The 72,089-nt window shown below is 43.6% G+C and overlaps 1 protein-coding gene across 2 annotated transcripts; it reads right to left on the minus strand.

The window, feature by feature from the left end:
• Nucleotides 1–7,198: 7,198 nt before the first annotated feature.
• On the minus strand, nucleotides 7,199–59,441 carry AZIN1 (antizyme inhibitor 1). Of its 2 annotated transcripts, none has more exons than XM_077493137.1 (12): nucleotides 59,172–59,441; nucleotides 34,849–34,979; nucleotides 25,960–26,152; nucleotides 23,669–23,842; nucleotides 22,385–22,557; nucleotides 20,036–20,170; nucleotides 18,735–18,816; nucleotides 17,431–17,502; nucleotides 17,173–17,332; nucleotides 9,278–9,390; nucleotides 8,624–8,838; nucleotides 7,199–7,845 (listed from the first exon to the last, which is right to left on the minus strand). In XM_077493137.1, the coding sequence occupies exons 3-12, from the start codon at nucleotides 26,059–26,061 to the stop codon at nucleotides 7,776–7,778; spliced, it is 1,296 nt and encodes a 431-aa protein (XP_077349263.1). In that variant the 5' UTR covers nucleotides 26,062–26,152; nucleotides 34,849–34,979; nucleotides 59,172–59,441; the 3' UTR covers nucleotides 7,199–7,775. The 2 variants fall into 2 exon arrangements, with proteins under 2 accessions (XP_077349263.1, XP_077349264.1); XM_077493138.1 differs by lacking the exon at nucleotides 59,172–59,441 and adding an exon at nucleotides 48,706–48,842.
• Nucleotides 59,442–72,089: the final 12,648 nt, after the last annotated feature.

The raw sequence follows: 72,089 nt of genomic DNA on the forward strand, positions 1-72,089 counted from the left end.
AGGAAGTTTACTAGCGCCGTCTAGCTCACCAGACAATGCCCAAGTACACTTCTAGCGCTGCTTAGATCTCAATTTTTGCTGAAGATAAAACCTCAAGCAAAAAACATGTCTGAAACTGACACCACATCTCTCTGGAAAGAGGGGGGTGGGGGGAAGAGAAAGGGGATTTATCAGCAACATGTTTATGTTGTTTTATTGGGACATAGTATTGTAAGGCTGTTTTGTATATGTTAAAACTATTGCTGCCCCCATTTAGTTTCCTCGAAGAAAAACCACTGGTACAGGATCTCACACGCTATTACAGCAAGACAGAAAGCAGCTGAGTAACGATGTTATAGAGGTAAGTGTACATACTCCCTCTAGAGGAGAAACCTTTAAAAGGCACACAGAGTTTAATTTTATTTAATATATATATATATATATATATATATATATATATATATATATATATATATATATATATATATATATAATAATGGGAGAAAAAGCATAGGTGGACTTTAATAGTTCCTAGGATTCTCCCCTTACCTTATCCTCAATGCAGGATACCGCTGGAAAAGGCAGAGCCAAGCTTCACCCATCACGGCGGGCAGCGTAGTTAAACCTTCAAAGACTAGGTCCCTTTTAAATAGGGGTTCCACTCCTTTGGGCCTTGTATAGCACCCCTCAGGACAACTTTAGGTAATATAGCAAGAACAAAGAGTGTCCTGGTTCATAGGGTCCAGCTCTCAGAAGTGTTACAGGCAAAACCTCTTTCTTTAATGCGAGGCCTGGGTACCATCCTGGAGCCGCAGGGGCGGGATGGATCCGGTTGTGGAGGGTTTTTAAATCCAGCATGGATCCCTCCTGGCACTCCTCAGAGCACATCTTCACTCATGACCAACACCTTAGACACTGGCAAAAAAAAACGGAGGTACTCCTGGGAGGAGGAGGGGTTATATAGGGGAGTCAACTTCCTGTATTGGTTATACCAGTGTCAACACCTGAAGGTAGGCCCACTAAGTAAATACTTGAGACTTGTGTCCTATGATATACGATAAAGAAATCTTTTTTATTACAGCTTACCTATAAAATCCTTTTCTTGGAGTACATCGTGGGAAAGAGCCTTAAGTAATTGCTTAATGGGTTATGGGCCACCTTCAGCTGTTGACACTGGTATACCCAATCAAGGAAGTTCACTCCCTATATAACCCTTCCCCTTCCAGGAGCACATCAGTTTTTGTAGCAAAGCAATATACTTAAATCCAAGTTGCGACCTTACAGATCTGAGCCATGGAGGCTTGGTGATGCACTGCCGAGGAAGCACTAACCGCTCTGGTAGAGTGCACCTTAACTTGAAAAGGGGGAATCTTACCCCTTAAAGCAGAAGTTTGAATTATAACTTGCAGAATCCACTTAGCAACAGTGGATTTCAACGCTGCCTGCCCTCTTAGGACCCTCTGGCAGAATAAATAAGACATCAGTCTTATGAATCTGAGCAGTGTCCTTTAAATAGATTTTCATTGCTCTCACCAAGTCTAGAAAATGTAGTGACTTTCCTTCCCTGGAACATTGTTTTTGAAAAAAAACAATGGCAGGAAAATATCTTGGTTCAGGTGTTTTTGATGCCAAAGGCATATGGGTATGTGCAGGTACACATCCTGGATGTCCAAAGATGCCAGGGAGTCCCCTTGATGGAGTGCAGCAACTGAGCGAACTGATTCCATTCTGAACCTCTGCACTTTTACAAAGTGATTGAGGGCTTTTAAGGCCAAGATTGGACGTACCCCTTCCTTCTTGGGAACCAAACAGATTTGAGTAGAACCGCTGGAATCGTTCCGGAACTATTACAATCACCCCCTAATTCAGCAAGTCCCTTACTGCCCCTAGCAGGGCCTCCCGGCGAACCAGGGACGCAGGTATGCTGGAGGGGAAGAATCTGTTTGGCGGCCAAGAGAAACTATCTTGTAGTCTGGAAATCGGATCATGCAGTAGCACTTTTGTTCGCAGGCTTATTAGGCTTGCGGTTCCAGGGACGCTTTTGACCGTCCGTGGACATCCTGTCGGGCTGGGAACGTTTTGTCGAAGCACCGGGCAGACATAAAAAGCAGCTTGTGAGCAGAAAAAGAGGGCCCTTGCCTGTGGCGTGGCTCCTTAGCCTTCCTGGCCTGTGGGAGTCGTGTACTCTTACCACCAGTGGCATTTTTAATAACGTCCTCCAACAAGGCTCCTAAGAGCCGGTCGCCAAGGAAGTGAAGATCCATCAGGGCTTTTTTGGATGCCTGGTCAGAAGACCAGCATTTAAGCCAAATCAGGCGCCTCTGCACCACAGCTGACACTGAAGCCCTGGATAACAGAAGGAGAGTATCCAGAACCGCGTCACAAACGTACTTAAGGCCTTGCACTAGTTGGTCTGCTAGTTCCACGCAGACAGGGGAGGCGTTTTGCTCTCCCAATTCGTGGTGCAAAAGTTTTGCTCACTCAGGCAACGCGACACCAGTGCGGATGCCAGTACTGGTCGCACGGCTAACCCCACAACCGTAAACGAGGAAGGAACGAGCCACTGCCTTCCTGTCTGTGGGATCCTTGAATGCAGGAGTCCCCTCTACCAGGATCGTGGTTACTTTATTTAACCTGTATACTGTTGGGTCCACGACCGGAGGAGCCGACCATTTCTTGAGAAGGCTTTCCTCAAAGGGGTAACGCACCTCCATGTTTTTGGGGAGCGAAAAGGTCCTTTGCGGCCGACCCCATTCCCTGTAGATGAACTTGTCAAAATAAGCCAAATACTGGAACACCTTAGGTGAATGTGCTGGCTGGCAGGACCCAAAAGGGACCGATACATCAGCAGAGGGATCCGCTGGCTCCTGTATCTTCAGGGTATCATGCACAGCTGTGATAAGTGCTCAAACAAGGGCTTTGTTGTGCCCAGACCCGGACGGGGAATCATCCTCACTGTCCAAATGGGGTCACCAGTCGCAGCAGGGCCCGAGTCTGCATCAGAGCTCTCCCCAGAGGACAGGGGGTAGGGGACTTTTACATGGACCTTTCCTTCCACACACCGCCCCTATTTTAGCAACAAAAGAGTTAAGGACCACCGTCAGGGTGCCCATGGGCACAGCACTATCCGCAGGTGACCCGGTTGCAATAGCCTGGATTTCAGGGGAAGAAACACCAGTTTCTGAAGCCATGCTGACCCTACCCTGTCTGCCACCTGCAAGGGGACTTAAGAAAGTGAAGGTCCCACCCTCCTGCTGCCGCGTGGGGCGCTCTATGAACGTTACTAGCCGTGCCTGTAGTCCCTAGGAGGTTACCCAGTTGCAGAGTGGAGAAGCTGTCGGCAGCTGCTGTATAGAATAGCAGTGAAATGATCTGTAGAGCTTGCACCAGCGTTCAGGGAAGAGCCATCCAGCGTCCTGTATACACAGTGGACACAGGAAACAGCATGTGAGAGCACATGTAAAGCTGTCCCAAGAGAACTGCAGTGAAAAGAGTGCTCGGGCTTCAAAAAAATGGCCGCCAAGGCAACTAATCGGAAAAATCGATGAAAATGGCTGCTGAGGCTCACAAGGGGGAACCTGCTTTGCCCACAGTCAAAATGGCTGCCAGACAGCGCCATGAGGTGACAGGGGAAAAAAGAAAAAAAAAAAAAAAAAAAATCACAGAACAGTGCTGCCTGCATTCAGCAAGAACACCTCCACAGACACCTTTAGGGACCCTCCACCCCCCCAGACTAGGACCAGGACCAACGCTAGCCTCCCACAGGTGAGAGACCCAGCGAACCCCACACACACACCGCCCGCAGCACATGAAGCCACCCCCTCAGAGGGAGGTGGAGGAGGGGAGATAGGGATGTGGGAGAGAAGAGAAGGTGGCCCCCGAATCGACCCAGGGAATGCCCAGCTGCTCACCCCACCGAAGCAGGGAGAGCCACTTGCCAGTCCTGAAGAGCTGGGAGACCTTCCATCACAGACCTACTCCTGTGCAGTTACAGGGTAGCTGCTGGCCCGGTATACTGTGATCCAGACATCAGTAGTCCAGTCATATGTATACCCCAGAGCATTGAAGCTCACCGATCACCTCTGGAGCTCAGGTATGTCGTGGCCTGCCGAGCCTTAGCTGCGGTCTGCACACGCTCGATGGCCGGACTGGAGAGACTACAAGGATAACAAACCAGCCTGTCACCCAGCCGGTAGTTGATAGAAGGTCCCAGGATCTTTCCTCTTGCGCAAAAACATCAAACCTGCATCAAAAAAATTGACCAAAGGGCCCACAGGGTTCCTAGGTCATTCTCCTTCACTAGGCAAAATAAAACTGAGTTCTGCCTGGGAGCAGGGAGGGTTGTTAGCACAGGGTCTTGCCCCCGGGGGCGGGACTAAAGTTTCTGTGTATTGTATTACACTTTTTGCCTAGTTCTCCTAATGGCAGGTTAACAAACCCATTTAGTTACAGATGAGCTGTGTTGGTCGGTGAATATGAGAAAAAAAGCCAAGCTCCTCTGACCCTGTCCTGGTGCCCCCCCCCTTTTCCCATTGAGAAGTTCTCTCATTGGTTACAAGCATTGCAACAATCTGTGAATGGGGGAGAGTGATCAGTCACAGGACTCTCTCCACTAGTCAGATCATGTTACAATCAGCGAGACCTTCTCAAACAGAGCAAGGAGGGTGCATGTCCCTGTTTGACCATCTGTAGTGCCGTTTTCTGTAGACGCAAAGCAATTCACCATTGGTGTGCCAGAAGTACAGAGGATGGCGGCAAACATCTCTGCAGTAAAGATCTAACTAGCAGAGGACTCAGATTCTCCCCTGTATTGTAGTTGTACTGTCTGCCCCAATGTGGTAAAGCGCTGCGTAAACTGTCGGCGCTATATAAATCCTGTATAATAAAGATTCCCCCAGGATCTAAGTTGTGTACAACATGAAATATCCTTCATTACAGGCAAGTGAAAGCCGGTGGGGATTTTTCTTCAGCTAAAGGGAGTCAAGCTCAAGGCTTCTTTCACCAGACTTTAGTATTTCTACCTTATCAGCATTTGTAAACCACAGAAGTTTTACTTGTATATAAATGTGTACTGTTTGACGCTATAGGAAATGAAACATGCTCATCACTATGCACAAATCTTTGCACCCAACCTTCGGTTTTCCAAATTGTCCCCATTTGAGTACTTAATCCTTTCTGGCCCATCGCAAAAAGGCTTAACCTCAGATACATATAAACTATTAAACACATACAATAAGGACTCTCAAGGCAAACAGTTATATGTTTAAATGGGAACAAGCTCTTGGGGAAGAGCTCTCCACTGAACAGTGGCAGACCATATGCCATATGGTCTCAGGCAGACAAAAGCTCTATATGTACTCTAAGGAAAACACATAGTGCTTTTTGGTACCAACCCCTACCCGCCATATTACCATCTGCCTCAGATCGTTACAGGTGTTGGAGACCATGACACTTTGCTTCATATATAATGGTAATGCCCATCTTTACAACCATATTGGAGCTCGGTCCAAGATCTCCAACTATTCGAGGTAGATATTCCCCTCCGCCCAAAAATCTCAGGGCTAGCCCCCCAAACTACCTAGATTAGCCAAGAAACTGGCCAGTCATATCTTAAAGTCAGCCAGGTGTTTGATAGCTCTCCAATGGAAAAGAAACTCAGCTGACAATAACTGAACTCTATGCTGGGAACAAGGATGTAGAAATCTTGGAATGCCTAACAGCACGCCTGGCTGATAATGTAGATAGTCACTGTGCATGTTTGGGAACAATGGCATCTTCGAGAAGATCCTCCATGAGCCTCTACAGATGCTCACCCAATTGTGGTCTTTACTCTTTCTATACCAAGGAGTGACAAACTGTTTTTTTTTCTTTTCATTAGCTTCCTCTTTTCCTTTTTTTTGGGTGTCAAAAACCAGTAGACAAATTCCTTGGGCTTGAAGTCACTGGGAACGCCTCTCCAGAAAAGAAGTACAATGCTATTGCACAACTAGTTTGCTTGATCTTCCTGTAGTTTATGCACTATATGGTAGCTGACCACGGCTGCAGATTTGTAGGCTTCAACCAGTACCCAAGTGTATTCATGCATGTACTCTGATGGATTGGTATTGGATTCTTGCAAGATTTCCAATGTTATTCTTTTTTGTATTGAAAAACAAAAATTTAAAAAAAAAAAAAAACAAATGCAGCATGCTACGGCACCCCTACATGCTTGTGTAGAGGGGTGATGTTTTTGGGCGTCAGAAGTAGACATGGACTGTCAATCATGCCTGTGGGCAGGTCACAATATAGTTACATAGTAAGGTTGAATAAAGACATCAGTCCATCCAGTTCAACCTGAGTGTCTACAACTGTCCCTATCCCTTTACATTGCACACTCACATTGGTCCCTACCCTCAAGGAGCCACAATCCAAGATCCCCAGTTGTATACTAGGGCCAATTTTAGACAGAAGCCAATTAACCTACCTGCATGGCTTTGGAGTGTGGGAGGAAACCGGAGTACCCAGAGGAAACCCACGCAGGGACAGGGAGAACATGCAAACTCCAGGCAGGTAGTGTCATGGTTGGGATTTGAACCAGTGACCTTTTTTACTGCTAGGCGAGAGTGCTAACCACTACACCACTGTGCCGCCCTAATATGATGCGGTGCCAATAGGACCAACCCTCCTTGAACTATGCGGAAACAAGATCAGTAGCCATGTTCCATAGGGGCAGCATCAGTGGCTGGTTGAGCAAAACAGAAATGGCTCAGCTTAGGCTTAACAGGTTTGAAACTCAACATTGCTAGAAAAGCTGCACATTTTAAAACAAATTTACTGGGCATGACTAGCAGCAGGGCTGTTGTAAAAGGAACAGAAGCTACCTCTAAAAACTAGATCGTTTGGCTGTGGTGTAGATTGTAATGCAATCCTTTGAAAAGCATGGTCATGCAATTCATCTTATGTGTATGGATGCCTATTGTAAATAGAGATCACCAAATTACTTGGACACCAAGTACATGACTCATTTGTGTACTCCTGCAAGGGGGATTAGGAAAATCTATTGGTAGAGTCCTTTTGTGAGGAATTTCTTCCTCTCCATTAGTAAAACCAGACATAGTTCAGTGATACTAAGGCGTATTGTCCTACAAATAATTTGTTCAACCCCTCCATTAAAAAGCACACGCACTTCACCCAGCTTAATTAACAGCCCCTATATGAAATGGATGTAGAAATAAAGCCATAGGTTCTACACAAAAGTTTATTGCAATCATGTTACGATCAGTCTGGAGGACAAATAAGGAAAAATAAAAATATGATGCAATTTACATTTATTAAACTACTGGTCGAAGCACAAATTTACACAATCTACACACACTAGACATATCTAAGTTACACACTGCTCTTTCAAAGACATGTTATACTGGAGGAGACAATAAATTTACAAGACTAACAGGAATCCTTAGTATAAAAACTGTGTACTTATGTAAACTCTTACAAGGAACCCAGGTAATGGCTTCCATCTCAACTAAGTCATCCATTTTGTTGCATATTGGACTTGAAACTGCAGGGGATGGAGAAAGCTGGCACACAGAAAATGCAGACATATCTAATTCTCGCCCCAGTGATTTTACTTCTAGCTGCTTTTGCCTGGTCCCATTTTATTTCTACAAGCTGAACTTCAAGTTTTGAAATGAGGTGAACACCGGTTCTTCCAGTCTGGAATGTTGACCAGGCAAGCTGAAGACTTGTACCTGTAGAGATTTTATTTGAGCGCAGTCTTATGACTAAGCTGCTGTGGAGAAACTGTCATCACCAAACTAAAAACAAGGCACACAGAGGCTTCTCATCAACGTGTCCGAAGTGAGCCCAGCATCTTGAATCTCGTACCTGGGGAGACCAAAAGTGGAAAAAAAAAACACTTTGATTGTTACTAATGTGTGAATATGGATGTGCAGCTATAACTAGACCAAGAAAAGCAGAGTTTCAAAGGCAGGGTGACACCCGTATTGGGTGTGAACCAAGGCAAATTTTCCCATGGGGTTCAATGTAAATCAGGTTAATCTGTTCTGAACTTTATTTTGTTTATACAGTGTATATAAAATTATGAAATGTACTAAAGGATTTTAAACATATTAGTCTTTTACATTAAGTTGACCTCTTTCAGGTGTACATAATTAAAAAAATATAGCTTTTTACTCCTTGTTTGAAACAATCCCAAACCCTAATTTAAACGACTAATCTAGGGGCCAGAAAACAGCACTGCGCATCCAGGAAAAGATCATCTGAGCACATGATGTTGTAGAATTCATATGAACTGCTTCTCCATGTGTCTCAATCAAGTGAGCCCTCATGGTAGGCAGGGGCAGAAACCCCTATTTAAGTGGCTGGTTCCCTAAGCCTCATCTTGCACTGAATGTGTTCATGAACCAAAGCAAGTTTTTGTGAAATTTTCTGTTCACGAACAGAGGTATCACTATATATTTTATTCTGAGCCCTGCTCAAAATTATACTAAAATTGATTCTGGTACAAAGCATTACAAAAGTTATTTACAAATGAAAACATTTTTTAAATTTTGCATTAAAAGTTTTGTTAAATCAATTGTTAATAAAATAGAAAAAAATAGCAGGGAAAATAGTTGTACAGAAGGAATAAAGAGTTTATTACCAGTCACTGAATGACATGAAGTTATACAGGGACGGCCGTTCAAAATCTGCAAATGCAGACTGTTCGCTCACAGTACCGGAGCCCATGTTATCAAACACAAGCCAGTCTCCGACATTCAGTTCTGGCAGAAGACAGTGGTCCACAATTATATCCAACTCATCATAAGATGGACCCAGAAGGGTGCTAGCAAAAAGCGGCTCATCTTCGTTGTATTTCTGGAAAAATAAAAAAGGAATTAAAGTCACTTTTACATAACAGGATAATACTAAAAAGCAGTTTTTTTTAAAATCAGCACCAGGGATGGTACTTGGATGAGTTGTGTGCTGGCGGGCTGCTTTCTTCCTGAAAAGCTTCTATGGGGGTGTTGAGGGGCTCCACCATCAAAATTTCAGACTACGCGTCTCCTCCCTCTCCCAGTAAAAAAGCAATTGTTCTTGTCAACAGATCATATGTGCATTTACACCTCTATTTTGCAGGTTGCTTAGCATTCAGATTTACAGTTGCACCCAATAACCCCCATTTAAAAATCCCATACTGGAGCAAAAATCGTTTTTATAGGCTTGAAACCTTGTAAAGGCTTGCTACAAGATATTTTCAGATTCTTATTTACAAGCCAAAAGCCTTAGTAAGGCAGGGCCCGGAACTGCTGCTTACCTTGTGCACCACCGGGGCAGTATTCAAGCTCTCTGATAATTTACGTGAAAAAGAACCATAAACTCCATCATTCAAGCAATAAATAAAAGCTGGCTTGGTACTGGTGTACTTTCCTGAAAGAAAAAAAAAATGAAATGTTCTTAATACTCTTCAGAGAATTAAGCGTTTTAGGCTTGTTCACACGTGATGTGAGAAACCGTGCAAATCCAGGGCGTGTTGCCGCATCGCATGTTACCTGTCAGCCCTGTGTGAACCACTGCGGGTGTCAATAGAAGTTTACTGACACCCACAGGTCAGTTCGCATATATATGCAATCAGATTCCAGTGTGGACCAAAAAAAGGTCCTGCACCATTTTGGGGCGAATTAAATTTCAGCCATACATTTTGTATGGTTGAAATTTGGATTGCAGGCATCACATGTAATCTGCACAGCAATGCGGTGTGAATCACATGCAATGCCTGCTATCACACTAGTGTGAACCCAGTCTTAAACGTATTGAAGCAGGCTTCAACAACTTGCATCTCATCACCCCTTACCAACCCCTAGACGGCAGGAAAAACAGTAGTAATAAACGATCACACTCATTACTGCAGTAGGAAAGCTCGCTGATAAAACAAGGGTGTTATTTTCCTTCCCAGACCCCCGCATCTTGAAGCCAGAGCAAAGGCCAAACCCAGCGAGAAGATACTTGAATGCAGATGGTGTGCTCTGCAAAGCAGAACATGGATTCAACAACCATCAGCTGCTATAGTGTTTCTAGCACTTAATCCTGGGAACACCACTGGCGATATCCTCAACTTTGTTTGGGCATGGCAGCCCCATGGCCTAATGGATTTCCATTTCACTGCAAGTTGATACAGGAAATGGGAAACCATTACCACCTGTGGACTACAGCACACATACGCCAAGTCAAAGAGGATGTCTACAGTAGCCACTCCAGGAGTTATTCAGGTGGCATGCAGCAGCCATCTAGGGAGTAGTACAAGACGTGACTGCACAGAGCATACTTATTTTCATGAGCGGGTAAACCTGGAGTTATCCTTTAGGGAACAGTTTCTAACTTTCACACGAAAGGCTGTGTGAAGTCAGAAAAGGTTTAGTATTTTCATAAGCGCTACTGGGAAATCCATGCAAAGATGCTTTTACCTGCGTGTTCACAAAGCCACTTGTTACTAGGGGCAATCTGCTGAAAAGCTTGTCAAAAGACATGGATTTTGCAACATAGCTAGCAATCTTGACTATTTACAATTAAAGCTGAACTTCAGCTTTGTTAGACTTTACATATTTTATTTGGGTTAAGCTGGCCCAAAACACACTACGTCCCTCACCAACATGTGAGGCTGCTGAATGTGCAGCATAAGCTGTATGTAGCCGAGGCCACACACAGCATACCACACTATTCAGAGTTTGAGCCAAGGCCATCCCATCTCATACCCAAGAACACAATACAGTCTAAGAGGTGCTCAGCCATTCATAGAAAGCTTCCTGATTGGCTGAGTCAGACTGGCTAATGTCATCCTCTGACTCAGGGAAACTTTGTATTCATTGCTAGGATTTAAACTGTTGTAGATGGCTACCTTTTTTTATTCTGAAGTGAAATGAGTCATTTGTTGTCCTCCTTTAGCAAAAATCTCTACCCTCAGATGCTCCCTCCACCTGCTTAATGGGGATTAATAGAACTGTGGGTGCTGCGACAGGCACCCATCAGGAGTGCTTGGCTTTGTTTACCAATCTCCTCCATACCACAGCTTCTATGAATGAAACCCAGTCTATAAATGGAGGGGACAAACCACTCAATCATCCATTCATCCTACAAATAGATCAGTTTTTATTCACAGTAGCTGTAGTACCAGCTTCTATGAATGGAGGAGCTGGGCGGAAAGGGCGGGTATAGTTGGGCACTTGAGTGCCTGTGACAGCTCTTCATTTTAACACAGGAGGAGGAAGATTTCTGGTAAAGGATGAGAGAGCAACACAAGGGACACATCTCCTTGAAGGTAAACTTGGGTTTTAAATTAAATCAAACTAAATGTAACCAGTCTTGTATTATTGGGCTCTGTACATTTTCTATGGGAGTTCAGGTAGGTCAGGGCTCGACAAAACCCAGGTCAACCAGAATTTGTGTTTAGCGCTTGGGGTGCTGCCTGAACTCTCTCCACATGTAGCAAATGCCCCCCTATGGAAAATATAGGGTACAGACATGGTATCCATTTACTTGAGTCAACCTTAGCATTTATATTTTACCAAAAGATCGGGTAATTTTTTTGTGCCCACTAAAATTAACCTTTGTTTTTCCTAATGAAATTGTGTTTCCCATCATGTAACAAACTATGGAACTACCACTTATTTTCTAGGGCGTTTGCTTTCAGAAAATATGGTTGGGGGGTTTATGTAATCTACAGGCCTAATTTTTTTTTTTTTTTTTTTTTTAAACGTGCAAAAAATGTAAACCGTTTCTGGCTGTGAAAGGGTTAAAGTTCACCTTCTGGAATATATGTTACATGTTCTACCCCTATAGTATTCGTTAACCACTTCAGCCCCCTGGAAGGATTTACCCCTTTAATAACCAGGCCATCTTTTGCAATACAGCACTGTATTACTTTAACCGATAATTACATGGATGTGTGATGCTGTACCCAAATAAAATTGATGTCCTTTATCCCATAGAGCTTTTTGGTGGTATTTGATCACCTCTGAGGGGGTTTTTGCGCTATAAACAAAAGCAGCGCCAATTTTGAAAAAACTAAAAACACCGCAATATTTTTTACTTTTTGCTATAACACATCTTTTACAAAATAAAAAAAATTTTCATTAGTTTAGGCCAATATATATTCCGCATATTTTTGGTTAAAAAAAAAAAAGCGTATATTGATTAGTGTAAAAGTTATAGCATCTACAAAATGGGAAAGATTTAGGGAATTCGTTTTATTACTAGTAATGGCGGGGATCAGCGATTTTTTTTAGCAGGACTGACATTGTGGCAGACAAATCTGACCCAAAGTGACACTATTTGATGAGCAGTGACACCAATACCGTGATCAGTGCTATACAAATGCACTGATCACTGTATAAATGGAACTGGCAGGGAAGGGGTTAACACTAGGGGGAGCAAAGGGTTAACTTCCCTAGGGAGGTGCTCTGTCAGGGGGAGGAGACGGACTGGGAGTAGAGATAGCTGTTCCTGATCACTAGGAACAGCTGATCTCTCGACCCTGTTAGAATTGAGATCCGCTTTGTTTACATAGAGGCAGAACACCATTCTGCCTCAGTGATTGCAGGTGGTCGGGCACTTGCATCGGCTCCAAACCACGGCGTGTGCCCTGTATCTATTACATGAAATGACTACAATATATGTGTGGTGGGCAGTCTTAAAGTGGTTATACTTGCTCCTAGATCCAAATCAAATTTGTCAAGCCTTGAGGTGGGTCATATGAACACACAGAACCTATCTTCCTCGGACTACAAACTAAAGTGCTCCAACCCCAATAGTTATTAGAAATTATATGCAAAACCTGTGAAAAAAAAAAAAAAACATCCACAGTTTCACCAATGTGAAAAATGTGTGAAAAAACGGCTTGCTGCTTACTCTATAACAAACAGTATATGCCACAATAGGCTCCAATGTACCATCAATTTTACAAGTGCTTAGATATCTCCTGAAAGAAATTACAAGTGCTTAAATATCTCCTGTAGGAAAAAGTGCTGCGTGCATACAATACATATAAATCTAAACAGTCTCTTCAGTGCTTAACCACTTCCCACCCGGCCAATGCATATATACGGCCGGGTGGGAGCCGTCTACTCCTGATAGGAAGTTCAGGAACGTCCTTCAGGAGTAGCGGGATCGCGCGCGCGCAGCGGCGTTATCCCGATGTGCTCGTGTCACCCGGACACGGCACATCTCAGATCAGCAGGAGGGCTCTGTGATTGGCCCTCCTGATCACATGACGGCCGTGTCCAATCACGGCCGTCATGTGATGTAAACAGCCGGTTGCTAGGCAATCGGCTCTCCTCTCCTCACATAGAAGTCATCGCTGAGGAGAGGAGAGCAGAACGCTGCAGCCGGCTGATGATCAGTGAGTATGGGCTTCTTTTTACAGCTTTTTACTCACTGATCATCAGTGTAAACACACAACACACCACACAGTACACAGTCCCCACATATGTCCCCAAAACACACATGTCCCCAAAACACACATGTCCCCAAAACACACATGTCCCCAAAACACACATGTCCCCAAAACACACATGTCCCCAAAACACACATGTCCCCAAAACACACATGTCCCCAAATAATAAAAACACATGTCCCTAATAATAAAAACATGTCCCCCACATATGTCCCACTAAAATCACATGTCCCAATGATTATCTGCACACATATGTACGTGATCACCTGCACACATATGTACATGATCATTTGCGTACATATGTCCCTGATCACACAAACCAATTATTATACACTTAACTGAATTTTTTTTACCAAAAACATGTAGCAGAATACATTTTGGCTTAAATTTATGACAAAATTAGATTTTATTGGATTTCTTTTCAAATAGAAAAAAGAAAATATTGTTTTTTTTCCCAAATTTCCGCTATTTTTGCGCTTATATCGCAAAAAAATTAAAAAACCGGAGTAGTGAATAAATAACACCAAAATAAAGCTCTATTTGTGCGAACAAAATGATAACAATTTCATTTGGGTACAGTGTAGCATGACCGCGCAATTGTCACTGAAAGCGCTAGAGCGCTGAAAGCTGAAAATTGGGCTGGAAGGAAGGGGGTGAAAGTGCCCTGTATTGTAGTGGTTAAAGAGGAAGTATGAATGGCTGTCTGAATCCCGTGAGTTGGAAGAGAGATTCGTGCATCCATGGGACACCCCTGAAGGCTGTGAACGGAGGGTGAGGTAGAATTTGTTTCCCACATCCACGTACATTGCTGGACAAGCTTAGTGCCGGCTGTGGCACTGGTCCATGTGAGTGCACATCTGATTTTAAACGTTATTTTAATTTGCATTTACTTGCTACACTATGATGGTCCTTTGCATGTCCCTTTGAGCCATATCAGTACAAGAAGTTTTTACTTTCCTTGGGGAGAAATCATTGATGTGACCAGTGAAGGAATGGTTATCCTTAAATGAACCAAAGGCGATAACACAGACTAGGTCTGGTGAGTGGCCAATCTTTCCGGTGGTGGTGAAGCACTTGGTCTTTGTCCCTGGTTGACACTTTGGGTGGAAATAGAAGCATTATCAAGAAAACCTTAAAGTGGTTGTATACCCTTACAAACCACTTTGACCTACAGGTAAGCCTAGATTAAGGCTTACCTGTAGGTCCAAGAAATATCTCCTAAACCTATATGGTTTAGGAGATATTTGCCCGAAAACAGGCACCGCTGTCTACGGCGCATGCATTATATGCACGCAGCACTTTTTCCTACAAAAGATATTTAAGCACTTGTAATTTTTCTTACAGGAGATATCTAAGCACTTGTAAAACTGATGGTACATTGAAGCCTATTGTGGCATATACGTTTGTTATAGAGTAAGCAGCAAGCAGTTTCACACATTTTTCACATTGGTGAAATTATTGTGGATGTTTTTTTTCACAGGTTTTGTATATAATATCTAATATAACTATTAGGGCTGGAGCACTTTAGTTGTTTGTAGTCCGTGGAAGATAGGTTGTGTTTGGCGACAGGCGCAGGAGTTAGGGGTCTGGCTAACAGACAAACTGCAGTGGTGCCACCACATACATATTTATATACATTTTTATTATTTTCTTTTTTGGTTTTATCACCTGCAAAAGGTGGTTTAGCTGGCAGTGATATCAGTGTATTTTATGGAATTTGCCCTTGGAAATGAGACACCATCATAGTAAATAAAGTTAGCGCAACCCCCATTACACGCATATATTAGATTGACTCACAGTGATATTTCTATATTAGGTTGCAGCAGATATATTTTCTTGTCCCTAGTGCGCCGGTATTTTTTCTATTTTTTTGCTGCATAGAAGCAGCAAATTATGTGTGAGAAATTAGAAATAGTAAAGCAAGAATATTTTGTGCTGTGTACAGATTTGCCAGTACTAGGTTTGTCAATGAAGTGCAGTAGGAAAATAAACTGCAAGTTCCTGATGTGATCAAGGTATTAAGCTCTGAAAAATTTGTAGTGCTATACACAATGTAAAAATTACTATAAAAAAAAACTCAACTTTTTTTGGATAGCCATTCTTTATGGAATCATATTATAGATTAATGGAGGAACAGCAACTTTCTGGCAACCCCTACTGATTTATTCAGAGACAAACATCTATTCAATATACAGTACATTATATACTTCATATTTCTCCTGTACCTGTGTGATGGGGCATCCAAGAGTAGAAAGGATTACTATGCGAGGGAAAAAGCAGCAAATTGAAGGAAGAATCCAAGCATTAACTTGGACTACCAACACAATGTTAAAGCAGAATTAAAAGGATCCCACTCACCTTTCCTTTAACGGTCCAGTCCCGTGGCAGAATCTTCTGTGTGCCGGTTCCAGCATCTGACCAGCACAGGAGGGTGTCACTTCGGCACACTTGAATCGGGCTGGCAGAAGTATTCGCAGCTCAGTTTATATTGGGACTTTGCAGATCTTCTAGCCCATGGATCAGCAACCTGTAGATTGCAGCCAGGTGATTGGTAGATTGCAGTCTGGGCTTGCTGATCCGACATCCTAGAGCAGGGATCTGCAAATAGCATACCTCCAGCTGTTGCAAAGCTACAAGTCCCATCATGCCTCGGTGTCATGCTTGTAGCTGTCCGTCTTGCTATGCCTCATGGGACTTTTAGTTCTGCAACAGCTGGAGGTCCGCTAATTGCATATCCTCGTCCTAGAGCATCAGAGTGCAATGCAGAGGGACTACTTGTAAAGTTGGAGCTGTAGTAGGGAGCAAGAGCTGCATAAGCCAATGCCTCCCTCTGTAGTGCTGGCTCCTGTCCCATCCCGACTGATATAAACTGCACTCAACCTCTTATCCTGGCTAGCGGTCTCCAGAGTTGTGCCAGTAGCAGGAAATACGATCTTCAGGTCAGTGTGAAGCAATACACTGGGCATAATAGTATATATGGCTGCTTTCACACTAATGTGCTGCAGTGTACCCACGTTTTTTCTTTTAGCCATAGATTTCTATTATAGCCTGTGGGTTTGGGGCACTTTCTGAAAGCAGGAGTTTTGGTACACTATTAGAAAGTGCATTACACCTGCAGGATATAATAGATGTCTACAGCAAAGCGAAACAAACCCAGGAAAGTAGCAGATGCACTGCGGCCACAGGGTTTTACCACCCCCTCGGTTTACCTGTGAACGAGCCTTAAGAGTGCAGCTACAGAATGCAACTAAGGGCTCATTCATAAGTGCAGCAGGCACTGCTGCTTTTCTGAAAAGGGAATATGATGCCTTCTCACCATCGGATTTAAACCCATGATTGCCATGCAATGCAGGAGATTATGACCTGGTAGAATGACAATTATGTTTAAATCTGATGTGAGGAGGCGACACTGCCTGCTGATCTTTGATTTCTTCCATGAAGTTAAGGTAGCCTACCCCTGTTCTAGCCCATGCAGTGACATTTTGGGCCCTTCCTTTGAAGCACTGCTCCTGGTCTCAGTGGTGCTAACATTTGTGTGCCACTCGGTACAGGAGTACTGTGAGCCCAGGCTGTGCACACCCAGGGGGCTTGTCTGACAAGCTGGGTTTAAAGGATCACGACTGTACTACTGGGGGACTAAGGGAACCCAAAGGTTAAACTATTGGAAGTTCCACCCAACTTCTTTTGTGCTATACATAAGCACTTTCAATGCAGTGACACTGTCTTGGTTAATGCAGTAGATTGTCACAGGTGAGATCACTTACCGCCAGAAAGATGCTGCTCATGCTCTACTTTCTTTGCAATGATGTTTACAGCCAGGGTAAATGCAGATGATACATAATAGTTTCCAGGCTCTGCAATAACTCCGATCTCAGATTCCTCAGGAAAGTATGCACTCAGCAGAGGACTGACAGCATGATAAAGCTGCAAGACAAGATGTTTCCAGACACTTAGATCATACTAGAATACACCCAAACTTCAAAACACATGGAAGTTCAACTTCTACATCTTACACAACTCACCTCTTCCAACTGAAAATCATTCCCTGAAAAGCCTCCAATGTTCAGTAAATTCATTTTAAAGCCAAATTCAGCCTATAAAACAAACATTAGTCTTTAATTTTCACTGCCAAATTGTAAATGTTACACTTCTAGGCTCTAACTTCCACATGATCAAATTCTACATAAAAAGCCAATTAGGTTCTGAACATAAGCCCAATCACAATTGGCTTTCCCTAAGACTGTGTAGAAAACAGGATCCCATGCTGGCATAAGATGTATTCTACTACACAGACGTGGTTGGCGTTAAAAAAAAAAACCTGTCAATTCCCAGTAACCTATACAAACGGTACTGTGGTTCCTGAATGCAGATCTCTTCATGCCCCAATACTGCCCAGGAGTGGGCAGAATTCCAGGTTAACTATAAAAAGGGCGATGCACACATCTGCCCCAAAATGCTTCAAATGCTGTTAAACTGAATGCAGCCAAGCCCACGGCTAACAACCACATCAGCACAAGGCTGATTCTTGCTTAAAGTGGTTGTAAACCTCAGACATGAGAAAAGCTTATCCCTCTATAGTGTTTGCTTGTCTCAATCCAGAGCACTAAGTGTCATTCCTGTTCACTGCCTTGTTCCGAGTCACTTCTGAGAAGTTTTCCTGACACCAAGAGAAAAATGGCTTAGGGGAGGGAGCTCCAGCTGGTTGATAGCCTAAACTGTTTTTGTGTGAAGGGTGTGTGTCCCTTCCCTCCAACCAGCTCTTCTCATTGATGCAAATTCAGCTCTTCAACCCCCTGCTTTTCAGAGCTGAGGGTTCCTGTGTAATTTCTGCACTTTGAATGGATGTAGGGCAAAGACGGCTGCAGATAAACAGGCACAATTGCTGTAGGAGGATTTGTTTCATCAGAGGCCAGTCACATCACCAGGCTTATGGAAGGGTTTACCACCGATTAGTTTTGATAGTGCTGGCCTCCAATGTACAGCTCCCCAGAAAAGACCTGAAGAGGGATCTTGCATTGGATATGCAAATCCAGACTGCCAGACTCTGGGGTAGCCATATATGGTACAAAAATGGGGTAATTTCCTGCCAACCCTGCCAAAATTTGAGCAGTCAGCAGCACCTGCCTCTAAAACAGGCAAAGGACTGTAACCTTTCAGATGCAGCCACCATTTGGGTATTCAGGTAGTTGTGGCAGTCTAAAAAGAGTATGGAGGAGATTTCTCCATGCATGCTTCGTGTGGATGGAGAATATTGATGGGGCTGAATGAGAGAAATCTAACCATTTATGGCTTTTAACTTTCCCTGAATCCCAAGAAAATCACTTACTGCCATATCAAAGACACAGCGAGCATCAGATAAAGCATGAGTGTATGCTTGGGGGTCTCTGGTGGAGCTTGAAATATGGAACCTGTGGGTGATAATATTGCTATTTAGAGAAAGTATTAACTTACATTATGCAATAAAATTGCAGCAAGCCAATATCAGTATGACATTAACCACAATGCATGGGACTTCATGGGCACCTTTCAATGTTACCACTATGTACAAGTTACCTTTGATTATTGATTCTCAAAATTCAAATTTCCAACTCCTTTTATAAATTTCTTAGCTGTGTTTTTCGTCTCAGCTTAAAGTGGCTGTAAATTCTATGCATGAAGGTAAAAGTCCTTCAGTGTTCAGCAGCCCCTCTAATACTTACATGAGCCCCAACGCGATCCAGTGAAGTGCACGAAAGTCAAGGCTCATTGTGGACTCTCCCTTCCCATTGGCTGAGGCAGCAGCGGAAACCATTGGCTCACGGCAGAGCGGAAGCTCTGTGTGAATAGTCACGCAAAGCAGTGGCTCGGGAGTGAGCCTGTTTGGGTGCCCCCACAGCAAGCAGCTTGCTGTGGGAGGCATTCGGGAGGAAGGAGGGGGGTCAGGAGAACTGGCAGGGGGAGGATCAGGGCTGCTCTATGCAACACATAGTAGGTAGGTACAACTTTTTTTTTAAATGCCTTTAATATCACTTTAAGCACCTTTACACAGCAAGTTGTAAAAGTAATGTCTAGTAACTGGACAATGTCAGTCACACATTGCTCAGCTAAGCAAGCTTGGAAAGCACAGCAATTTACATACCACCTAGGAGGTAAAGATTTACAGAATCATAAATACTCCCTCCACAAGAAAATCGCAGATTTAAAGCAAAATATGTTTGGGGGAAAATATATCCGCTTTCTCATGCAGTGCCTAGGCAAATGCCGAATATCCAAAATCCTGCAAGAAGTTGATTCCTGCATCATGCTGGAGTGTAAGATGGGCTAACCATAATTCCCCATGATCTTGCTGGAAGAAGTTTGACATTGAACCCAGCATTCCAGAAATTGGGAGTAAGCAGAGTAGATTTGCCTTTTGTTATGGGGAGGGGCCCTGAAGCACTATGGGAACATTGCATGTCCGTGCAAGGTCTGCTTTGAGCAGTGGATACTGAAAGGGCAACACAAGGTGCTCAACATGAAGCAGAATAGTTCATTTAAAATACAAATAAACCAGCAACAATTTAAGATTTAAAGATAGTTTTAAAGCATACTTCAGGGTGCAGGCACAATGGGAAAGATTTAAATAGTCACACGAGATGCTCTACTTACGTCACACCAATGACTTGCACACCGCACTCCTTAGCACATTCCAGGAGGTGTCTGCAGTTCTTCAGTGTGCTGCCAAACACCATGTTCATTTCTCCCTCATCCATGCTGCCTTCTGTTGCAATATGAAGCAATAGCCTAAGAGAAGGGGAAGATGATTGGGGCACAGGTTGGTTTACATCAGCACATGTTGTTTTGTAGAAGTATGTTGCCACAGCTTGAGTGCCATCCTTGGAAGAGTCAAGAACTTAGTGAGAAACATTCCTGTATAGAAAGAAAACTAGCAATTAGGTCCCAAAACTGGGAGCTGTGAGTGGGACATAGCGGAATTACAGCGAGCCATAATTAGTTCTAGAATTTACCAGAGGTGGTTGCTGTAAATAAAATTTCATCAATGAAGTTAGACCCACTTTCTTCTACAAATCCTGAAAAAATAAATCTCTAGCATGCTGGGGCTAGTGGGATAGAAGGCAAAAAAGCTAAAGTTGAGGGAAAAAACATTGTTAAAACCACTAGACTCTAAACCCTGCCAAAGATAGAAGCGCTGGTTCGCCCTCCCCATCAGTGCTTCATTTGGCACTATGAAAGGTACCCGCTCCCACTTGCAGGTAATCCAACCCCCACAACATATGGAACAGAATTACTTTTCCAAGCACTTGTAATGTTCAGTTACAAATGCCGGAAGATCCATTCACACCAACTGCTGCTTTACAACACAGCGGTTGGTGGGTACTGCAGTGCAGGCAGTGCCGATGCACCAATTGCAGGGCACACTATTTTTAAATTAACTTGTCACATTGCAACACTTCTTACAGTTTTATCTACCGACGTATGGCGATTGCGCTGTATTGGGGAAAGAATTAAAAAAGTACCTCTCGCAGTACTTTTCTCAGCGCACACCTCCACAATTCAGTGGTGTGAACTGCCCATTATTTTGCCTTGTGATGGGGTAGGAAAGTGCTGGAATAGCTGTCCAATGCGCCTGGTGTGAATGGAACCTGACCGCACAACCAGGTCCAAAAACCTCAATTTAAACTTGGACAGGGACCGATCCCAGCCGGTTGTCCGGATAATAGGAAAAGCTTCAACATTCTGTAAGCAGGTGATGTCAACTTGACTATATAGTCAATAAGTTTAAGGTGAGGTAAATATGAAACAATACCATTCATACATTTAATACAACTATAAAAAAGAGAAACTTTAGACATTCATGTTTTAAAAGGCAAAGTTTGCTGATGAAAAACTCAGCCACTCATTCCCCTCTTACTGGGGCACTTGATTGATGTAAGGTTTCATTTCAAGCAAACTGCCCCAGAGCAAGAGGCTCTGAGCGGTCTCCAGCTAACCCTTGGTGCTTTGGAAATCAATTGCCGTGTAAGAAAAACTGACCCCCACCATTTAGTTTTCTCTTAAAGGAGAAACAAGCAGCCAAGTTTCTAAGGTGGGCTAGCAACAAACTTCCTCAGACATCTACGTGGGAGAGAAAAAAAAAAAAAAAAAAAGCGAAGTACAGCTCTTATAGGACCTTACCAAAAGCTTACTGAGGGCTCTTGGAAAAGCACCTGGACACTGGAAACAAAACCATATAGGTTTCTATTCACTTGCCCAATGGTCAGCTCTAAAGACAATATACAAGCTTTTGGCCTGTTGGCTTTAACCACTTCAGCCCTGGAAGATTTGGCTGCTCAATGACCAGGCCATTTTTTGCGATACATCACTATAACTGACAATTGCGCAGTTGTGAGACGCTGTACCCAAACAAAATTGACGTCTTTTTTCCCACGAATAGAACTTTGTTCCGACGGTATCTGATCACCTCTGCGGTTTTTATTTTTTGTGCTATAAACAAAAGAGCGCCAATTTTGAAAAAAAAAAAAAACACAATATCATACTTTGTTATATCACCTCCTAGTGGTCAAAATGAGTACCGACATAGTTACGTTTCGCCCAGGGGAGCCAACTTGCTGCAGTTAAACTGTGGCGGCTGGTCAGAAAGGGGTTAACCTAGTGGCACACATTTCACTCAAAGCTGTAGGTGGCTTTTTTCCTCCAATGGGTACATGGAGGACATTCTCGCCAAACTACATAGAGCCATTATGTTGAATGAATAGGGGAAACAGGTGCAACCAGAAATAGAAAATACTCTAGCACATCATGCATTGTTTAATTTCCAGATGACTTCACACTATCCCTACAGCATGAATGCCAGAAAAGGAAACAGATGTGTAATGTGACACAGCAAACCTACTGAACCAAGCCATGTTTGTGTACTGAATTACACCTAGATGACTTGTATCCCAACACAGACTTCACAAAATGATCAGATGGACATTTCATGAGCAGTACACTTACTTGGCATTAGGATGATTCCGTGCAATTTTCTTCATTTCCGATTCATTATCACAAGTCATAATGTTTACTCCCAGTTTGGCTGCATGCTTGATCTGTGAAACCTGCTTGCATGGACTAGTATAAATTACATTCTCCATAGAGATGCCCAAGTCATACACAGTCGTCATTTCATTCTGCAAAGAAAATCAGTTTTTAACCTTCTGCAAAGCAACAAATTGCCAAAGAGATACTAAAGTATTTTTGCTAAAAATGTGTTATACTTACCTACTTTGCAGTGGTTCTGCACAAAGCAGCCCAGATCCTCCCCTCAGGTCCATTGCATGTGTTCCTGGCCCCTCCCTCCTGTTGAGTGCCCCCCCCCCCCCATAGCAAGCAGCTTGCTATGGGGGCACCCAAGTCGAGCCACAGCTCCATGTCCATTCAGACACAGAGCCACAGCCCAGCCCCACCCCCTCATGACTCACTGACAATGACAGCAGCTGCAATTAATGGTGCTTCGCTGCTGTCTCAGCCAATGAGGGAGAGTCCCAGAAAGCAGAGTCTCGGGCAACATCGCTAGATTGAGATGGTACTTCTGTACACAGAATTTTTTTATCTTAACGCATAAAATACTATAAGATAAAAAACGTCTGCCTTTACAATCATTTTAAATATTAGATGAATAGTTTAACTGATCACTTAAATCTATGAAATTTTCAGAAATGGAAGCACCATATGGGGGAATATACCAAGGCTGGAGCAGATGTGTATGGCAACCAATCCGCTTTTATTTTCAAAGCCTAAAAAAACTTTCAGAAATAATCCATACACATCTCCATACTATATGGCCCTGCACCAATTAGCTTTTGTTTTTTCCATAGGTATTTACTGTATAGCAAACACCCTGCTTTTCCCCCCAGGTTGTAGTCCCTTTAAGTGGGCACAGACTGTTTAAATTTTGTCTGGTTCTGCAGGAAATGGCCGAGTTTCAAACCAAGTATGGGCAGCCTGAATGTACCAATCAAACAGGATACAATCAGCCTGTCAGATTTTTACATGTGATTAATACTAGCAGCCGTTATAGCCGCTAGCAATAAGCACTGATCTGCTGGTGGGGAAAGCTTCCCCCCCGCTAGGAAAATAGCTCTGCAGGAAGGATTGACCCATTGACAGTGATTGTTGGGGGAAATCAAGTAATTGTATTTCCTGCAATCCGTGGATGCAGGAAAAATAAATCGTTCTATGATCGGCTTTACAATATTTAAACACAGTCCTCTTGGTTAGACAAAGCCAGAATGTACTCACTTTGTTGGCACATACAAATCCCACGCCCAGAGCGGAGAGTATCTCTAGCACAGCTGGAGAGGCGTTGAACTTTAGTGTATAAAATGGTTTGATGTGTCCCATGGTATTTTGCCACTCGATGTGCTTTCTGACAATTTTCCCAAGGTCAGCAACAAAAAATGCATTCTTTCCCGTCTGTTAGAGAGAAAAATATTGCATTAGAAAAATGAGTGATGGTTCTTGGTACAAAAAGGCAACGCCAGGGTAGCTACACAATCAGTACTCCATTACTACCTAGATGTACAGTGTGATCCAAGGTCAGACAATTTACAATCAAGGAAGCTCCTTGGTAACCACAGTCACTGAAAAGTAACTGACCAGTAAGTATTCTACAACTCAGCCCAGACCTTAAAGTGGTTGTATAGCAAATTTTTGGACTTTAACCTACAGGAAAGCCTATAAGGCTTACCTGTAGGTAAAAAAAATAAACATATCTCCTAAACCTGTACGGATGTGTGTAAAGATGTGTTTGGTGCAAAAACACTTATCACCAAAGAACACCATACCCACTGTGAAGCATGGTGGTGGCAGCATTATGCTTTGGAGCAAGGTAGAGGTAATGAACAGTCAATATTGGCACAAAACCTTCAGGCTTCTGCTAGAAAGCAGAACATGAAGAGGAACTTCATCTTTCAGCATGATGACCCAAAGGATACATCCAAATCAAAGGAATAGCTTCACCAGAAGATTAAAGTTTTGGAATGGCCCAGCCAGATCCCAGACCTGAATCTGATTTAAAATCGGTGGGGTGACCTGAAGGCCGCAATCTGACAGATCTGGAGTGTTTGTGCAAAGAGTGGGCAAATATTGCCAAGATGTGCAATTCTGATACTTATACCCAAAAGGACCGAGTGCTGTAATACAAACAGATGGTGCTTCAACAAAGTATTAGTTGAAAGGGGTTGCAAACCCTCTTTTTTAAACATATATACTTAACTCCACTGTGCAGTTCGTTTTGCACGGAGTGGTCCTGATCATCTTCTGGGTTCCCCCAACGGCGCTCGCAGCTCTTCCCTGCATCGATAAACCCCCTAGGGGGAAGCACTCTCCCTGGGGGTTACCACACAGGCGCGCTCCAGTCCCCAGCATTTGCATCGATAGACACAGAACGCTAGACTCAGCCCCGCCCCCCCACCACATCATTGGATTTTATTGACAGCAGCAGGAGGCAATGGCTGAGCTGCTATCTCCAATCAAGAGCTGAGAACCCCAGGCAGAGAGGTAGATGGCGTCTCCGCCGCAGGAGAATAAAACGTGGGGCTGCTCAGTGTCAAATTTTTTTCACCTTAAATGCATAAAGGTGAAAAAACACACGGGTTTACAAACCCTTTAAGGAAACCATATTTTCCTTTATTTTTACTTTCCTTCCAAAGATTTCAGTTTGTTGAATTGAGTTGTACAGTTTATAGGTCACAAAGGTTTATCTTTGTCTCATTTTAACATGGGTGTGTAGACTTTTTAGTGTGTGTGTGTGTGTGTGTGTGTGTGTGTGTGTGTGTGTGTGTGTGTGTGTGTGTGTGTGTGTGTGTGTGTGTGTGTGTGTGTGTGTGTGTGTGTTCAACTTTTTAATATAATGCATTTAAATGAATATGAATTTATGGTCCACCATTAACTGCACCTTTAGTGCAAGAAAAGCTAAAGACAAATGCACCCATTTAAATTCTATGTCTTTACACTGGTCCGTTGTGTTTCCATTGTGGTGTTAAAAAATCTTGCTTGTTACAATTTGTCAGTTGAAAAACTGCACCAAAAACGTACCTCCCTGTTGAAATGCATTGAAAGCGCACTGTTTTTAAAAGTTTTTTGATGCGGTTTTTGAGTCATATGAGCTATGAAAAAAAAACATGCATGGCAAAAAACACGTCAAATTCACTGTAAAATCACGTGTGCTTTAGTGCCACCATTGGCAAAATGTCGATAACACCATTTTCAGCTGCCGGAATTTTGGTGCATCTCTAACTACAAGTAAACAAAATAGAAAAAATATCTTGCAGAGCATGCAGGGAATTGTGGAAGTTGTTGAAAGATGACCAGCACAGTAAACAGGCAGCAATCTCATCAGGAAAGGAGATTTCAAATAAACATTAGATTGGCAAAAATGATTGCTTGTACTATTCAAAGCTCAGGCTTTAAAAGTGTATGTCGTGACCATAGAACTCCTTTATGGTGGGACAATATTTTAATGTGACCAGGAAGTTAAAATAAATGGCTCATCGCTGGAGATCTTGGGGACCAGCAAAGGAGAGACTCACCAGGGTATGCTCATAAATGTAATTACTAATGACATCTTTTGGAGTTGCTGTATCATCCAGTAGGCCAATGGAGTAATTTGCATCTTCGCTAAATCCTTTCATCTCAGCCGTATTCCGCAAAGCCGACAATCATAAACCAAGAAACGTCAAATAAAGGGTCTACAAGTCTTTTCAAGTCCTAATATGCAACAAACTAAAGAGAAAAAAAACAGTAAGTTATCATAAATTATATACTTTCCCTCAGTTTTACAGAATTTTTATAGCACCAACAGTTTTTGCAGCACTTTACACGAGGGCAGACATTACAGTTACAATTCAATACAGGAGGAATCAGAGGGCGCTGCTTGTTCAAGAGGCAGATATAAAAATATTCAGAAGCAACTCAATTTTAAAACATTTATACTGCAGAGCTGCATGAATGTAGTTCTCATCTACCTGAAGAATTAAAGAGGAAGTAAACCCTGATGAGTTGACTTTCTTTCATTCCCTGCAAAGGTAAAGCATAATGGACTACTATGCACTACGCTGTCATTCAACTAAGCCGTCACTCCCGTGCATGCGTGCCGCCGCTCGCGGCATATTGCCGTTGACTGCGGCGCGCTTAATGAGCCGCCGTAGACAGCAGTGCCTGTCTTTCAGCAAATATCTCCTAAACCGTGTAGGTTTATGAGATATTTCTTGGACCTACAGGTAAGCCTTAATCTAGGCTTACCTGTAGGTCAAAGTTGGTTGTAAGGGTTAACAACAACTTTAAGAGCGGGTACAGGCAAAATGGAGAAATACAATTTTCAATATTGAGCACTCATGGCAAAGGTCAACTGATACTGCAACTGTATCTCATGCCTTAAAGGGACAGGAGCTTTTTTTTAATAAGGGTTACAACCACTTTAAACATGAATATGGCTTTGCAACGGCTGCAGAACCGATACCGCTAGTAAGTTCCATCACAAGTGGAGTCTAATACGGTAACTACTTTTTTTACACTTGGGATAGTGGTGAGGGGTTAGATGCATCATTGCCAGGTTCTTACTGCTGGGAATGAGAAGTATAAATCCAAAATGTAAAGCTGTCAGCAGTACAGGATTAGAGGAAAAATAGGATTTGTGCACTCACCATAAAAGCCTTCTCTGAAGTTCAGTGATGGACACAGCAAGTTCATCTTGACCTTAGGGTTATATCACCCCTATAGGAGAGGACTAGACAGAACATGTTAAAAACAGCAAAACTGCACAGTACCACCCAGAGGGTGGTCCTACTGGCTATAACCCCTCACACTGCATCCAGCAGCTCAGGTCATCAAAAGCAGTACAAATATGAGGGGTGGGTGCTGTGTCCATCAATGAACTTCAGAGAAAAGGATTTTATGGAAAGTACCAAAATCCTGTTTACTCTTTCGTTCATTGAAGGACACAGCAACTTCATCTTGACTTTAAGGATGTCACCAAGCAATGTCAAAAGCGATTGGAACATCAAGAAAATAACCTATAACCAGAGCTCCTCAACGGAGGAGTTGGAACCTTAAACAGCTGCCGGCAAAACCTTGCGGCCAAAGCAAGCATTCGAAGATGCGCTCACATCAACCTTGTTAAATTTAGTGAAAGTGTGAACGGACGACCAGGTCGCCACCTTATACACTTGAGAAACTAATGCTTGATGTTGTGACAGGAAAGAAAGGCAGCCGCCCCCTTATGGCATAAGCCTGAACAACAATCTGTTTGATCCACAGAGAAATAGAGGCCGACGAGACTGACAGGCCCTTCTTCGGACCAGCTACTGATACAAACAAGTCCGAACTCTGAAAAGGAGCCGTAACAGTAAGATACACCTGCAGAGCCCGGACGACATCCAAGGAATGCCCCAACTTTTGGGGTGTGACGGCCAAGGACATAACGATGGAACCACAATGTCCTCATTTAGATGAAAAGTCGAAACAACCTTTGGAAGAAACAAAGGCTGTGGGCGCAGCACCGCCTTATCCTTGTGGAGGACCAAGTAGGGAGACTTGCATAACAAGGCTCAGAAAGCCCTCCTGGCAGATGTAATAGCCACTAGAAAGATTACTTTACGAAAGTGTCAATAAGGGAATAAGGGAATCTCCCTAATGTTTTCAAATGGCGGTTTCTGAAGCTTTGAGAGCACCAGATTCAAATCCCATGGACGCAGCGGTGGTGGTCCAACCGGAGGGGCTTCATGTGGAACCCCCTGAATAAACTTGCTTATGGCAAGTTTCTGATCCACTCCTCTGTAAAAACAGCAGGATCCTGGAAACTGAGTATGTGCACGGACGCCACCCCATCTCCTCAAGGAGATGTAGGCCTTCCACGTACGATGATAAATCTTCAGAGAAGAGGACTTCCGTGACCTCAGCATAGTGGAGATTACCGAACCCAACAGACCTCGGTCCCTTAGCACCTGGCTTTCAACAGTAATGCCGTTAAAGCCAGTGATGGTAAAGCAGGCTGAAGTATTGGACCTTGCGACAGAAGGTCCTCTCGCATCGGCAGCTGCCAAGGAACATCCGCCACCACTCGTACCAGGTCGGCGCATCACGGACGCCGAGGCCAATCAGAATCACCAGAATCCCCTTGGCCTCCACTCTGTGAAGCAGACATGGTAGAAGTTTGAGTGGGGGGAGAAGGCATAAATCAGCCGATAATGCCTCCATGGAGCCACCAACACGTCTGCCACGGCCGCTCAGGGATCCTTTGACCTGGCCACAAACCTCTGTACCTTCCGATTGAGTTGTGAAGCCAGGAGATCCACATCAGGTGTGCCCCACATTAAGCAAATGAGTCTAAATACATACGGATGTAGCGACCATTCCCCTTGGTCCAGCATCTGATGACTTGGGTAGCTTGCCAGTTTACGGCCATGTAAATTCCAGGCGTAGAAAGCCAGCATGCGCCGCTCTGCCCACCTCAGGATGTGAGCGACCACCAGTGCTGCAGCCAAGCTCCTTGTTCCTCCATGATGGTTGACATACACTACTGCCGTGGCGTTGTCTGACTGGATCCTGACTGGACACCCCTGCAGCCTTTGTGACCATGTGGCAAGGCACCACCTGATCGCTTGAAGTTCCAGCACATTGATTGGCAGACGGAAGTATTCCTGGGTCCAGCGACCCTGGGCCGACTGTATGCCCCAAACTCCCACCTAACCGGTCAGGCTGGCATCCGTTGTGATCACCATCCAATGAAGAGGAAGGAATGACTTCCCGTACCGAAGGGCCGGCGACCTCAGCCACCAGAGCAGGGAATCTGACTAGCTGGCTCACCCAAATTTGACAATCCAGGGACAACTGACATTTGTCCCATTTGGACACTATCTCCTTTCGCAAGACTCGAGTGTGGAATTGAACATACGGTACCGCTTCGAAAGTGGCTACCATGAGACTCAGGACTCGCATGCAAAAACGCAGCGACAACCACCTGTGGGACGCCAACAACTTCACTGCAGCTTGTCCAAAGGGAGAAAGACTCTTGCCTCTGAGTCCAGAAGCAAGCCCAGGTACTCCAGGCATTGTCGGCACCAACATCGACTTCTGTAGGTTCAGTACTCAAGCAAACTCCCGAAGAGTTTGCATGGCGATTGCCACTTCCTCCCTTAATTCTGAGGCGAAAGTTGCCCTCAGGAGGTCGTCCAGGTAACCCATGATTGCGATCCTCGCTGCCTTAGCGAAGCCAAAATTGGAGCTAGCACCTTGCTGCTGACGCCATGCTTAAAAGGTGAGAGCTAAAAACTGGTAGTGCTTGTCCCCAACCGCAAATTGCAGACACCTCTCATGCTTAATGCATATGGGGACATGCAAGTAAGAGTCCTTGATGTCCAGGGACACCAGAAAATCCCCCTGATGGAGTGTAGCGACCAATGAGCAAACTGATTCCATCCTGAACCTTTGTACTTTCACAAAGCTGTTGAGGGCCTTGAGATCCAGGACCGGATGGACCCCTTCCTTCTTTGGGACTACTGATTAGCGTAGAATCCCTGAAACCTTTCCGGTGTTGGTACAAGTACTATCACCCTGCACAGCAGCAGGTCCTGTACTGCCACAAACAGGGCTTGCCGGAGAAGATGAAGGTTGGAGGGGGAAAAAAAAAACCCCCAAAAAAACACATCTTGTATCCCGAGGAAACCAGTTTGCAGACTCACTGGTCGGAAAGTAGGGAGGTCCACCGAGCTTCAAACTCCCAAAGGTGACCCCCCAAAATATGTGGTAACATTTTCTCACAGGCTTGCGAAACCAGCGATGTCCATTTCTTCACTCCTCAAAGGGGTAACACACACCGCCATGCATTTTGGGACTAAAAAGGCCGGCTGCAGTTTTCCTCACTCCTTGTAACTAAACTTATCAAAATAAGTTGGGTAAGGAAACACCTTAGCCGTACAGGTCGGCTTGTGGGACCCAAAAGGGACCAAAACCTCTGTAGATAAACCCGTCGAATTCTCCAGCTTTAGGGTATCCCGCACCGCTGTGATAAGTGCTCCTACAAGCACCTTTTCCTGTGCTGACCTTGAGTCATTCTCACTGTCCAAACGGTCCTGGTCCACATCCTCTGACATGTCAGAACAGGGGCCGCCTGCTACAGCAGGACGAGTCTGAATCAGAGCTTTCCCCAGAAGACTATGGGAAGGGGGCGTTTTTTACCCCCTTGCAACAAAGGCCTCCAGGACCGTCAACAAAGCGTCCATAGGCACCGCAGGTGCAGGGGAACCAGTTGCCATAACAGGGATGTCTGGAAGAAGCGCCAGCTTCTGACGCCATGCCGTCCCACTCTCCTGTGACCACCTAGGGTGGTAAGGCAAGTAACAAAATGCCCACCCTCACTGCTGCCACAGACTGAGGGGCCCCCCGCAGGAATCACCACCCTGACCCGGGTACCATGCTGTCCTGCTGCTGTCTTCTCTCCCATGTCATCCTCAAGGTGTCCTGTGAAAAAAGCGCAGTGTTCTAGAAGGAAACAAGCACCTAGCGCTAGAGGAACAACAAGATGAGGCTACTAGAAAATGGCCTCTTCAGCAAAAACGCCTGAGGGTACCGGGAAAATGGCTGGACTTCTAGAAAATGGGTGAAAGGAAAAAACTGGCGATGGCTACAGAAAAATGGGCACGAAGCGCCCAGCAGCCTCCCCACATGGCATACACAGCAAAAAACACCCTACCGTGGCACAGAAACAGGGAAGAGGACATGCGGACCCCCAACACCTAGTGCAGCCCCCTGCCAGGACCCAGAGCCCCGGCCAGGTAGGTGCACCGCACCCCCACATGCCTAGCCACACAGTGGCCCATAGCATGGGGAGGAGGGAAGGGACAGGGAGAGAAGGGAGAGTGAGAGACCCCCTAGTCTACCTCGCAGGGAATGCCCAGCTGGTCCATCCTATAGAGACAGGTGGAACCATACTTACCCCTCCTGTAGGGACTGCTGGATGCATTCCATGGACAGACCCAAGCAGTACGGGGTGGCTGTCTGCCTCTGCACACTGACAGATAGCAGTAGCCCGGTCATGTGTGCCCCGGAGCATATAGCTCACCAGCCGCCCCTGGATCAGACGGGGCATGTCGTGGCCAACCCAGCACGTAGCTAAGGTCTGCTCACACTCGATAGCCAGGCTGAGGAGACTACCAGGATCTATATTATCCAGTCTGTCACCTAGACCAGCTGTCGATTGTAGATCACAGGAATAAAAAATGCAGAAAAACAAAAAAGTCCCAGGACCAACGGTCCCACTGGGAGCCAGGTCCCTCTACACTAGGCAGAAAAAAGTGGAGCTGCTGGATGCAATGTGAGGGGGTTATAGCCAGTGGGACCACCCTCTGGGCAGTACTGTGCAGTTTTGCTGTTTAACATGTTCTGCCTAGTCCTCTCCTAAAGGGGCGATATAACCCTAAGGTCAAGATGAAGTTGCTGTGTGCGTCAATGAACGAAAGAAATAAAAATCTTCCAATTCGGAAATTTGCTCCCTAAGAGGGGACTTCCCTTACATTTGAAAGATATCCACTCACTTTCTGTTAATATACTTCCTAATTTTAGAGGTCTGATCACTGCTACAAAATATAGCAATTGTGGTCGAGCATGGCACCTATAGACATTTATGCCAATCACCGCAAAAATTCTATAGTCAGCCCTTCAAACTCAAAGAGCAGCTTAAGGTAAATCTTGTCAAGGCATTAACACAGCCAGTTCCCATGTATACATTCTCCAGCTGAATATTGCTCACCATAGCTACAGTGTTAGCCCTATGATTTGTACAGGGCCATCTATACAAGTCCATGACAGTTCGCTGCAGTCACAGTAGCAGTAAGAAGTTAATGACTGGAGCAAGCTGTGGCTGTCTGATGTGTTGATTCTGACTGTTGTAGAATTGCCTACAAGGATCAAGCAGCACAGGTGAGGTCTGAATTGCCTCATACTCGTTTTGGGTCATTTAAAACCAAAGGCAGACACTTTTCAGGCGGTCACACCAGAGAAGCTTCAGTATTTACCGTAGTTCAGGTTTCCTTTAAGTGAACATGACCCTTCCTTTTAAGGCAAGTCCCTGGTCAAAGCTGCTTTATATAACTGCCCATCCAAGCTCATCTGTACAATATTTTACCAGCTTTCTAATGGTCAATGAAATTGGCAGGCAGTCCACTAGTGCCGCCTTGACACAATAAGCTATTTCTTGCATATCCCTTAATTGCTAGCTTTCGGGACATCGACACAAAGAAAAGTTTCAGTTGCCTGATGCTATCAAGTCCAAAAATGTCTGCACGTCTCCCCAACACAATGGGTGATCGGCACACCCAGGGTGTTCTATTTTAAACATGTCACAGCTTTCATTATTCCCAGTGGTCCTGGAAAAGCATGCAGGACACATCAGCAATTAGGACAAGCACATGATTAACAATCAGACTATATTGTGACTAGGCTGTTTAAAAACTTGAACAATGTCTAAAGAAAGCCCCATACGTGCTCAAACTGGAAAATGACCTAGTGAACCAAAATAGCATGTTTACATTTCTGCTATAAATAGACTTCATTCAAAAACTCCATATAATGGAGCTATATCTGGCGTTCACTTAAGACAAATGTATAAACACCAGATTCTAGAAAGCGTATAAACTGTTTTGAATGACAAGCTATTCAGAGAGCTGCGGCACGATGGCCATTGTCAGAAGCTTTGCATGTGGCAGCAATTTATATTAATGCCATTTTTAAAAACATTTAAAAAGGTGGTCAGTAAACACTTCCTGTATTCATCAGCCTGACAGATTTACTTCAAGATGCATGAGCATTTAGGCCCCTTTTACATGGACAATCCGATGGTTCACATTTTTCTATGGACCAGCAGGTGCTCACCGAACCCCCCCCCGCAAAAAAAAAAAAAAAAACAGAATGGGATCCCTTTGACTAGGGCAGTTTGGATTGGAGGGCAGTTGGGTGTAAACAGGCATGCCATTTACAACCGACCGCCCATAAAGCAGAGTGCGATGTGTGTGTCCCCACTCTACAGAAACCGAGGACCTGTCATCTGCCCGCTCTGCTCAGCTGAGAATCAGTGGACAGATTCCTTCCAAACAAAGCAGGTTCTGTCCCATGTGAGGGGTCCTAGAAGCTTTACTACAAAACCAAAATCTATGAATGATCATAGAAGTAGCAATCACTAAGGGCCAATTCACAGTATCACACATTGCAGTATGCTCTATATAACTGCAACCAAGAAGTTTGTGTTTTACAGGGAACAAGCGGGAATAAGTGTCAGACAAGAACCCTGTCCACACTGCTGTCCAAGGCCTATGTAGTCTTTCTACATATCTGGCCCTGATGGCAGCTTATTCCATAGAGCCACTTGCTACATATGTTAGCAAACAATTGCTACAAATAGTCTTGGACAATTTAGAAGGAATGTGCTACAAAAAAATAAAAAATAAAATAGTCATTACTGGAGCTTAGACCCAAGAACTTCGCTTCTAAGACCCCTTTCACACTCAACACTGGGGCGCTTTGCAGGCGATACAGCTTTAAAAATGGCGCCCTGAAAGAGCTGCTGCTGTCTATCCAATGTGAAACCCCCAAGGGCTTTCACACTGGAGTGGTGCGCTAGAAAAAGTACTGCTAGCAGCATCTTTGTTTATATATACCGCCCCTAAACCCCTCCTGCCCATTGAAATCAATGGGGCAGTGTGGCTATACCATCGTAATAGCACTGCTGCAGCAGCGGTTTGCAGTGGTTTTAACCATCTTTCAGCCGCTAGCTGCCAAATAGTGCCACGAAATTGACTGTAAAGCGCTGCTAAAAATACAAGATTTTGCCACTATTCTTCATGCAGCAATCGCACAAATGGAATCGCGGGACACCTGTCGTCCAAAGGTAGTATAAGAGCTTTTGGGAGACTGGCATCTCACGATTCTGTTTGTGTGATTTTACCAAAATTGGCAGCCGTTGAACAGCTGCGCGCACGAGGTACCATTGGAAATGACAGGGATCACACGGGCGTCCTGCGATTTGCTGCTATTTCCAATCTCGGCGTTTACACTCACCATTTGAAACGCCAAGATCTGAACGGTGTTGTCCATATTTTAAAAATTGATATGTAAATGCAATTTGCACCTGAACTTACAAAAAGTAGTGCAGGAACTACTTTCAAAATCTGTGTGATGCTGCCTGATTCAACTGCTTCCAACACAGACAATAGGGTGCAACTTGCCATGCAAATTTGAAACTGTCAAAACTGCACCAGTGTGACCATGGGGCTAACTCAGGAAGAGATTAAAATCATACACCAAATCTACTCCAAATTTTAAAATTCTCTACAAGGGGACATTCTTAGTAAGTCAAGTAATGTAAGAAAGCATAAGAAAATCATTTCATTTTTAGGTGGAATACTTCTACAATGAAAACTGAAACTTACATGGACAAGTTAGGAGATGGAACCTCCTATCATCAGCTAGGATGCCAAGGTGGCTCTGCGTTGAAGTCGAACTGTTCTCTATAGAGCGCCTTTCCTAGCCCCGCTGGATAGTTGTATGCAGAAAATCCGCCCTAGAAAAAGAAAAAACACTTTAATAGCTGGAAAATGGTTAAACTACCACAGAAACAAGCAAACCACCCAACATTTAAGCACTAAACTATTAAATTACTGCTATAACAGTTCATTACACAAACTGTATTTCCATTTTTAGGTACTCCTATACAATGAAGTAAAACATTCACTAGCGAAAACTACATAAGCTTCCATTCAGGAAAATCTCCTGCCATCCACTCTATACAGTCAAACATGCAAAGCTGTGTATTTTATGGGTGGGTCCCTTACAAAAAAGTTTAAATAGTAGACTAATCAAGACAACATATCCTAAACTAGGTCTTAATAGAAAGAAATTACCAGAGTAAAAGATTCATGCAGGGACATTTAACAGATGAAGCAGATGTAATTGTGTTGGAGCAACTACTGATTCAACTTGCCAGCTATGGAAACATCAGCTGCGGCGCTGACATCGCTGGACTCCAGGACAGGTAAGTGTCCGATTATTAACCAGTTGCCGACCGCCGCACGCCGATGTACGTCGGTGCAATGGCACGGGCAGGCATAAGGGCTTACATGTACGTCCCTTGCCTCCCGCGGGTCGGGGGCCCGATCGGGCCCCCGCCCGGTGCCTGCGGCGGTCGGTATTCGTTCGGGAGCGATCCCGGACGAGGGGACGGCCATTCATTCATGGCCACCCCCTCGCGATCGCTCCCGACGAATGAAAATGCTCGGTGACATCACTTCCTCTCCTGTAATGTAAACACAGGAGAGGAAATGATGTAATCTCTCCTCGTGTCGGTCTTTTTCGTTCCGGCACGGAGGAGAGAGGTTCGGTAAGTTGCACCCAACACTACACTTACAGTAGAACACGCCAGGCACACTTTTCACCCCCCTGATCACCCCCAATCACCCCCCAATCACCCCTGCCCCCCCCAGTCACAGTGACACCAAGTGCATTTTTTTTTTTTTTTCTTTTTTTTTTTTTTTTTTTGCATTGGTGTCATTTGTGACTGTAATAACTGTTAGGGCAGTTAGGGCTAGCCCCCTTTAGCTCTAGGGTGCCCCCCTAACCCCCCCCAATAAAGGTTTAACCCCGTGATCACCCCCCGTCACCAGTGTCACTAATAAGCGATTTTTTTCTGATCGCTGTATTAGTGTCACAGGTGACCCTAGATAGGCAGGTAAGTATTTGGGTTCGCCGCAGCTTTTTATAGCGTCAGGGACCCCCATATACTACCGCATAGCCCCCTGATTGCCCCCCAGTTAACCCTTTCACCAGTGATCACCATATAACTGTTACAGGTGACGCTGGTTGGTTAGTTATTTTTTTTTTGTTTCAGGGCACCCGCCATTTATTACCTAATAAAGGTTTAACCCCCTGATCACCCGGCGGGTGATATACGTTTTTTAGGGTCAGATAAGGCCTGCGTCGCCCCAGCGTCAGGTTAGTGCCAGTACCGCTAACACCCACGCGCAAAGCATACACCTCCCTTAGTAATATAGTATCTGATCAGATATATATTATCGTTGCCAGCATTTTAGGTTTCCCAAAACGCATTGTTAGCGGGATCAGCCCAGATACCCGCTAGCACCTGCGTTTAGCCCCTACGCCAAGCCCAGCCCAGCCCACCCAAGTGCAGTATCGATCGATCACTGTCACTTACAAAACACAACACACATAACTGCAGCGTTCGCAGAGTCAGGCTTGATCCCTGCGATCGCTAACAGTTTTTTTTGTAGCGTTTTGAAACAGTCGCTGACAGGCTAGGTGCTTTTTTACCTGTGAGTCTCACTAGTGTACCCCTAAATTTAGAGCCCAAAATGGCAAAGCGAGGGTACACTAGTGAAGAGGCCTACACGTTTCTGAGCATGACAGATAGTGAAGAGGACGTCACTCATCTGTCAGATTCAGGCTCAGAATACGAACCTGTAGAGGACAGCGGCTCCATGACAGATAGCTCTGACGACGGAGATGAGGCCGCTGCTAAGAACAGGTGTGCCCAATCCCGTATGTATTCTGTTGTTGAGGTGCAGGAACCGCAGGTCACTCGTATGGAGCAGAGACGTACTAGAGCCGCTCAGCCTTCTGGTGAACTGGCAAGCACCAGCGGCCTAGTACACCCTGGACCTACATCCAGCACTGCAGTAACACGTGGTGACGTGGCGAGTCCCATAAGTGCAGTTCAAGCTGGCGAGGTGGCAAGCACAAGTAGTGTCCCGCTGCCACCAAGAAAACAAAGACAGGCCCGTCGTACCCATAGTGCCCTTCCTGCAGAATTCGCCAATCCTATTTGGGTGCCCACCACTTCTGCAGAACCCGTACTTCCCCCATTCACTGGCCAACCTGGCATTAACGTGGAAACAGTTGATTTTACGACACTTGACTTTTACTCACTGTTTTTCACCGAAGATCTCTATAGATCTATTGTGGACCAAACCAATTTGTACGCTGCTCAACACATCGCCACTATTCCCCAGTCCGCCCTTGCCAGACAATGGAAACCAGTTACGGTTTCCGAATTTAAAATCTTTCTGGGCCTCTCCCTCAACATGGGCATAACCAAAAAGAGTGAGTTGCGGTCATATTGGTCCATTGACCCAATTCACCATATGCGCGTGTTCTCTGCTTCCATGTCCAGGGCACGATACGAGATGATTTTGCGGTTCATGCACTTCAGCGACAATGAACTCTGTCGTCCTCGTGGAGACCCTGAGTACGATCGGCTCTACAAAATTCGGCCCCTCATAAACCACTTCAACCAACGTTTTGCAGCCTTGTTTACTCCCGATCAAGTTGTCTGCGTTGATGAGTCCCTGATTAAATTTTCTGGTCGCTTGTCATTCAAGCAATACGTCCCCAACAAGCGTTCCAGATACGGGGTCAAGATGTATAAGCTCTGTGACAGGGCCACAGGCTATACACGTAGTTTCATGGTTTATGAGGGAAGAGATAGTCACGTAGAGCCGGAGAACTGCCCTGACTACATAGGAAGCGCTGGCAAGATAGTGTGGGACTTGGTGTCACCCTTATTCGGAAAGGGGTACCACTTGTACGTGGACAATTATTACACAAGCGTGCCACTGTTTAGTCACTTGTTTGATCATCAGATTGGAGCATGTGGCACCGTGCGACCTAATCGCCGGGGCTTTCCCCAGCGGCTTGTAGAGTCCCGTCTTAGGCTGGGGGAGAGAGCCTGCTTGCGCAGTAATAATTTGCTCGCTATGAAGTGGAGGGATAATAAGAATGTTTTCGTTCTTACCTCCCTTCATGCAGACACGACGGTCCAAATTCCTACGGCGACTGGTATTGTGGAGAAACCCCTCTGTGTCCACAAATATAACCTTAACATGGGAGGGGTGGACCTCAATGACCAGTTGTTGGCGCCGTATCTAGTTGCCCGTAAGTCCAGACGCTGGTACAAAAAAGTGTCTGTTTATTTATTCCAATTGGCTATACTGAATGCTTATGTACTACACAAAGCTTCAGGACGGACTGGATCCTTCCTCAAATTCCAGGAGGATATCGTCAGAGCCCTTCTGTATCCAGGCGGTGCTCCACCTCACCTTCCCCTACCAGATGCAGTAAGCCGGCTGCATGAGAGGCATTATTCTTATGTCCTCCCGAGTACCCCTACCCAACGAGCCCCCCAAAGAAAATGTCGTGTCTGCAGAAAGCGCGGATTTAGGCGTGACACCCGTTCTTATTGTCCCCGCTGTCCTGGCCAGCCTGGTCTTTGTCAGGGTGAGTGTTTTGAACGCTACCATGAACTAGTTGAGTATTAGCGTAGGGTACAGCATTGCACAAGCTAGGCACACGTTCACAGGGTCTCCCAAGATGCCATCACATTTTGAGAGACCCAAACCGCTGGAACCGTTACAACAGAAGTGTTAAAGTTACATAAAAAAGTGTTAAAAAAAAAAAAAAAAAAAAGTAAAAAAACCAAAAAAACCAAAAAAAATATAAAATAAAAAAACCAAAAATAGTTGTCGTTTTATTGTTCTCTCTCTCTCTATTCTCTCTCTATTGTTCTGCTCCTTTGTACTGTATTCTATTCTGCAATGTTTTATTGTTAACCATTTTTTGTTTTCAGGTATGCCATTCAGCTGTAGCGTGGATTTATTTATCTTGACAGCAACAGCGTTTGCTCCCACGATACGTAAAGCCACGACTCCAGCGCTGTCGGAGGTGATTTCACCACCACAGTTAAAAAAGAGCATATATGCCGAAGCATGGGGGCATAAGGGGTGGAGGAGCGATTTTGTTCCTAATGCCACGTACATACAGTCAAAATTCCGACGGAGGGCTTGCCCGTGGAAAAGTTTGAATGTATGTACGCGGCATAACTTTTTTGCGGGAGGATGCCCCCATGCTTCGGCATATATATATTTTAGGCACAGATTGTGTTAAATGTGTTATTTTTTGCGATTTTTTTTGTATTTGCTTTGCAGGTATGGTAAGTCCTACTGTTATACTGTAATGTTACTTTGTTTTATTGTTAACCATCATTTGCTTAGCAGGTACGCCATTCTGCTGCAGAGCGGATTTATTTATCTTGACAGCAACAGCGTTTGCTCCCATGATACATAAAGCTGCGACTCTAGCACTGTCGGGGGTGATTTCACCACCACAGTTAAAAAAGAGCATATATGCCGAAGCATGGGGGCATAAGGGGTGGAGGAGCGATCTGCTCCTACCTTTTGCGGGAGGATGCCCCCATGCTTCGGCATATATAAATGGTGCATGTATGCCCACCATTAGAAAGTGGGTGGATGAAGGGTGGTATCTAATGGTGGGCATACCCACCGATCAATATTTTTTTTTCGTTCAGCCCACAGGCTGCATGAAAAAAAAAATACAATATATGCCCAACCAGTTCCAGCAACATACTGGTATGTTGCGGGACTTTGAGTGCTTATACCAGAATGATGCCTGCAGGTTTAGGTATCATCTTGGTATCATTCTTTTCAGCCAGCGGTCGGCTTTTATGTAAAAGCAATCCTAGCGGCTAATTAGCCTCTAGACTACTTTTACAAGCAGTGGGAGGGAATGTCCCCCCCCCCCGCCTCATCTTCCATGGTTTTCTCAGGCTCTCCTGTCCCAACAGGGAACCTGAGAATGCAGCCGGTGGTTCCGCCAGCTGACCATAGAGCTGATCAGAGACCAGAATGGCTCCAATCATCTCTATGGCCTAAGACACCGGAAGCTACGAGCATTTCATGACTTAGATTTTGCGGGATGTAAACAGCGCCATTGGGAAATTGGGAAAGCATTTTATCACACCGATCTTGGTGTGGTCAGATGCTTTGAGGACAGAGGAGAGATCTAGGGTCTGATAGACCCTAATTTTTTTTAAAAAGAGTACCTGTCACTACCTATTGCAATCATAGGGGATATTTACATTCCCTGAGATAACAATAAAAATCATAAAAAAATATATATAAATGAAAGGAACAGTTTAAAAAAAAAATAAAAAAGCAAAAAAAATAATAAAAAAAAAAAAAAAAAAAAAAAAACACCCCTGTCCCCCCCTGCTAAGGCGCAACGCGGAACACAAGCGTTGGTCTGGTGGCATATGTAAACGGCAATTGCACCATGCATGTGAGGTATCACCACGAAGGTCAGATCGAGGGTACTAATTTTAGCAGTAGACCTCCTCCGTAAATCTAAAGTGGTCACCTGTAAAGGCATTTAAAGGCTTTTAAAAATGTACGTAGTTTGTCGCCGCTGCACGTTTCTGCGCAATTTTAAAGCATGTCGTGTTTGGTATCCATGTACTCGGCCTAAGATCATATTTTTTATTTCATCAAACATTTGGGCAATATAGTGATTTTTAGTGCATTAAAATAAAAAAAAGTGTGTTTTTTCCCCAAAAAATGCGTTTGAAAAATCGCTGCGCAAATACCGTGTGAAAAAAAAAAATGAAACACCCACCATTTTAATCAGTAGGGCTTTTGCTTTAAAAAAACACTTCATGTTTGGGGGTTCAAAGTAATTTTCTTGCAAAAAAAAATATTTTTTCATGTAAACAAAAAGTGTCAGAAAGGGCTTTTTCTTCAAGTGGTTAGAAGAGTGGGTGATGTGTGACATAAGCTTCTAAATGTTGTGCATAAAATGCCAGGACAGTTCAAAACCCCCCCAAATGACCCCATTTTAGAAAGTAGACACCCCAAGCTATTTGCTGAGAGGCAGGTTGAGTCCATGGAATATTTTATATTTTGACAAAAGTTGTGGAAAAAATACATTATTATTATTTTTTTTTTTTTTTTTGCACAAAGTTGTCATTAAATGATATATTGCTCAAACATGCCATGGTTATATGTAAAATTACACCCCAAAATACATTCTGTTGCTTCTCCTGAGTACGGGGATACCACAAGTGTGAGACCTTTTGGGAGCCTAACCGCGTACGGTACCCCAAAATCCAAGCACCACCTTCAGGATTTCTAAGGGTGTAAATTTTAGATTTCATTCCTCACTGCCTATCACAGTTTCGGAGGCCATGGAATGCCCAGATAGCACAAAATCCCCCCAAGTGACCCCATTTTGGAAAGGAGACACCCCAAGCTATTTGCCGAGAGGTATGGTTAGTATTTTGCAGACCTTCATTTTTGTCACAAAGTTTTGAAAATTTAAAAAAAAGAAAAAAAATATACATTATTTTTTTTTTTCTTCATTTTCAAAAACAAATGAGAGCTGCAAAATACTCACCATGCCTCTCGGCAAATAGCTTGGGGTGTCTACTTTCCAAAATGGGGTCATTTTGGGGGGTTTTGTGCTATTTTGGCATTTTATGGCCTTCAAAACTGTGATAGGTAGTGAGGTGTAAAATCAAAAATTTACACCCTTAGAAATCCTGAAGGCGGTTCTTGGTTTTCGGGGCCCCGTACGCGACTAGGCTCCCAAAAAGTCCCACATATGTGGTATCCCCGTACTCAGGAGAAGCAGCAGAATTTATTTTGGGGTGTCATTTCACATATAACCATGGCATGTGTGAGCAATATATCATTTAGTGACAACTTTGTGAAAAAAAAATAAAAAAAAATAAAAGTTTGTAATTTTCCCGCAACTTGTGGCAAAATATAAAATATTCCATGGACTCAACATGCCTCTCAGCAAATAGCTTGGGGTGTCTACTTTCTAAAATGGGGTCATTTGTGGGGGTTTTGTGCCATCTTGGCATTTTATGGCCTTCAAAACTGTAATAGGTAGTGAGGCGTGAAATCAAAGATTTACGCCCTTAGAAAGCCTGAAGGCGGTTCTTGGCTTTCGGGGCCCCGTACGCACCTAGGCTCCCAAAAAATCCCACACATGTGGTATCCCTGTGCTCAGGAGAAGCAGCAGAATTTATTTTGGGGTGTCATTTTACATATGCCCATGGCATGCGTGAGCAATATATCATTTAGTGACAACTTTGTGAAAAAAAAAAAAAAAAAAAAAAAGTTTGTAATTTTCCCGCAACTTGCGGCAAAATATAAAATATTCCATGGACTCAACATGCCTCTCAGCAAATAGCTTGGGGTGTCTACTTTCTAAAATGGGGTCATTTGTGGGGGTTTTGTGCCATCTTGGCATTTTATGGCCTTCAAAACTGTAATAGGTAGTGAGGCGTGAAATCAAAGATTTACGCCCTTAGAAAGCCTGAAGGCGGTTCTTGGCTTTTGGGGCCCCGTACGCAGCTAGGCTCCCAAAAAGTCCCACATATGTGGTATCCCCGTACTCAGGAGAAGCAGCAGAATTTATTTTGGGGTGTCATTTCACATATGCCCATGGCATGCGTGAGCAATATATCATTTAGTGACAACTTTGTGAAAAAAAAAAATAAAAAAAAAAAAGTTTGTAACTTTCCCGCAACTTGCGGCAAAATATAAAATATTCCATGGACTCAACATGCCTCTCAGCAAATAGCTTGGGGTGTCTACTTTCTAAAATGGGGTCATTTGTGGGGGTTTTGTGCCATCTTGGCATTTTATGGCCTTCAAAACTGTAATAGGTAGTGAGGCGTGAAATTAAAAATGTATGCCCTTAGAAAGCCTGAAGGCGGTGCTTGGTTTTCGGGGCCCCGTACGCGGCTAGGCTCCCAAAAAGTCCCACATATGTGGTATCCCCGTACTCAGGAGAAGCAGCAGAATTTATTTTGGGGTGTAATTTCACATATGCCCATAGCATGTGTGAGCAATATATCATTTAGTGACAACTTTGTGAAAAATTTATAAAGTTTGTCATTTTCCCGCAACTTGTGGCAAAATATAAAATATTCCATGGACTCAACATGCCTCTCAGCAAATAGCTTGGGGTGTCTACTTTCTAAAATGGGGTCATTTGTGGGGGTTTTGTGCCATCTTGGCATTTTATGGCCTTCAAAACTGTGATAGGTAGTGAGGAGTAAAATGACATATGTATGCCCTTAGAAATCCTGAAGGCGGTGCTTGGCTTTCGGGGCCCCGTACGCGGCTAGGCTTCCAAAAAGTCGACCACATGTGGTATCCCCGTACTCAGGAGAAGCAGCAGAATGTATTTTGGGGTACAATTCCACATATAACCATGGCATGTGTGAGCAATATATCATTTAGTGACAACTTTGTGTAAAAAAAAAAAAAAATTTTTTTTTTTTGTCATTATTCAATCGCTTGCGGCAAAAAAATAAAATATTCAATGGGCTCAACATGCCTCTTATCAATTTCCTTAGGGTGTCTACTTTCCAAAATGGGGTCATTTGGGGGGGTTTTGTACTGTCCTGCCATTTTAGCACCTCAAGAAATGAGATAGGCAGTCATAAAATAAAAGCTGCGTAAATTCCAGAAAATGTACCTTAGTTTGTAGATGTGACAACTTTTGCGCAAACCAATAAATATACAATTATTGACTTTTTTTTTACCAAAGACATGTGGCTGAATACATTTTGGCCTAAATGTATGACTAAAATTGAGTTTATTGGATTTTTCTAATAACAAAAAGTAGAAAATATCATTTTTTTTCAAAATTTGCGGTCTTTTTACGTTTATATCGCAAAAAATAAAAATCGCAGAATCAGTCAAATACCTTTAAAAGAAAGCTCTATTTGTGGGAAGAAAAGGACGCAAATTTCGTTTGGGTACAACATTGCATGACCGCGCAATTACCAGTTAAAGCAGCGCAGTGCCAAAGTGTAAAAAGACCTCTGGTCATTTACCAGCAAAATGGTCCGGTCTGAAAGTGGTTAAAGTAGCATGTGTAGCTGCTGGCTTTTAATTTTTGCAGCGGTAGGCAGACCTCCACTTTAAGGGCTTGGCCATGGGAGCTTAAAGGTACCATCATGATGTGTCAGGTGCTGCTGCCTCCATTGCGAATAACGGAATCCAGCAGCATAGCCCTATGACTTCACACCAGGAATCGTATTGCGCATGCATGGCTCCTCTCTCCTACTGGCCCTGGCAGCCGGGGTAAGAGGGCACTCAACGTCAATACCCGCGGCTGAGGCACCCAGAAGTAGGGACAGCATACCTGTGAAAGACCGGTATCCTGCCCCCCCCCACACCCCCCCAAAAGGTGCCTGCCAAATGTGACACTCGGGGGGGGGGGGGGGGTGTTGTAGAGGCAGTACAATGAGTGGAAGTTCCACTTTTGAATGGAACTCCGCTTTAACTGCACTCCCTCTACCCTGGGGCTGCCACAGAGGGGAGCCAGAGCTGCTGGACCACATTACCTGACTGGAATTGGGTAGTTACAGATTTTTATAGAGGCTTTGCGGGAAAAGTTTACTAGTTTTAGTCTCATCTTCCACTTTAGGTCAGCTTACCTTCTATATAGCACTGCTCCCTCACAGATCAAGCAAGCCGTCACTGTTATAGCTCCCTCACTGGCCATCTGCAGCATTGCAGCCAGGGAGAGAACGTTGTCCAATAAGTGGAGGGGCAGATGTCCAATATGTATATTGGAGTTTTAGACCTCTTTCATACTGAAGGTGCTTTTTAGAGCCAAAAATAGCACCTGTAAAGCACCGCAGCCCTATGTCAGAATACATAGGGCATTGCAGTTGTGTATGGGGCTGTACAGCTGCAAACTGGTCAGGGTGCTCATGCTGACCCATGCCCACAGCCAAAAGTGCCTACAATGGGCACGTGACCATCAGGACTGGACCACAGACCAATGGAAGAAGATGGCCTGGTCTGATGCATCATATTTTCTTTTACATCATGTGTATGGCCAGGTATCTCCCTTACCTGAGGAAAAGATGGCACCAGGATGCAGTGTGGGAAGAAGCCAAGCCGACAGAGGCAGGTATGCTTTGGGCAACGTTCTACTGGGAAACCTTGGTCCTGCCATTCATGATGGCTTATGGTGGCAAAAGGGGGTCCTACTTAATTCTAGGTGGGTGGCCATGTTATGGCTGATCAGTATAGATTTAAAATTTTCCCTTTTCGCTTACTTGGCATTGCCTGCTGTACTTCATAGGATTCCTCCATAGTATTCTAATGGTAACTGAACAGAAGGGATTTCTCTCCACAGAGGACTGAAAACAACCCCACCGGAGATATTTTTGTTTATCTAAAGAATTACATAATTGTAGAGAACTCTGCACTTTGGTCTTGACACGTTGCTACGCTGTCATACAATGACATAAGCAATTTTCTAATTTAAAGAGCCCGTTCTACAAAATGAATTTTAGTTTTTGGCAAATGTTGAAAATCCTTGAATCACCACTTTAGGGGCTTGTTCAAACCATATGAATTGGGCTGTGTACCCCAACAGTCTCAAGCCACAGACAAGGCAACCTGCCTTATACACACTGTCTTGGTGTGTGCTAAATCACCACAACATGCTGTCACACAGAATCCAATAGAAGTTAAAAAGGAGGAAAAACAAAACAAAACAAAACCCAATCGCTTTACCAATGCAGGACACAGCAACACGTGTGCATTATACATCCTGGCATATACCCGCTGGTGTGAATAAGCACCAAGAAATTCTTGTCTCTACTATATGAGACCTATGATTATGGTGACTGCAACTAGGAGTGGAAAACTCTCAAACTTCAAGCAAACAGAACAGAGCCAGAAATTATGTACAGGGAATTTTGCTGTTGGAGATGATCCAAGACAAAGAAGCCAGGGGCTGACAGATTAAAGTATATACACCTCAAGTCTAAATTTTTAGTATGTATCTATTGAGTTCCCTATAGAAAATCACTTTTAAAGTGATATTAAAGTTTTTTTTCATTCTACATGTCATGCTTCCCTGTGCTAAACAATTCAACAGAGCAGCTAAGCCCCGATCCTCTTCTCAGGTCCCCATTTAGCGTGCCTGGCTCCTCCTCGACTAGAACCCCCAATAGCAAGCCACTTGCTATGGGGTGCTGGTGCATGCAGAGGCCCTGTGAACATCGCTGTTTTGAGAGATTTAGGTATTAAGTAGGGCTTGAGGGGACGCCCTAACAGCAGGAGCACACACTGCAGGCTGACAATGCAGCTTCTAAGTTAGCCTGCAACAGAAGTACTGTTACTGGCAGGATCCCCAGTAAGATAATACGCTGAGAAAAATTTACTAAGCATTCGGGATAGCTCATCCCAAACGTACAAGTTCCACCTAGCGGTTGGCTTTAGCCAGACCAGTAACATTCTTCAACCAATCACTATATATTGTCAAATATAACAACCTCTGACATTTCCAAGTCAACCATTAAGTGCTAAAGCTCCGTTGTGCTTCAGGTCTTACAGAATGACTGACAAAACTCACTGCAATGTTTTAGTGAACATGTTTAGATGACAGTTGAAGATGGTAAGGACAAGTCTTGGGGGATTTATTCTGCAAAACATAATGAAGCATCTAGTGATGATCCGGCAAGCTATCAGTCACATTTTGCAGTGACAGTGCCTACAATCCCAAACCCACTACAGCCGTCCCCCACACACGCTTTACATTCAGTTATTCTTAGGTCAGCTACACAAGTGGTTGAGCCTTATATCGACACAGTGGTGCTACTTAGAAGCAGATGGGAATAGAATTTAGATGCAATCTTATTGTAAATCTGTCTCAAACATGGTTCACTCTGCTGCAATACTATTTGTTATGTGACAGTTTTTTTTATTCACAGCCCATTTCATAGTATATATTAAAACCAATATCTAGGGTGATACCAGGTTGTGCTCAGAACATTTAAAAAAACAGCGTTGTGGAAATGGGATTGCACTACAACTGTCTATAAGGGAAACTTCAGTTCAATATATAATTACCCAAATAACTAGCTTTACTATTCTTGGGTACTAGTAATTCTTGGTCTGGATGTAGTAGGTAGATAATAGTTCTCATAACCCTTGGGAACAGAGCGTAGCCTGACTGTGTACATCGGGGATATGTTTAGTAAGAATTGAATCTGTCAATTAGGAGATGCTTTTCACTCATCTGCACTCTGCATTTGTTTTATCACAATTTATTTTACACCAACATGATGGGATTCGTTTTTTTAGAACATATATCTGGACAAAAAAAAAAGCAGCATGCACAGGTACAAAATGATCTTATGACAGCAAATGATTCATTCACGGATGTGTATTCTGCAACACAACTCCTAGCTAATCTACATGATTATCCATCTAAAGTGCCACGATCACCTAAGAACCCAGGACAACGCATGTCAACTCATTACTAGAACAAGTACCATTCACTAGATCTGTTGATAGATGAAACTGCTAAGAAACAGTATAAACACATTAAGCATTAGAAACCGTCAGAGGCATCACATTAATAAGCTTTCTTCCTAAACATTCAACTTCAGAGTACAGGGATTAATCTGTTCACACAGGTTAAGGTGCAATTGAATACAAGGAATGTGTTGGGTATAGGGCTGAAACAACTAATCGATTATGAAATGAATCGATTACTATTTTCATAATCGATTAATCGGCCAGTAACAAAATGGGGTTAAAGTTAGAGAGTCTGATATTTACTAGATTGGCCATTTAATGGTATAGGTCTCTAATAGTATATGCAGTATATATCCCCTCTAATAGTATATGCAGTATATCTCTCCTCTAATAGTATATAGCCTCTAATAGTATATACAGTATATAGCCTCTAATAGTATATACAGTATATAGCCTCTAATAGTATATACAGTATATAGCCTCTAATAGTACCGGTATATACAGTATCTCTCTAATAGTATATACAGTATATATCTCCTCTAATATATACAGTATATCTGTCTTATTCTCAGAGTGGATTAGATATTTTGCTCCCTAACCATATAGTTGGTTATTTATATTTACTACTGCATAGAGATATTTAAGAATAAATTGCTTTTTTTAAAACTTTACATATTAACTAAATTATACACTACACTTTAAAGGTTATTAATCAATTGAAACAATAAATCGGCCAACTAATCGATTATGAAAATAATTGTTAGTTGCAGCCCTATGATGGTATGAAAGCAGTACAGTCCAGTGTGGGTACAAACTCTAAATGATGTAGTCGGGGCTGACCAGCGCAGTGTGGACATCTCCGTACCAATGCAGAGTAGGGGGTTGCCTGCTGCCGATGACCTGACAACAGAAGTTCTGTATGAACACACTGCTCTTCTACCTTATAGTAGAATCTACAAGAGCCCACAAATTGCCATTTGCCGGTCACCAGCTCACACAAGGAATCCCACCATAAAGTACTTGTATATTATGCTCAACCATCAAACTCCAGCTTTCCTATACTTTCATCTACACAATGATTACAGTAACTTCAAAATCTACAAAGTAAACAATTGCATTTACCTGAGACATTTAAACAAGCCATCTTCCATAGGCTTCTATATCAGAGTGCAGGGACTTCATGGTGTGCTCAGCTGGTCCATCAGACTGAGAGTGAGCCCAGACACCAGCACGTTATATTGTTCATTTAATGACAGGAAGGAGAAAACTAGCTTGGGCTGGCCCAGACCGGAAAGAAATCCCTCACCCCACCCTACATTCCCTCCATTTGCACTGTTTACCACCACACCACCCCAAAAATGATAATAGAGAATGGCAAAAGGGAAAGCCGGCGCCAAAGAGGGGCATGACTTGGGTGGAATCTCCAGCCCACTAAAAAAAAAAATATGAACCCTTTAACTGCCAAGCAGAAAATAGCTAAAGCATACAGTCTTAACTCAGTGAAGAATTTTATTTCATGGTGATTCAGCATCTACAATAAATGGCACTCGTGCTTTAGATCAGTGTTGGCAGAACGATTTTGCAGGCAGCTACATATTCACAAGTGTCCAAATCCTTCACTGCAGTTTACCTGTGTATAGGACTGAAGCTGGCCATACATTACACAACTTTCTATTTTCCTTCAGATTCACCTTTAACCATGTAGTGTAGGGTTTGATTGCATACAAATCGCAAGTGTTTAGGTTTGACCTTGTATCATATGGTTTTGCTAAATGTACAATAAACTGGTACATTGTATAGCCAGCCCTAGGCCCCCTTCAGGCTCCATTCACACTTGTAGGACTCCAAAATCCTGCAACTTTGTATAGGTGGCACGTGAATGTGACTTGTACCTTTGCAAAGTCAAACCCACTATTGCATATAAAACATTCAGGTACGTCTTATTCATAAGGGTTAGCATAGAAGTCTATGGCCCTTTAAGATGCATAAAAGGCTAACCAAAGTAGTGCATAAAATACTCTGAAGTCACTACAACTTTAAAGAGAAACTGCAGTCTGCTCACATAATTTGTAATAAAAGCATCTTTGCCATTCTGAAGCTTCCCTCCAACCACTTTGCATATTTTATATAACGATTCTGTAGCTGCTACTATTTCACAACCTGGATTCACACAGAGGCACACCTCCAGCTCTCATTGGTCCTCTTATGACTCTTATGACCCCCCCCCCCCCCCAGCAAACTCACAAGTGAGAGTTGAGCATGATGTCATAAGCCTAGGCATTTTACTAGACAAGAGGAAGTTGGCTGTATAAGGTATTTACTACCAAAAAAAAAAATGTTAATGGTTTATACAAGGACAGAAGATTTAATAGATGGAAAAATTACTGAAGTTCCACATATATGGTTATTGCAAAACACGTGGAACGAGTTTATATAGCATCAACAGTTTGTGCGGTGCTTTACAACATGAAGGCAGATCATACAGTTTACAATTTAATACAGCAGTAATCAGACAACTTTGATGTCCAAAACCCTATAACAGTGATGGCAAACCTTGGCACACCAGATGTTTTGGAACTACATTTGCCATGATGCTCAACTACACTGCAGAGTGCATGAGAATCATGGGAAATGTACTTCCAAAACATCTGGGGTGTCAAGGTTCACCATCACTGCCCTATAACAAGTCACACAAGTGTGAACGGGGTGTCACATGGCCATTTAGCTGCATCCAGATTCTTGTGTCTGGAGTCACAGGTGCAAATAGCAGCAGCGAATTACCCTAGAAAATGAATGCCAGGCTGACAGAAGCCACCACTGTTCCCATGTACACCCCGCCGTTAGGGACATATCTGAGCCTGGACACCGCTTCCAGATCATGGACTCAGACATCCATCCCTAAACCTCAGGTAATTCCGTGGTGTGGCTACACGTTAGGAGCAGAAGCCATGGTCAGCCTGTCCATTTATATAGGCTGAGCTGCTATTTGCATGCCTGTCATTGCAGCCTCGGGAATCTGCCGATTCTTGCCACCGGAATCCAGTGGCTTCAAGTAAAAGACATGCGAAGGAGGTCTGAGGCTATACAACATAGTGGCCTGGTTTTAAAACAAAATTTGATTTAACGCACTTTAAGATTAGCATTCTTCTGCATGTACAATACTTGGAAATGAGCCAACTGCTACAAGACATTAAAAATAAAGTGCACATAACCTGGCCCAGTTTTAGACTTTATTGTACACAGGATAAGGGTTTTCTGTACCTAAAAGCTCTTTAATCTATTTACGGCTTAATATATTCCGGCAACAAACATGCTACATGTTGGTAAACCAATTAGCACACTGTCTAGACCGCTCACTAACTAGGCTAATGCACCAAAGCAATCGTCTATTAGTTCAGGCAAGCTGAACAAAAGCGTGTCACCAATGTGAGAAGTACAGCAAGCAGAAATCACAAGTCACAATCTACCATGGTCACCATGTGACAGACATCATGAACAGTTAAAAATAGACATGGCTAACAGGCTATGATGAGCAGCAGTCATGGTTAACGGTTCAATTAGAGGGAAGTTAATTGTGCCGATATTCTCAGACACACCAAAACAGGGTCATGCGACAATTTCATAAAGAGTGCGCCACGATTGTGTGTTACCAAATGTTGTGCGGTGCACTATAAGAATGAATAGCACACCAGTGATCATAATGCACACCGATATACATTGAGTGCGACAGAATTAACCCGGCCCAAGACACAGCAAACGCTAGATTCACAATCTAGTGGGCACCTAGAAGGGAAGCGACCACCCCAAATCAACCACCACTTATATAGGACTGGCACAAAGACATCTACATTCAACTATTGTGCACACTTATAACCATCCACAAGGCTTGGTTTAGTGCTGGAATCCAATCAAAGATCCCGTCACTAGAGCACATGTATCGCATACGATTTCCCTCCTCTCCCTGAAGGGGGCTGTAGTATACACCATTATGGATATATAAAAGCATTTGACTATTCCCTGCGATGATGCTGGGCCATAGCTCTGTATAAACTGCGACCAGTACCGTACAGAGGGGCTCTCCTTCACTAGCAGCAGCTTAGCAGATTGAAAGATTCTTCCCTTCCCTCCTGGGGATGGAAGAATATAAACTTGTTGCTTTGCCATTCCCTTAAAGGATAAGTTTTCTTTGCAGGTAAAAAAAAAAGTGCAGTTATTTTTATTTGGCGCCTGTAAAGTATTTCATCGGTGATCAGTACGCTGGTACCATGCAGGTCTCCTGCAGTTCTGTCAGTATATCCCGTACTGACAGGAAGAATCAATGAACTACAACGCTCCACAGCACTGTGGTAGTTCACTGAGAACTACAAGCTGGCAACTGCAAGGGATTTTGGGACTTATAGTTCATTTACACAGAGCGGTGTTTCACCGATTTTAAAAAGTGACAGCTGTAACCGGGGGGTGGGGGGTGGTTTAGAGAACAAGATGTACCATGTTCCCAAAGGTGAACTCCTTTAAACCTGTGATTTTGCAACAGGTATGCTTAAAAGTTCCACACATTTTCTGAACTCTCTGCATTGCATCCACTTAGCTCATCCTTTTCACAATGTAATTTCTTTTCTGCTTAGAAATACCTTTTTAACTTCTGCCTGTCCCCACCTAGACAATTTAAGGGTTCCTGGGATAGCATGTCGTGTTTCCCAGGAGTTCTCTGCGGTTCACCTGCTCCCAAAATTGTGTATTCTGGTGACACGAACAGGTGAGATCCGCTCTCTTCTGACAGGTGAAAGGGAGGACGACGAGCAGGGGAACATTCTAAAAGCTCCCCTCCCCCGTCACACCGCCAGAGTTCAGCTCTGAGCTGCAGCCCCTTGGCCCCATCACCAAGTCACTGATTTGGGGGGGGCATGACTGCACCCGCTACAACTGCTAGCTTTCTTGATGGTGTCACCCCTCTGGCAAGTGCCACCTGTGTACAATCCTTTGCGGCCCCCTATACCAACACCACTGGTACGCAGTACACCTGGGAGACAGCTAGAGGGGACACAGTGTGCAGCGGCAGCCAAGCCACCCAGGGATTAGATACAGTGACAGGCACAGACTCAGAAGCTGAGTAGTAAGAAGTAAAACACTGCAGTGCCGGAGAAGTTTCTGCTGAAAATAAACTACCAAATGAAGCGTTTTTTTGCCACCATCAGGATGGCGTCACCCAGGTGCGGACTGCACCAACGACAACACTGCAATCGGGGGGTGATTCCCTGTCTGATCAAACTTCTATTACCTTCCTCTGACATGTTGCTATAGCAATGGGGCAGGAACTTTCACAGACATTGCTATAGAAACCTGTCAGTAAGGACGGCCTTCACTGATGCAATACTGCGCATGCACATAAATCCAGGAAATTAACACAGGAGGACTTCAGATGGTAAAATGGAACCTGCCTGCTTCTGAGATCTGTAACAAGCTTTTTCAAGAAAGTAAAAGCACAAAAAATGTTAATTTACATGTTTTAAAAATTACAGAGCAATCTTAAAAAAAAAAAAAAAAGTTGGGGGACTAGAACTCCATTTTAATGCCCAACCCTGCATATACTCTTCCCTCCCCATTTGGCCATCTGGAGAGAAGAGATCCCCAGGACTTGTATGAATTCATGACTCATTTCCCTTCCTCCCACAATGCAGCGCTGTGAGCCTGACCAGCCACTCACATGAGTAGAGAAGAGGTTAGCGCCGACTATACTCCAGAGACAGTAAATAGTAAATAGATGGTGTTGCGCTCCACATAAAATAAATTAAGTCTAATAACACAATTAATAAATAATCTCATAAAATCTTGAAAACGCACTCATGTGATTAAAATTAAAATCACTAAATAATCGCATAAAATCTTGAAAATGTGCTCATGCGATTAAAAATTCCATTAATTCTAAAATAAATACCAAGTGAATAATACAGTGCTTGAAGCTATTTCCTACTAATATTCATAAAATGAAGAAGCTAAAATAATCTATATACTCGTGATAAAGTGACAAGAAAAAAAAATCGCAAGTCTTAAAATTATCAACAGAATCGTGACATCAAACAAATCTGTGTCAGTCCATGAAAGTGCATACAAGTGCCAGCAATATGTGCAAAAAAGAGTATATATAAAAATATACAATAAAAATATAAAAAACGGTGTATGAAAAAATTATTATCACAAAATGCAAAAGATAGTAGTCCAGCAAACGTGATAAAAAATGTCTCTAAATAAGTGTACAAAGGCTAAATCATAAAGTTCATGCAGAAGATGAAATAAATCCACGCTGTGCTATGTGAAGAAATGAATCCTATGAACAACCCCGGGATGATTCCACCAGTGATTTTTCAGCTCCTTAAACGTGGGTGCTCACACACTGAGTGCAGTGGGTACCTTACCTCACTGCTGTCAGTAAGACAGCAAAATACTCCAGTGCAGCAGTTGTGTCCTCAAATGGGGTGTATATCCTCAGTAGGTATAGGGGAACTTCAACACTTTGCGGTGTATATCCTAAATGTAGTATGGGCGCCCCCAAAACCTTTTCCTCCAGATATTCCGCAAGGGATCGCAAATCAGACCCAAGAAAGAAAGAGGGGTGCTCCAATAGTGAAGTACGTTCACACAAATACTTTATTATAAAAAGGAACTAAGTCCTGGGTACTCACACTTATACAGTAACAATCAAGCGGTTTTTTCACTAACAAACAACGAACGGCTTCCTCGTTCGTACCCCGGACGTCACTTCCGGTATCCTCCGGAAGTGACGTCCGGGGTACGAACGAGGAAGCCGTTCGTTGTTTGTTAGTGAAAAAACCGCTTGATTGTTACTGTATAAGTGTGAGTACCCAGGACTTAGTTCCTTTTTATAATAAAGTATTTGTGTGAACGTACTTCACTATTGGAGCACCCCTCTTTCTTTCTTGGGTCTGATTTGCGATCCCTTGCGGAATATCTGGAGGAAAAGGTTTTGGGGGCGCCCATACTACATTTAGGATATACACCGCAAAGTGTTGAAGTTCCCCTATACCTACTGAGGATATACACCCCATTTGAGGACACAACTGCTGCACTGGAGTATTTTGCTGTCTTACTGACAGCAGTGAGGTAAGGTACCCACTGCACTCAGTGTGTGAGCACCCACGTTTAAGGAGCTGAAAAATCACTGGTGGAATCATCCCGGGGTTGTTCATAGGATTCATTTCTTCACATAGCACAGCGTGGATTTATTTCATCTTCTGCATGAACTTTATGATTTAGCCTTTGTACACTTATTTAGAGACATTTTTTATCACGTTTGCTGGACTACTATCTTTTGCATTTTGTGATAATAATTTTTTCATACACCGTTTTTTATATTTTTATTGTATATTTTTATATATACTCTTTTTTGCACATATTGCTGGCACTTGTATGCACTTTCATGGACTGACACAGATTTGTTTGATGTCACGATTCTGTTGATAATTTTAAGACTTGCGATTTTTTTTTCTTGTCACTTTATCACGAGTATATAGATTATTTTAGCTTCTTCATTTTATGAATATTAGTAGGAAATAGCTTCAAGCACTGTATTATTCACTTGGTATTTATTTTAGAATTAATGGAATTTTTAATCGCATGAGCACATTTTCAAGATTTTATGCGATTATTTAGTGATTTTAATTTTAATCACATGAGTGCGTTTTCAAGATTTTATGAGATTATTTATTAATTGTGTTATTAGACTTAATTTATTTTATGTGGAGCGCAACACCATCTATTTACTATTTACTGTCACTTTGAGGGGAGGGTTTGCACCTCTGTCGGTGTTTTTTGCTGCAACCACACCAACCTGCTCTAACTTTACCACTATAGCGCGAGGATAACCTACCATTACTACTATACTCCAGAGACACCGGGCCTTAAACAAGGCTTCTCATTCACCCCAATGAGGAAAAAAAATAGGCAAGGATAAGAAACAGGGCACAGAGCATTTAAATCCGTCTGTCCTGTATGAGGCAAAGAACAGGCTCACAACCGGTCAGATCTTTACTTACACGGCTTAAAGGGACCCTACTGCTATGATAGCCAGCCACAGAAATAATCCTATACTTATCCTTTAAGTTCACTTTTAGTAACACGTTACACCCATATTCAGGGTGTATCACATAACAAAAGCACATGCCAGCACACCCCCGCAATGCCCCATTGTGAAAGCAGGTTGGGTATTTTCCACCCACACGGCTACATCATTCATCAAGATTCTTGTGAATAGACTACAGGTTCCATTTTCTATGGTTCTCAATGAACCAAAAGGATGCTATGCAGGCTGCAGTGTAAAGAAATGCAGTTTTTACCTGCAAAATGTGTACTTTTTTTTTACAAAAAGTTGAACTTATCCTTTGGCAGGAGCAAAGTACATTTTTTGCAGAGATCCAGGTGTACTTCAGGTTGTGTCAGATAACATCCCATCCCGGTGGTTCCTCCTGGCAGACACTACCTCATTACAAGGTCGTTTGCCAGACAGCGGTGGCACCTGGAACTTTACGAGAGAGTGAATTCACTCACATCCCACCAGACACACAATACACAACTGGCACGCTGGCCTGATTTTTAACCATAGGGAGCCCTTTAATTAAAGTGAGAAACTATCTTCTGATCCCAGGTATGGGTGCCAATACCAGGACAGGAATCCCTGTAAGCGCAGACAAAATGCTTCATTCAGATCCAAATTCTAACAGAATCTCCCACATGTGGACTAGTAAACTTTTATAGGAACAAATCTAAATAGAAACCATCTCACTAAATGAACTCCCCAACCTCAACAGGTGCTAATGACTGTAACAGACTTAGGCTAGCAATGCATGGCTAAAACTTCATCTGATCCCTGCTGAAATCTGAGCCGTGGGCAGCCCTGCTGGCACCGCAGTTTGACAAAAGCCAGACAGAAAATTACCAGCCAAACAGCAACTACATTCAGTTGCTGTCACTGTTTGGGTGCTCAAAGGGTGCTGCGGCTGCCTAAATACAATAGCCAGCAGTGGAGATCCAACCAGCTAAGCTGTTAGCATTGATTGCGAAACCAAGTGCCGAAGGCGGAATGAGAGAAAGTGAAGTGTGTATGGTTAGCCTCATTTCACAAAAGCAATCTATGAAAGATGACAATCCACTTGGCTACTTGTACACAAACCTATTAACATTTTGGATAGAGCAGCAAGAGTTCAGAACACCAGGCAGGTTTCCATTGCTGCCCATCTATGTCATGGAGGCCATTACTGGAGCAGAAACCAATGGGAGATCTGAAATTGTAGTTATTCTAAAAGTGTATCAACCCTCCTTATACTGATTAAATAAGCTTTACGCCCTATGTGTAGGACATGTTTCCAGCGATGTTATGTCAACAGTAGTTTATTCCTCTACTAATTTAAAAAGTTATTACCCCTAATGGTGACAACCATTCAAAAGGGGAAATCTTACCTCCTGTTTCATCTTCAGAATAGTGTTGTCACTTTTGTCAAAGGGTCATGACCTAAAAGGGTCTGCCGACTGGCGCTTTGAGCCAATGGGTGACAGCGCTGACCAGTTTTCTGGCACAGAGGGCCATCCCCTTGTCAGAACACAACAGGGGAGATTGATGTACTAACATCAGATTGTTAGTACAGCAGTTCCGACCAGAGTGGTGATGTGTACGAGGCCTCACGTACACTGCTGCTGGTAAACAGACATTTTTCAGCTGCCCCCAAACTCTCCATGTTGCCTTATCAGTACATGTACACAGGGCCGTTTAGTCGTTTCCAAGCAATTGAGTTTAGAGGCTTTTTTCGAAAAGCAAAAAAAAGCTCAGGATGGATGCTCAGAGGCATGTGAAACTCCAAATGCCTGTAACAGCTTGTAAGCGCAGTAACTTGCGTTTAGCCACATTTTGTTTGCAGGAGTTTTTAATTTCACTATAAAAAAACTGCTGTAACAGCTGTACTGCAAATATCTCCAAAACATGCGCCATTTAGGAGATATTTAATGTATACTGCGCAGATAAGGTCATCGGCACATGCGCTAACAGCCATTTCTTCATGAGTGGCATCACGCAGCTCCGGTTAGTCACAGAGCCGGAGTCCTTAGCCATGGAAGGAAGAGGCCTGAACATGGATGTGGCTTGCAGAGCGGACGGCGCAGGCTTTGTTTGTGGGTGTCACAATGTGCAAGTATGCAATGCATACTAGCACATTATTCTTTTACTCTGCATGATAAAAGAAAGGAAGTAAAGCCCATCAGGGTTTACTTCCTCCTCTAAAGTATGAACTGGAGTTTGGCTTCAGTGTGTTTAAATCTGCTAGTACATCACACACTCCCGTGTCCCCAGACTGGGGAGACATTCCAATACAGGAGATGTAATACTGAGATGCAACTATGTTGCACCAGGTGAAACAGTCACCTAAGATTTTACCTGGTGATCGGGCCAGTAATACACCTCCTGTATTAGCGTGCCCCCACTCTGGAGAAAGGGGCACAGCAGACTTGTCAGTCTGATGGCCTAAAAAAAACAAAGAAAACAAATGCAGCCACCACATCTAATAATTAGTAAGCTGCAATAGATTTTAGGCTTTAACCCTCACAACACACTTCCCAACATAGGAACTAGGAAGCCTTCTAAAGGCCATGGTCTACAACTGGTGACCCTCCAGCTGTTGCAGAACTACAAGTCCCATGAGGCACTGCAAGGCCGCCAGCTACAAGCATGACTCCCAAAAACAAAGGCATGATGGGACTTGTAGTTCTGCAACAGCTGGAAGGCTGGTGTGTCGAATACTGTCCCCCGTCGGATAGTGTCTGCCCTGTACTGTGCTTGCGCAGTATGGACGACAAGGAGACGCCGAAGGCCTCCGAAGATGAACAGCGCCTGAGCAGCAAGTCCAGGTTCAAGCCCCACCATCCAAGAGGACAGAGATGGAATAAAAAATGCCGTGCCCGAAGCGTGGCGAGCAGTCCTGTTACTACGTGCTACCGTATGTCCACTTGGATGGCGGGGCGCAGGCACCGTTCTTCAGAGACTTTTGGAGTCTTCTTGTGCTCCGTTCTGCACAAGCGCTGCGCCTGCGCAGTAAGGGGCGGACACTATCCGATGGCCGGACAGTTTTTGGCAGGACACCGGCAGTCGATTCTAAGAGGTCATCCAAAGCATTGGCTGTCCGATCTCCCTACTAGAGCCTGCACAGCCATCATATTTCAGTATTTATAGGGCTGATCTGTCACCTGCATGCACTGGAGCATTAGTGACTGCCCCCCATCCCCCATCTACAGCCTGTCACTGGTATAACCTCCTCAGTGCACTGTGACCCCGCGGCCTTTCCAGATTTGAATCTCCCGCGCTGTCATCCACGCCCCGCCCTTTCCAAACCTGCAGCAGCTGGCAGAAAAACCACGTGATCTCCGCCCCTCAGCCAAAGGCGCGCGGCCGGAGGAAAGCCCCGGTCACGCGCTTTCCTCGAGGCAACAGTCGCCCGCCACCAGAGGGCGCCACTACAATACACCTCCCCCACCTCACATCCGGGGCCCCGCCATGTCCGCTCCATTCAATCACCCCCTTTTTTACTTACGTGAGGTAACGGCCCAAAGGACTTGGGGAATCGTCTTCTCTTTTTTGGCGGAATTTTTAAAGAGTGGTGTGGGAACACAAGGTAGAAATGGCCGAGGCGACTCTTGCCATAAGCCCAGGTGGCGGCACGGGCGGGAATGTGCGCAGCGTCGGCGTGTAATCCGTCCGTACAAAGCCAGAAAGGAAAGCCCGGGGAGCCTGGAGACCGTCTTCTGCCTGCGTGGAAATGGAGGTGAAGTCAGACAGGTTTCAGCCAGCCAGGGCCGGCTCGAACGGGGCTCCTTATATAGAATCGGCGAAGGGGCGGGGATTAGTCTACTCGACGTTAGCCCATTGGAGCGAGCTCCGCGGCTTCTCATAGGCTGCCGGGCCGGAGGGGGGGGTGTTTACTTGACGTCGCCGCTGAAGTCGAGAAAGCGCCATTTTTGGAGTGGGCAGTAAAGAGGGCAAGGTTTCTGTGAGCCCAGCGTGTTGCTGAGCAGGATAGTGATGGAAAGTGTGAGAGAAGCTCTCCTCATGGACGCCAGTCACTCTTTCCGCTGGAAACTCGGCTTTTCATAGAGAGAGGATTCCCATAGGGAGAGAGTTCACTGTAGTGCAGACATGTGCTGTGATTTCAGAGAGATGTGACTCATGCTGGGTGCCTGCAGATGGCTGACTTCTCAACTTCACATTTCCCCATTAATGTCCCTCAGTCACAGGGTGACACTTCCTGGTCACCAACCCCTCCCCGATCATTCATCTTCAAATCTCCTTATACAAAACATCTGTACTCAATCCAAATCCAAACATTTATTCTATTACACTTTACCCATTCTTAGATGTGACGGCTGTATTTGTTTTCTGTTTTTTAGGCTTTCTTTCCTTTATTTTTAGGCGTTCTGTCGAAAAGTGCCCACGCATGCGAAGAATGGAAGGGCGCTCCAGCTGATTTCCCAATCAGCTGGCGTGGCGTCAAGATAGTGCATGCGCACATTGTAGGAGGCTTTTTTCCCACAGGAGATACCATTTCACAGGCACAATTGAATGCTATGCAAACAGTGGAGGGGCACCATATTTGTCATATTGTGCCTTGCTGTTGCGCCGCATGTTTACCGTGTGCTGAAGGTCCGGTTTTGTCTGTGTTGCAGGGCGGGTTGGGTGTGTTGAATAGTGGGTTTTGCCTATGTCTAAAGGGTGGGTTGCAACACAGACAAAACCCCACCCTTCAACACACCCACAACCCGCCCCGCTACAGCGAGGCGCAATCTGATAACTACGGTGTCCCTCCACTCTTTGCATAGCTTTCAGTTGTGCCCATGAAGTGGTATCCCCTGTCGAAAAAAGCCTCCTACAATATGGGCATGCGCAATGGTGACATCACTCCATCTGATTGAAAAATCAGCTCGAGTGCCTTTCCGAAGGAGGGCAAAAATCGATAGAACACTGGAAAGTAAATCTGTTATTATTCCACTGAACACGTTGTCCTGCAGATGTAGCAGTTAGATGGATGAGACAAACCATTTACCACTGGCAGGGGTGCTCACAATGACAAAATAGTTGCTGTAACTACTTAGTGTTAATTATTATTATTATCATACAGGATTTATATAGTGCGGACAGTTTACGCAGCGCTTTACAACAGTAGGGCAGACATTACAGTTACTATATAATGCAATACAGGAAGAATCAGAGGGCCCTGCTTGTTAGAGCTTACAATCTAATAAACCCACAACAGTAAAATCAGTCTGTATATGCAGTAAAGCATGCTTGTCATACTCACTGTGGAACCTAAAGGGTTAATCCTCTGTATTGTCTAAAAAGGCTGTTTGATCCTGTCTCCTCTGATCCTCCCCTTCTTCCACTGTCCCCAATCCATCTTCTGATAAGACAGAGCCCTTGGAGTCACTCTGCACATGCTCATTTTGGTGTGTATTAGAAGAGAGCTTTTTTTTTTTTCTTGGGAGGGTGTATGTGATCAGCACTGTGCAGACAGAGGGTCAGGGGCCCTGAAGCCTCATAGGACAGTCAGAGGAGACTGAAAACCCCTCCTACAAGCTTTAACCAGACAATGATAGAAGTCACAAGACTTCTATATACTGCTGATAATAAAATGTATTTAACAGTTTATATTTACTAAAATAATTGCATTTCCATGTTCTTCGTACTGTGGGAGACCAGATATAGTGAATGCAGGGTCCTGGGTTTAGTAACACTTTAAATCAGAGCATCACTCTCTCAGACAAGAGAGAGCTGCAGGCTCAAGGATTTTTATCTTTTTATGTAAAAAAAACCTTCTGTGTGCGGCCCTCCCCCGTTAGTATTACCTGAGCCCCATCTCGATCCTGCCAAGTGCATGAGAGCAGTAGCTCTCTCGGGTCTCTTTCGCCTCATTGGCAGCAGCGGCAACCATTGGCTCCCTCTACGGTCAATCTCAGCCAATAAGGTGAGAGCTGTGGCGGGGCCGAGCCATGCTCCCTGTGTAAATGGACACACAACAGTGGCTCAGAAGCAAGCCTGCTCGGGTGCCCCATCATAAGCTGCTTGCAATGGGGGCACTCAGCAGGAGGGAGGGGCCAGGAGCACTAACAGGGGACCCGAGAAGAAGAGGATTGGAGCTGCTCTGTGCAAAACCACTGCACAGAGCAGGTAAGTATAAATTGTTATTTCGATAAAAATATCCTTAGTAAATAAATAGGAAAGTATAATTTACCTGTTTTTAAACTTTTTTTTTTTTTTTAATTTCTTCAGTTACTTCCCTGATTCCACCTTGTGCACATGGTTGAAAAGGGCTTAGCAGGTTAGGAGGGAGGGGCTGTACTGGGCTGGGCTTGGGGGGCAAAGCAGAGAGTGCACCGCTGGGGCAAAGGGCACCTGTGTAGGTCAACTGAAAAATCAGAGGGCCTGGTTGGCCTGGGCCTTGTGAGTTTACTGAATTACCTACCCAGGGTGATGTGTCAAGCAATTTTCCCCAGCAACACAGTTTAAAACAAGGGTAGGCAACCTTTGAGAGTTGGAGATCTAACTGAACAACATGAAAATGATTAAAGGTCACTGGGGTGCAGCACCCTTTTTTTTTAAAGAAATGACATAGCAAAGCTTAACTAGATAGTAAGGGAAATGTAAAAATAAATGACACAAATTTTGCTGTAAAAATATAAACTTAGCCTACCTTAAAAGTGGATGGCGTCAGTAGAGAAGCAGAGGACGGCGTCAGTAGAGAAGCAGAGGACAGCGTCAGTAGAGAAGAAGAGGGCGGCGTCAGTAGAGAAGCAGAGGGCGGCGTCAGTAGAGAAGCAGAGGGCGGCGTCAGTAGAGAAGAAGAGAGCGGCGTCAGTAGAGAAGAAGAGGGTGGCGTCAATAGAGAAGCAGAGGGCGGCGTCAGTAGAGAAGCAGAGGGCGGCGTCAGTAGAGAAGCAGAGGGCGGCGTCAGTAGAGAAGCAGAGGGCGGCGGCAGTAGAGAAGCAGAGGGCGGCGTCAGTAGAGAAGCAGAGGACGGCATCAGTAGAGAAGTAGAGGACGGTGTCAGTGACGCATAGGACGTGTTAGTGTGACTGAGGTTAGTGGCAGTGGACAGCATCAGGTAGGCAGAGGACAGCATCAGTAGAACAGTGGATGGTATTTTATTTTTTAAAATTTAAAAAAAAAATGTTTGCTTTTTTTTTTTTTTTTTTTTTAAGCAGTCCTGCTGGCGGCTTTGGTGAAATATCAGGTGGCTAAACAGACCCCTGATGTCTCTTTTTAATCCAAACTAGATTCTAGTTAGGGGTATCGGAGTACAGAGGGCTAAATACAAATGCACTCCATACTTTTTTAGATATTTGTAAAAAAATTGAAAACCATTTATCATTTTCCTTCCACTTCACAATTAGGTGCCACTTTGTGTTGGTCTATCACATAAAATCCCACTAAAATACATTTAGGTTTTTGGTTGTAACATGACAAAATGTGGAAAATTTCAAGGGGTATGAATACTTTTCCAAGGCATAGTATATCAGGAGCGTGGCAGTTTCATTTGGAAACTCAGAGGAAAACATTTACAACCAAAAAAAAATATGTAAATGCTTGTAAATCATGTTATCAATATCTGATTTAATTTAATATCAATTTAATGTGTATATTTTAAATGTAGTTTGTATTATAAAGTCAGCATAGCAACTTTTCACTTGCTTAAAGCTGTGAAAAAGCAAATATTGTCTAAACAGGCATGTGTATTTTTTTCCTGGAATCTTGGTGTGCTTTGTGTGTTTCTTCCAGATCTGCAGTAAACCAATGTGAGACTTTACCTCTTTGCAGGAACAACTTCCTGTAATAAAGACCGCTTACTGCCTCTCTCTCTCCCCCTTGTGCAGGGTGACTTGTCTTGTCTCCGCCCCTTCCTGTAGTTTTCCACAGGCCACCTGTAGTGGATGGACCTGCTAGGCCCCTCCCACAGCTCTGCTCTCTGAACAGGCTATATTCAGCACAGTGATAATATATACATTTGCAAGGTCATAACTGGGTTTGTACACACATTTGGTGCACACACACACACAAAGAATTAAACCCATCAATTTAACAGTTTCCCAAAACAGTTGCATTTAAAGTGGAACTTTCCCATTACAACTTGATAAAAAAATAATGTTCTTTAGCAAGGAAAAATTATGCCACCCAAATGAATGTGTGCTGTAAAATGCCTTAACCACTTTACGACCGGCGCACGACAATGTACGTCCATTTTTTGAAGAGGGATATCTCGGTAGGGCTGAAACAACTAATCGATTAATCGACAATTAATCGATTATGAAATTAATCGATTACTATTTTCATAATCGATTAATCGGCCAGTAACAAAATGGGGTTAAAGTTAATGAGTCTGATGATATTTACCAGATTGACCATTTAATAGTATATGCAGTATATATCCTCTAATAGTATATACAGTATATCTTTCCTCTAATAGTATATACACTATATATCCTCTAATAGTATATACAGTATATCTTTCCTCTAATAGTATATACACTATATATCCTCTAATAGTATATACACTATATCTCTCCTTTGATGGTATATACACTATATCTCTCCTCTAATTGTATATACAGTACAGTGGTGTGAAAAAGTGTTTGCCCCCTTCCTCATTTCCTGTTCTTTTGCATGTTTGTCACACTTAAAGCGGTTCTGCACTCATAATAATACATTTGCCCATTCTGTTGCCTCTAGACCGTACATTTGATAATGCCACATGTTTTTTTTTTTTATTAATCTACCTTTTGTAATTCGTAGTTTTTTATTTTCCTCCCCTGCGGCGATGGGCGGTCTCTTGCGGGGATCAGCATCATTTCCTGCAAATGATGCTGATCCCCGCAAGAGACCGCCCATCGCCGCAGGGGAGGAAAATAAAAAACTATAACATGTGGCATTATCAAATGTACGGTCTAGAGGCAACAGAATGGGCAAATGTATTATTATGAGTGCAGAACCGCTTTAAGTGTTTCGGAACATCAAACCAATTTAAACAATAGTCAAGGACAACAAAAGTAAACACAAAATGCAATTTGTAAATGAAGGTGTTTATTATTAAAGGTGAAAAAAAATCCAAACCATCATGGCCCTGTGTGAAAAAGTGATTGCCCCCCTTGTTAAAACATACTATAACTGTGGTTGTCCACACCTGAGTTCAATTTCTCTAGCCACACCCAGGCCTGATTATTGCCACACCTGTTCACAATCAAGGCATCACTTAAATAGGAGCTGCTTGACACAGTAAGGTCCACCAGAAGATCCTTAAAAGCTACACATCATGCCGAGACCCAAAGAAATTCAGGAACAATTGAGAAAGAAAGTAATTGAGATCTATCAGTCTGGAAAGGGTTATAAAGCCATTTCCAAAGCTTTGGGAATCCAGCGAACCACAGTGAGGGCCATTATCCACAAATGGCGAAGACATGGAACAGTGGTGAACCTTCCCAGGAGTGGCCGGCCGCCCAAAATTACCCCAAGAGCGCAGCGACGACTCATCCAAGAGGTCACAAAAGACCCCACAACAACGTCCAAGGAACTGCAGGCCTCACTTGCCTCAGTTAAGGTCAGCGTTCATGCCTCCACCATCAGGAAAAGACTGGGCAAAAATGGCCTGCATGGCAGAGTTCCAAGGAGAAAACCACTGCTGAGCAAAAAGAACATCAAAGCTCGTCTCAATTTCTCCACAACACATCTTGATGATCCCCAAGACTTTTGGGACAACATTCTGTGGACCGATGAGACAAAAGTGGAACTCTTTGGAAGGTGTGTGTCCAAGTATATCTGGCGTAGAAGGAACACTGCATTTCATAAAAAGAACATTATACCAACAGTAAAATATGGTGGTGGTAGTGTGATGGTCTGGGGCTGTTTTGCTGCTTCAGGACCTGGAAGACTTGCCGTGATAAAAGGAACTATGAATTCTGCTGTCTACCAAGAGATCCTGAAGGAGAATGTCCGACCATCTGTTCGTGTACTCAAGCTGAAACGAACTTGGGTTCTGCAGCAGGACAATGATCCTAAACACACCAGCAAGTCCACCACCGAATGGCTGAAGAAAAACAAAATGAAGACTTTGGAGTGGCCTAGCCAAAGTCCTGACCTGAATCCTATTGAGATGTTGTGGTATGACCTTAAAAAGGCCGTTCATGCTCGAAAACCCTCTAATGTAACTGAATTAGGACAATTCTGCAAAGATGAGTGGGCCAAAATTCCTCCAGGACGCTGTAAAAGCCTCATTGCACGTTATCGCAAACGCTTGGTTGCAGTTGTTGCTGCTAAGGGTGGCCCAACCAGTTATTAGGTTTAGGGGGCAATCACTTTTTCACACAGGGCCATGATGGTTTGGATTTTTTTTCACCTTTAATAATAAACACCTTCATTTACAAATTGCATTTTGTGTTTACTTGTGTTGTCCTTGACTATTGTTTAAATTGGTTTGATGTTCCGAAACACTTAAGTGTGACAAACATGCAAAGGAACAGGAATTGAGGAAGGGGGCAAACACTTTTTCACACCACTGTATATCCCCTCTAATAGTATATGCCGTATTTATCCCTCTAATAGTGTATGCAGTATATATCCTCTAATAGTATATGCAGTATATATCCCCTCTAATAGTATATACAGTATATTTCTTCTAATAGTATATACAGTATAAATCTCCTATAATGGTACCGTATTTGCCGGCGTATAAGACGACTGGGCGTATAAGACGACCCCCTATTTTTCAAGTGAAAACATAGGTTTTGGGCAATACTCGTGGTATAAGACTACCCCCTTTCTGAGGCAACACCATTTTAAAAAAACATTAGAACGATTAAAAAATACAAAGCAAGAATGCCAACTACTCATACGCGATGCTGTGTTATGTCATAAAGTAAATCAAACAATAATAACACAAACAGATATCTATTGAATGCCACAACTCTGGAAAGTAGAATTTTTCACTAACCAAACCTATACCACTTTTGGGTTACATTCTATGGGAATTGTCCACCAAAATGCATTTAATAACCCCCCTGTCATATGTCCCAGATTTACCTGTCCCTCTTGGGTGCCTGGGACTTGAAAGGCAAACAGCAGGATGTATAGTAGTAGGAGATCAGTGAATGGATTTACCCAAGGAAGTATGGTGAGTGGTGTATTATTTTAATGAATACAACGCCTGCTTGGATTGGCAGAGGCTGTAGCATCACCAGCCCTTGCCTCTCTCTCTCTCTCTCAAAGCCAATCCGAGCAGGCTACTCTATGTAGCCTGCTTGGATTGGCAGAGGTTGTTACTCCAATCCAAGCAGGCTCTGTATTCATTAATAGAATACATTGCTCGCCGGGATTGGCTCAATGGCGTATACTGTTTGTAGTTAAAACCACATACAGTATTAGCAGACATTTTGGGGGCTGACATCCATCGGGCAGCATTGTATACCTGTATACCCGGCGTATAAGACGACCCCCGATTTTTGGGCATTTTTTTTAAGTGTAAAAGGTAGTCTTATACGCCAGCAAATACAGTATATACAGTATACCTCTTCTCTAATAGTATATACAGTATATATATCCTCTAATAGTATATACAGTATATATCCCCTCTGTATGTTATTCTCAGAGTGGATTAGATATTTTGCTCCCTAACCATATAGTTGGTTATTTATAGTTACCATTAAATATAGAGATATTTAAGAAAAAATTGCCTTTTTAAAAAAACTTTACATATTAACTAAATTATACACCACAATGTTTTCTAAGGTTATTAACCGATTAATCGAAACAATAATCGGCCAACTAATCGATTATGAAAATAATCGTTAGTTGCAGCCCTATATCTCAGTAACGGCAGCAGCTGCTGCCACAACCAAGATATCTATCTCTTCGGGGGCCGGTCGTGTGTACAATATTGGTGGTCTCCGTGGCAGGTTCGCCGCAAGATCACAGTTATTGGCAGTGGGAGAGGTGACACCCCCCCTCCCACCGCCGCTTACCGAAGCCGCCGGGACCTGCCTTCTCTATGGTATGGAGACGAGTAAGGCTAAGATTGCCCCCACCCGTCTCTATACCATAGGAGGGCGGAAGGAACGTCAAAACGTCACTTCCGCCCATACCTCTTAAAGGCACATTTTTTCAATGTAATTTTTTCAAATTAAATTTTTTTTTTATTGCATTTAAGTCCAAATATGAGATCTGAGGACTTTTTGATGCCAGATCTCATATTTAAGAGGACCTGTCATGCTTTTTTCTATTACATTCCTTGTAATAGGAATAAAAGTGATCCAATTATTATTATTTTTTTTTTTATATATACAGTGTAAATAGAAATAAATCAAGTCAAATAAATAAGATTTTTTTTTTTAAAACACTCCGCGCGCAGAAGCGAACGCATATGTGAGTAGCGCCCCGATATGAAAACAGTAGTTAAACCACACATGTGAGGAATCGCCCCGATCGAGAATATAATTTTTTAAATGTCGCTTATGGAGATTTTTGAGGGTAAAAGTTTAACGCCATTCCACGAGTGGGCGCAATTTTGAAGCATGACATGTTGGGTATCAATTTACTCGGCGTAACATTATCTTTCACAATATAAAAAAACTGTTTTAACCATGTAAACACCGAATCTGGAAACAGAGGCTTGGTCCTTAAGTAGTTAAGCATTGCTCTCGTTTCTTCTTCCTGGAGGCTGCCATTTTGCTGAAGCCCATATCTCCTGAACAGCAGCAAATCATTAAAGTGGTTGTTCAGCCACTATGTGTTCTTTATATCATCCCCATTGTTAGATGAAAAGCTATGTCCTAGTGCGTATACCTTATATAAAAAAAAAAAAAAAGATTTTTACCTGTTTTAACTGTGTCTCATGGTAATCACGTGACTCCCGGCTCTCTCCTCTCCCCGTCTGATAGCTCCAGCGGGCAGAACCAAGATTCCCCTGCTGATGTCATCCAAAAGGCAGTGACCATGGTCAGTTTACAGAGGGGAGGGTAGAAACTTGCAGGATCAGCCAGGTATTACAGGGGGCCAAATTCCACAGCACAAGCACTGTGTTGTATAACATGCTTAAAGTGAAGGGCCACCCTGAAAACAAAACATTTTTAAAAATTACAAAAAAATCTAAAAAAAAAAATATGAATTTTTTTTTTTTTTTTTTTACTTACCAGAAATGCCTATTGCTAGGCACATAATCCTAATCTTCCTCTTCCTCCTCCGCGGAGATCTTCTGTCTTCTCTCTTCGTCGCGGCGTCTTCTGGGTAATGGGTCGCGCTGTGTTCTGGGAACTGTGTGTTCCAGAACACAGCGCGTCCCATTCAGAAAGCGCTGCGGGACTCGCGCATGTGCAGTAGCTGCGGGACTCGCGCATGCGCAGTAGGAAACGGGCAGTGAAGCCATAAGGCTCCACTGCCTGTTTTCCTTAGAGGGAATGGCGGCGCCGGGACCCGAGAGCCGAGGGACGGGTCGGCCTCGGGCGGCTGACATCGCGGGCGCCCTGGACAGGTAAGTGTGTTTATTAAATCAGCAGCTGCAGTGTTTGCAGCTGCTGACTTTTTTTTTTTTTTTTTAAACGGCCCTCCTCTTTAAGACTCCTTTCACACAGAGGCAGTTTTCAGGCGTTTTAGTGCTAGAAATAGCCTCTAAAAACTACCTCCCATTCACTTACATGAGTGCTTTCACACACGGATAGTGCGCTTGTGAGACATTAGAAAAAGTCCTGAAAGGAGCATCTTTGGGGCGGGTTTGGAGCGCTGTAAAAAGCTCTCCAAAAACGCCCCTGCCCATTGAAATTAAAGAGGAAGTAAACCCTGATGAGTTTACTTCCTCTTTCATTCCCTGCAAAGGCAAAGCATATAGGACTACTATGCATCGCATAGTAGCCCATTATGTGTCACTTACCTGACACAGGAGCCAGCGAAGTCACCGCTGTCCCCTGTAGTCCGCCGCATCCATCTTGTTGGTGGGGTCTCGCAGCTCCGCCGCTGTCATTCGGTGAAGCCGCGATGACGTCACTCCCGCGCATGCGCACGGGAGCCGACAAGCGGGGCAGCTCCGTCGCTGAGAATGCCGCGCTCAGTGCGCCTGCGCGCCGCTGTCTACGGCGCATGCGCCGTAGACAGCGGTGCACGTTTTCGGGCAAATATCTCCTAAACCAGTGATGGCAAACCTTGGCACCCCAGATGTTTTGGAACTACATTTTCCATGATATTCATGCACTCTGCAGTGTAGTTGAGCATCATGGGAAATGTAGTTCCAAAACATCTGGGGTGCCAAGGTTCTCCATCACTGTCCTAAACCATATAGGTTTAGGAGATATTGCTTGGACCTACAGGTAAGCCTTAATCTAGGCTTACCTGTAGGTCAAAGTGGTTTGTAAGGGTTTACAACCACTTTAATGGGCAGCGCTTCCAAAGCACCTTAAAAGTGCATCAAAAGCGCCACAAAATGTGTGGTTTTTTTGGGGGATTTTCTTAAGGTCACATTGTCGCGTGACCTTAAAGAACCCCTCGCTAGCGCCTAAAAAGCAGCGCTAAAGCACCACAAAAGCGACTGGCACAATAGCGGTGCTTTAGTGTGAAAAGGGTCTTAACCACTTTCAGACCGGACCATTTTGCTGGCTTAAGACCAGAGCACTTTTTGCGATTCGGCACTGCGTCGCTTTAACTGACAATTGCACATTCGTGCGAAGTGGCTCCCAATCAAATTTGATGTCCTTTTTTTCCCACAAATAGAGCTTTCTTTTGGTGGTATTTGATCACCTCTGTGGTTTTTCTTTTTTGCGCTATAAACAAAAAAAAGACAATTTTGAAAAAAATTCTGTATTTTTTACTTTTTGCTATAATAAATATCCCCCAAAAATATATAAAAAAAAGTTTTTCCTCAGTTTAGGCCGATACGTATTCTTCTAAATTTTTTTTACCCAAAAAAATATCGCAATAAGCGATTATTGATTGGTTTGCGCAAAAGTTATAGCGTTTACAAAATAGGGGCTAATTTTATGGCATTTTTATTAACAATTATTTTTTTTACTAGTAATGGAGGCGATCAGCTATTTTTATTGTGACTCTGATATTATGGCGGACACATCAGACATTTTTGGGACCATTGTCATTTATACAGCAATCAGTGCTATACAAATGCACTGATTCCTGTGTAAATGACACTGGCAGTGATGGGGTTAACCAGGAGATGGCAGTGTAGGGGTTAAGTGTGTCCTAGGGGCGTGTTTCTAACTGTGGGGGTCGTGGCTGTGTTTTACAGATCACTGATCTCTGCTCCAATCACAGGGAGCAGAGATCAGTGTCACTTGTTGCTAGGCAGAACAGGGAGATGCTGTTTATATCTGCTTCTCCCCGTGAGAATTGAAAAGTTAATCGAGATCTCTGGTCTCCAATCAGAGATGTCGGGGAAGTGTGAGCCGAGGGACTATTGCGGGGCACATATATGTATTACAACAATGTAAAGAGAACCGGTATTTCCATAAAAATACAATTTATTAAAAATCAAAGCATTACAGTTTCAGATATATGTCACAATTTCAAGGGGAAGGTGAGGTATTTCGACTAGTTTCGCTTCTCAGCTTCTTCAGGAAATTACCTACATCTAAAAGATACATTAATTTATTCATTGATAAGTATACACAATCATCATATAATAACAATATGTTTAACAGTTCAATCAAGGAGACAATATTATAATGCGTAGTGAAAGCGGAGCCTTACCTATCTGCCCTTGCCCCTAAAAAGGCCAATAACCAGGACGAGGGAAAGAAAAGTCTTACCCGGCGACTGGGAGGGGGATAAACCCCGACAGCCGATCTACATCTAGGCAAAAATAATTATTCAATTATATTACGGGATGACATAAAAAAGGAGGAGTGTTCTAAAAGAAAGGGAAGAAAAAAAAAAAAGGTGGGGGGAGAAAACCAATTACCCAAAATAAGTGAATTGGTGAAAAGGTGTATATCCAAGTGACAACAATGTGGTCTGCTGTAAGGAACTGTGCGGAGAAGAAAGAAAATGAACACCCAAATTGGTGTAATCGAAGTGTGAGCCCAATCACCATCTTCCAAAAAACAACAAAACACCTAGGGCCCTAGAACCCATATGATGGCAAAGGTAAATGCAAAACCTGATATGGCTGTGAAGATAGTGATACTAGAAATTAGGTGGGAGAAGTGAAGATGAATAAACTACGAGGTGTTCAGAGGGGTGAAAAGGAGATATATCCACTCCCTCTGTTAATAATTACCAATGTAATCAGTTGATTTAGTAGATAAATAGGCATCCCAGGGTGTACACACCGTGATCAAAAATGAACTTAAAAACCCAAGAAGGCACAACAGAGCTGCTCTAGGGCCCTAGGTGTTTTGTTGTTTTTTGGAAGATGGTGATTGGGCTCACACTTCGATTACACCAATTTGGGTGTTCTTTTTCTTTCTTCTCCGCACAG

Source organism: Lithobates pipiens, unplaced genomic scaffold, assembly GCF_037356315.1.
Source record: "Lithobates pipiens isolate NorthernLeopardFrog02 unplaced genomic scaffold, aLitPip1_a1.2 Scaffold_19, whole genome shotgun sequence".
Classification (NCBI taxonomy): Eukaryota; Metazoa; Chordata; class Amphibia; order Anura; family Ranidae; genus Lithobates; species Lithobates pipiens.

What these genes read in the sequence shown, in the direction of transcription:
- AZIN1 (XM_077493137.1), bottom strand. Translation starts at nt 26,061, where the DNA reads ATGAAAGGATTTAGCGAAGATGCAAATTACTCCATTGGCCTACTGGAT. An exon ending in ACATTTATGAGCATACCCTG is followed by an intron (nt 23,843 to 25,959) that starts GTGAGTCTCTCC and finishes TCTCTCTAACAG; the next exon opens with ACGGGAAAGAATGCATTTTT. An exon ending in GCTGTGTCTTTGATATGGCA is followed by an intron (nt 17,503 to 18,734) that starts GTAAGTGATTTT and finishes TTTGTTTTATAG; the next exon opens with GCTGAATTTGGCTTTAAAAT.